The sequence below is a fragment of the Anastrepha ludens genome, chromosome 4 (assembly GCF_028408465.1).
Source record: "Anastrepha ludens isolate Willacy chromosome 4, idAnaLude1.1, whole genome shotgun sequence".
Taxonomy (NCBI): Eukaryota; Metazoa; Arthropoda; class Insecta; order Diptera; family Tephritidae; genus Anastrepha; species Anastrepha ludens.
In genome coordinates, this window is record NC_071500.1 from 51,806,739 (window position 1) to 51,878,827 (window position 72,089).

The 72,089-nt window shown below is 37.1% G+C and overlaps 2 protein-coding genes across 2 annotated transcripts; one reads left to right on the forward strand and one right to left on the reverse strand.

The window, feature by feature from the left end:
* Positions 1 to 378: 378 nt before the first annotated feature.
* Positions 379 to 14,598, forward strand: LOC128862302 (tryptophan 5-hydroxylase 1). Its single transcript, XM_054100857.1, has 9 exons — positions 379 to 619; positions 697 to 906; positions 8,366 to 8,510; positions 8,591 to 8,756; positions 8,860 to 8,910; positions 9,101 to 9,382; positions 9,456 to 9,582; positions 13,663 to 13,895; positions 14,026 to 14,598. Exons 1-9 carry the CDS (start codon positions 503 to 505, stop codon positions 14,321 to 14,323), a joined length of 1,629 nt encoding a protein of 542 aa, XP_053956832.1. The 5' UTR covers positions 379 to 502; the 3' UTR covers positions 14,324 to 14,598.
* On the reverse strand, positions 14,598 to 21,425 carry LOC128862303 (uncharacterized). The gene is made up of 2 exons (XM_054100859.1): positions 20,898 to 21,425; positions 14,598 to 15,217 (listed from the first exon to the last, which is right to left on the reverse strand). The coding sequence occupies exons 1-2, from the start codon at positions 20,981 to 20,983 to the stop codon at positions 14,890 to 14,892; spliced, it is 414 nt and encodes a 137-aa protein (XP_053956834.1). The 5' UTR covers positions 20,984 to 21,425; the 3' UTR covers positions 14,598 to 14,889.
* Positions 21,426 to 72,089: the final 50,664 nt, after the last annotated feature.

The window sequence follows — 72,089 nt, forward strand, 5'->3', positions numbered from 1 at the left end:
TGCCTTTGTAGACATTCACTTGTTGCTACAGTTCACTTCCAAAGAGGTAGAGATATGCTAAGAACCCGCGCTGTACAAATATCAGTTGCAGCTTTCATATCCTTGTAAATTTATATTCGTTGATACATACGTACAAACATATATACATACATACTACTACTGCTACCACTACTTATGCATGAGTATGATGATGGTGAGAGGCAAACGGAATAATTTGATGATAATGCTGGTAGTTGAATGGCAGCAAATGTTTGCAATCAATGTAGAATGAGAAAGGTTAGGGGAGATATTTTATCATTATTTGCTGCCTAAATGTAGGCTATAAAAGCGTGTTGCACATCATTTGGATCTTGCAGTATCCTTTCGGAAATCGGCCCGTCGAGTTGACCTGAAAGCGCGTGTTCGCATTCAATAAGAGTTGCAGCAGAAATTGAAGTTGCTGTGTTGAAGTTCTATTGAAAATTTTAAATTCTGTGAACTATAACTATAAAATCGACATAAAATGAGCGCTTCTGGCAAAAGTTTACTAGGTCTTTGGCTCTACCGTAGCGGTGAGCAGGAATGGGCTGTAAAGCAAGGCAGTCCACTGCATACGCTACGTAAGGTGCATCACAGTCTTGTAAGCGTTTTTAAAAATTTATCGCGAAAAAGTCCGTTTAGTGATACTCGTTTTTTTTGTTTTTGAATATAATGTAGGATACATCGAATTCTGATAGTGGTCCTGAAAAGGGTAGTCTTGAACTGGCCGATTTAAATCGCCAAAGCTCGCCTGCTGATCGCGTGTCTATAATTTTCACCTTGAAAAATCAAGTTGGAAATTTGGCTAGAGCACTGCAAGTTTTCCAGGAATTAGGCATCAATGTTCTACATTTGGAATTATCACCTTTGGAGAAAATCACTAATCAGGTGAGTGTGAAACAGTGCAATTGGAAAGAAGCCTTAAGAAGGATGTGTAAGGTTTGAAAATAATTTTAAACAAGTAAACTTTTGGACTCAAACAAACTCATAGGCAATGAGATTTATAGCACAACATTACATGGATGGATTTAACTGAAATACCGGTGTGCGTAAGAACTTAACATATAAGGAGTGTTCATGACTTTTATTTGATCCCAAAAATATTCACACGCTAATGGGTTGGGTGAGTTTTATTAAGTTGTTCTCGAGATATACGCATTTACTCGAAAGAGAGCATGATACCGCTCATTTTAACAGTTTAATTTGCGTCGCGTTTATTTTTCGGGTTTCATCATTTCATCAAATGGAAGTAATTGTATATGTAAGTGGCGCGTACACCCGTTTTGGGTGTTTGGCCGAGCTCCTTCTCCTATTTGTGGTGTGCGTCTCGATGTTGTTCCACAAATGGAGGGACGTGAAGTTTCAAGCCGACTCTGAACGCTAGATATTTTTATGAGGAGCTTTTTCATGGCAGAAATACACTCGGAGGCTTGCCATTGCCTGCCGAGGAACGACCGCTATTAGAAACAACTTTTTCTTAATTTTGGTGTTTCACCGAGATTTGAACCTACGTTCTCTCTAGATTCCGAATGGTAGTCACGCACCAGCCCATTCGGTTATGGCGGCCGTCGGATGGAAGTACTTTTGCTTTAACAGAGATAAAAGAGACACTTATATGGGAAGTGAGCATAGGTATAGACCGGTTTCTCCCATTTTCAATACGAACTTATCCCGGACAAAAAGTAATATTTATCCCAAATTTTATTGAAATATATTAATTTTTGCTCGAGTTATCTAGCGCATGGGCAGACATGGACAAATTGACTCTCGCCTCATTCTGAGCATTTCGATATACAGAGAAGCACAAATGGGGCATTTATTTGTTCTGACTTCAATCCTCTATAATTTGAAGTATTCAATTCAATCCTCTATTATAAAAACCGAAAATAATAAAATATTTAAAATTTTTGGAAGTTTTCCAGTAAACAAAACAATATCTTAATTTTATTGCATGGAGTCTACTAGAGGTTTAGTAACATCTCTTAGAATATTTTGTCGTATCTCTTCAATTGTAGGAATTTAAATTTTGTGCCATTTTCACCACTACTCTGTGGTTTGCACAATATTCTTTCAATGTTGGGCCCATAACTGCTGAATGTGAGTGAGACCTGAGTTTTGAGTGAGAGTTTTGAGGGAAAGTAACCATTCCCTTACAATTAGTGCAATTGCTGGTAACTATAATTTTTCGACAGTTTTGGGAATATGCTCCTTCAATATTTCTACAAAACTTATTTTAGTCATAGTGTCTTCAATAAAACAAAATGAGGGCACTCCATTTGCCGTCAGTGCTCCCCAAATCATTACATGTCCACCACCATGTTTCGCAGTACCAACCACATTAGATGTATTGAGCGCTGTTGCTTTCCTTATCCAGACAAAACTGCGGCTATCCGACCCTAATAAATTGAATTTCGATTCGGCGGTGAAAATAACTTTGCTCCTAAATTTATTCGGCTTTCAAACTTATTCTTTAGCCTAGTTTAACCCTTCACTTGCAGAAGGTAATTTTTTCTAGGAGTTCACGCTCTGTATTCGTTACTGTGCGCATAATTTCTGATAATTTACGTCCACAATTGCCGAGTTTTAGAGTGATTTAGTAATGTTAAAATGTTGTGCAGAAATTTTCGTGTTCTCTTTTATTAAACGTCACATTTCAGTTAATTTTAGAAACTCTTCCAGCATCAATTTTTCTAAGAAAAGAATGGTTTTGATTATATTATATTTTTTTATATTAATATATATAAAACTATCGAATTAGGTTCTTTCAAAATTTCCGCGTTTGATGCACCCTTTGGAATTGTATTTCGCAATAAGTTCTTTTTAAATCCCTCGATGATTGCTTATTATCTTCAATTCCAGTGCTGGAATACAAATAGTTTACTTAGATTTGCTAAAAAATTTGGGTGTCCCACTTTTGGCTTGACTTTGAAAAATTATGCTATTACGACTATTATTTACATAAACGGAGCTACCGTTAATATTAAAGGATCAATTATGCATATTGAATAATTGAAAATGAAATATACGAGTATGCAACTCAAAAGATTTCTTAAACATCTGTGAATAATTCATTTATGTAATTTGATTTTTTTGAATATTAGCGTCCTAGTTTCGTTTTGGTTCACTGTATGTCTTTATCTAACTCGATTTATGTTATATGAACAAAATTATAATAAAGTTGTGTACAAGTGCACGCTAGTATGGGCTTTGTATTTACTTACATTCGGTATTGGTAGAACATAAATGTTCGCAATATGTACTTGGTTCCCAAGTTTTGAAATATGAAAAATTTAGGCAAAAATTGTACATAGAAAATTTTTCACCATTTTTTGTTTGTGTACTGCAGTTATCTAGTTCATAAATGTCAAATATAATTGGCGTACGACGCTACTTGCAAAAATTACAGATCTTTTGATAGAGTGATTCATTTTGCGCCAACATTTTATCTGTTTTGCAATAAAAGGTCAGATTTGTGCTCAAACCTCGATCCATACAGCTAAGCTCTGCGTGATTTCTGACTGTTCAAAACATTTAAAAGACCTCTCCGGAGACCCCATTTCGAGTCTATACTCGTAGTAGAAACTCAAGGTAAATCGTCGCGTTAACTGAGGGCCGTTAAGGAAATAAAGTTTAAAAATCGTTTTGAGATTTGCCAAAAAAGTTTGGCATTCGTTTGGTTTTTTTTGCATATGACTACTTTGAAGGCGGTATTGCTTTCCGACGAATAAATTAATACTGTAAAATTCTCTTTATAAAAGCTAATGAATTTATAAAAGCTAATGAAAATAATTATAATTTTGCCTTTCGGTTGGTACACCTTTGAAGATTTCAAAGGAATTGAAAACAGAGTTAAAATAATATTACATCATTATTACAAGATGAAAATAAAAAACTTCGACTATGTAAAGTGCATTTGTCTTTTTGATACTTACTTTTCTCTCGATTGCATCCGAATACTTGGACATTAGCTCATTTGCGTTCCCGCGAAATAACGTACAAAGTCGCGGGATCCCTCTGGCCACGAGTAGATCGAAGGCGCTCGAGGGAACTTGTAAGGTTAACAAAGTCGAAGCTAACATATCTTGTGGACATGTTTTTCGGACATTGTCCAGATTTTGTCACAACAATGTCCATGTTAACGATTGACCTAAAAATTGGTACACGTTTTCTTAACGGAGTAACTCAAAATTTTTATAGTTAATTTAAAGTTTTAACTACCTTTTTTTAGCACAGTTGTTAAAGTGCTTTGTGTTTGGTAGTATCATACGCCGATGACCTGGTCCTGATGGTATCGGGACCGTTTCCTTCAGTCATGGCTGATATTTAGGAAAAGTCACTGGCTGTACTTGGTCGCTGGGCTGCCACTTGTGGCCTTCGAGTTAACTCTGATAAAACGAAGCTGGTGCTATTTACCAGTAAATATAAACCTCCACCCTTTCGACTTCCCAAATTAAACAACCATGTTCTCCCGCTCTCATCGGAAGTTAGGTATCTTGGAGTGATACTTGACTCCAAACTCCATTGGAGGCTACACGTTGAAAATCGGGTAAAGAATGCCAGTATGGCCTTCTACTCTTGCAAATCTATATCCGGTAAAAAATGGGGACTCAAGCCATACGTCGTGATGTGAATGTACAACGCAGTGGTTTTGCTAATTTTAACGTATGGATGCCTAGTTTGGTGGAAAGGGCTATAATATCACTAAACTGGGGAGGGTGCAAAGGACTGCTTGCATTGGCATCACCGGGGCATGTAAATCTTGCCCCAGTTCTGCCCTAAATGTCCTTTTGCACTTACTTCCCATCGAGTTTTCCGTCATTTCTATAGGAGCTCAAAGTGCAATCACGTTAAAGGAGATTGACCTCTGGAGAAAGCTCTCAAGGGACTTGATAGCATTTTCGGGCAATTAACACCGTATTTCTCCGAACTTCGAACAGATCTCTCTATCCGCAAACTAGAGTTTGCGAGTCGTGCTAGAGCAATCTTTCCAGGTATGCAGGATTGGAATGAGGGGAAAAATCTGCACCGAAGCTGGTACCTCTGCCTTCACTGACGCTTCCAAGATGGAATCGGGAGTCGGAGCAGGGGTTTTCTCTAAATCAGCCAATTTATCTATCTCCTTTAAATTGCCGAACACTGCAAGTGTTTTCAAGCAGAAGTCTTTTGCGATCTGGCAGGCATGCAAAATGTTTAGAGAACGTGGAAGCGAGGGAGATTTCATTTCGTCATGGTGCAGAACAAAATTAATAAGCTCCGGTAAAGAAAATACCAAATCTCTTGGGTGTGCAGCGAGCATTTCTCTCATCTGGGTTGCAGGGCATGGGAACACAGAAGGAAATGAAATTGCTGATGAGCTTGCCAGGAAGGGGACCGAGTTGGCCTCAGAGACCTCCTACCCGGTCATCCCCTTGATGTTGTTAAAGGGGGACTGCACAAATTATTTCTCAGGAATGCGCAGAAAATATGGAGCTCCATTTCTTCATATTCTATTTCGAAAACCCTTTGGCCCCAATACGATATACGAAGGACTCAGAAAGTTCTTTGGACTCCTCACCATGCAATTCCCAAACTCGTAGCTGTGTTTACCGGTCACTGGACGATCGACACACACGCGGAAAAGCTCCCATTGCAGAAGCTGTGGGGACCTTTCAGAGAATGAGACTGTAGAGCATTTGCTCTGGGTTCTCTATTATATCAACAGCTCTGGTTGGCTGTAAATATCTGCCTGTTGGAAGTCCCATAATGATATCAAAACGGTGCTTTAGTGCTGCTTGATGAGCGAATAAATGCTCCAGAGGTTGTCCATTGGATTTAGATCTATACTAACTGGGCGCCACTTCAGCACAGATATATTTTTTGGTGCGAAAAACTCCTTTGTATTCTTAGCGCTGTGGGTTGGAGCATTGCCCACCGTGGAGCATTGCTCACCGTGAAATTCTTCAATGAAATTCAATACAACATTACTCAAGACCTCTACGTAATTTTCTTGACACGGTAGTTAAAATCAGGCCATAAGAGAGCCACCGTGGAAGTTTCGCGAGTGAGCTTCTGTATAGCCAGTCTATTTTGATATTTTAAATTCGAATATATATAATTGGTGCGTGCACTCGTTTTGGGTGTTTGGCCGAAGCTCCTCCTCCTATTTGTGGTGTGCGTATTGATGTTTTTCTACAAATGGAGGGGCCTACAGTTTAAGCCGACTCCGAACGGCAGATATTTTATGAGGAGCTTTTTCATGGCAGAAATATACTTGGAGGTTTGCCATTGCCTGCCGAGGGGTGACCGCTATTAGAGAAAACTTTTTCCATAATTTTTTTTTACAGAGATTCGAATCTACATTCCCTCTGAACTCCAAATGGTAGTCACACACCAACCCATTCGGCTACGGCGGCCGCCGTAAAATCGAATATTCACTCAAAATTTGCTGTATTCTTCTTTTCATGACATTAAGAGAAAGATCACATCTAATTTGGTTGGGGCTGATGTTTTTATTGACAGCCAGCTATCTTATCTCTTACATCTGTTCTTTAACAAGTTTTGCGGTTCGATAAGAGAGGGCGTTGCTACTAGCCAATTCAATCATATAAACGTATGTGAAGTATCATTTCAATTTGCCAATTCATTCTTTGTTTAACAGCCATTTAGTATCGACATGTCACAGTATTTTCTACAATGGAAAGATCAAGTTTCCTGTAGTGGTTGAATTATTATTTTTGGAAAGCAAGCTAAAAAGCAAATGAAATTTATGAACGAATGTTGAAAGTGTTAAGTGTATAAGAACTTTTGTTTGTGGATTACTTGCAAACTGGTAAAACAATTAATCCTGAATATTATTGTAACCACTTAGACAACCTGAAGAAAAAAAATCATAAAAAAATTCCAAGTTCGCAAAATAACATAATACTTTTTCATCAGGGCAATGCATCGTGTCACAAGAGCATTTCGACAAAGGCTAAAATCCGTGAATTAAAGTTCGATTTTTTTAAGTATTCACCGAATTCACCAGATTTGGCCCCTAGTGATTTCCATTTGCTTGACGAAAATAAAAATGCATGTGTGTAAAGTGTTTTTCACCAAATGATGAACCGTATTTGGCAGCCCTCCCAGATTCTCACTTCAGGAACTCATAAATTATTGGGTATGGGAATAAAATTCCGTTCTTGTGAAAGTGGTGTCGCTGCTGATACTATTTTTATGTTCGCTCTAGTAATATACTGGTGATTTGAAGGTGTATATGTGAGGTCTCGATCGACTAGTTGACATTCGTTTGCAGCGTAAATATCCCTTTTTATCTGACGTCAAAAATGTCTATGTTCGTCCCGAAAAACAGCATTTGCGGGAAGACATGCTTCATTATTACCTTTTAAAGAAAAGTGCAGCTGAAACGTGTCATAGTATATTAGTATTTACGGTAATCACTCCCCATCAAAAATAACTTCTCAAGAGTGGTTTCGACGCTTCCAAAGTGGCAATTTCGAAGTGAGTGATAAAGATCGCGAAGAGGCACCGAAAAAATTCAAAGATACTCAACTACAATAATTATTGGTTGAAGACGCATGTCTAACCCCTTTTGTACGCGATGGGAATGGTCCAGAAAGCAGGTAACTGGGTGCCACATCAATTGAAGGAGAGGGAAAGGAAGAGGTTTTCTGCATGGCGATGAAAAATGGATCTATTATGACAGCCCTAAGCGCCGAAAATGTTGGAGCCTGCCAGGTGAATCAGGTACATCGACAGCGAAAGAAAATATTCATGCTTCGAAGGTTATATTGTGTATCTGGTGGTGAAAGGACGGAAACTTATTTCCATACCCAATAGAATCTCGTTGGAACAAGATTAAGTGAGACTATACTGAATAATAAAGTGTATTTCAAACTAAAAAATTGTATTTTTCTTGTCGAATCGCAAAACTTATCAAACAACCTAGTATTTCCTTCAAGAACCTCAAATTTCTAGCAACGCTCAAACGTAAGAGGACTTGAAGCAAAAGGCAAATTAACTTAAAAGTACACAGATTTGGTTCGTGCACACATTTAAATACATTATAAGGCAACTCAAGCAAATATTATATTATATAATATTATGCAGCTTTTTTGAAGAAAAATTATGAATTTTGTTAAACTCACGAAGCTATTTTGCATAGTGCACAAGCAAAAAAAGTGTTTAAATAATCTTTAAAAACGAGTATTTTGTAAATGGTATAACCAAATTATTCAAATAGGACCTAAAAATAATATCCTTAAGTGTTTATGAGCATTTTTCTGTTAACCCTGCTTGTCTTTTTTGAATTTACACCTTTATTTACTTACAAAACTTATTAACTTTGTGTTTTTTTTTTTTACTGAAGGCTGATGTACTGGTCGATGTAGAATGTGATGCCCGCCGGTTAGATAAAGTACTGCAGGTGCTTAATCGTGAGGTGCAGTCTGTAAATTACACTGCTGTACATCCAATGTCTCGAGCGCCGTCCTTATCAGCCTGCTCTAGTTTTGGTAACTCTTTAAATGCGTGTTTATTTACACAAAAAAAAGCAATCCCTTTACTAATCTAAACTTAAAATGTTTCTTGACAGACTTTGGTGAGATGGTTTGGTTTCCACGCAAAATGTCTGATTTAGATAAGGCACAAAATGTACTCATGTACGGCTCAGAGCTAGATGCTGATCATCCAGGCTTTAAAGATCCTGTCTATCGTAAGCGGCGTGAGACATTTACATCTATTGCCAACAACTACAAACAGTAAGTGTATATGTAATATAATATGTATGCAATAGTAAAAAGTTTACTTTTGTAATCCATTCTTCATAAAACTTTCTCACCCAATTTCTTACAAAATCAATAGCGGGCATGCAATACCACGTGTAACCTACACACCGGATGAGATAAAAACTTGGTAAGTGTCTTTGCAGCAGTGTTTTTTATTAACCACAACAGATAAAAGTTAAAGCTAAACCAATTCACGGCACACACACACCGTACTGACATACATACATATATACAAATAAATATGCGTATCTGAATAGTTATTGTTGCTTCAGAAGTTTATTGTTGAATTTTATTGGTGCTAAATTGCTACTTTTCAGGGGCATCGTTTTTCGTGAACTGCATCGTCTCTACGTCAAGCATGCAGTGCGTGAGTATATGGAAAATTGGCCGGAATTGGTTAAGTATTGTGGTTACCGTGAGGACAATGTGCCGCAGCTGGAGGATGTTAGTAACTACTTGAAACGTAAGACCGGGTTTCAGCTACGTCCCGTAGCTGGCTATTTATCACCACGTGACTTTTTGTCCGGATTGGCTTTTCGTGTTTTCCATTGTACACAGTATATTAGACATTCTTCGGATCCCTTCTATACGCCTGAGCCGTGAGTAATACAAATTTGTTGTTATCAAGAAGAAACCATGAGATGTGTTTATTACTAAATAACTTCGATTTAGGGATTGCTGTCATGAACTTTTGGGTCATATGCCATTGCTTGCTAATCCCAGTTTTGCACAATTCTCACAGGAAATTGGTCTGGCCTCACTAGGGGCTGCGGATGCAGATATTGAAAAGCTGGCAACGGTTGGTAGTTGACATTTAATTTTAATTAACAAATGCTTTCCTATACAAATTTCACTTTTATTACAAAAAGCAAGTGCTGAACATGGCACAGTGTAACAGGTGTTTATGCAAATAGAAAATTTGTAAAAATAATGGACATAAGCGTGAGTCAGAACATTCTCTAAAAAATTTTAAAATTTATGCCGATATAAATTTTTGAAAATAAACATCGCTGGCTGTGACAAATGCCTAAAAGTTTCGTTCGAAACGACGATGCAGTAAATCCGTTTTTAATGGTTGCTTTTGAAGGGCTTCGGGTTGCTCTTCAGTCTAAATAGGGAAATTTTGCTTATTGACGTAGCCAGACGTATTGAGTAGACGGTTATGTACACCATAAGTTGGCCTGAGCGCGCAATGAATTCTTTTCGCAGAGCGTCGATTTTCATTCGAAAAATTACCTCCAATCTTTCGACAGTTAGAAGTTTTAAAAATACTGTAATCTCCGACTGAATGCAGCCGAAATAGTACTGCTCAATGTTATCAATCTCAAGCATAAATTTACTAGCAAAATTAAATTTTAGTGCTGTATGCTGGAAGATGACCAATATTTCGGTGCTTGCAAACGGGAAATGCTTATAATCGAGATACTTTTATTAGCCCGTAGGCTTTTAACTGAAGACTTTTATCTAAACAAAAAAATTTATTACATCAATAAGTTGGTATTTACAATCTCTTCCCACCTCTCGACCAATTTGTTGATGCCGTTCCGCCAAAAATCGCCTGGTCTGGTGTCAAGAACTTGTTGAGCCAGTTTTCAGTTCAAGGACCTTTTTGTTACCGAAGGTGACGCCCTTTGTATGGTTTGACAGGGAGCGGAACATATGGCAATCGTCGGATTTTCGGTGCAAGCTTCGAGCTCTTGAAGTGCGGCTTTGACGATTTGTGCAACATTTGAGCATTCTTTTCGAGCATTTCCCAGTGCGCCATGCCCTCCCAGTCGCACCAAACCCATACTATGACCTTCTTTGGAGGAAAATCTGGATTACCTCTCGACTTCGGCGTATCTCTTGGAGCCACTCACTAATTTTTTTGACAATTCGGTACAAAAGGCATTATTTTTGACCGCGTGTTGTTCGAAGGCGGGAGAGATGCTGAGAAGCAATTCGAAGGCGACTTTCTTTTCGGAATGAAGGTGATTGAGAATCATTTTATGATCGCAGTTCATTTCCTCCAACTCACAACTCTTGCTTAAAAGTGATTTGAAACGTTCTTCATCGAATTCAGAAGGCCTCCCGCCATTTTTATCCTTTGCAAACCATTTCCGTGCTGTAGACTCGCCTATGACACCTTCTCCATATACGTCGCAAATGTTCCGGGCTGCTTTGGCAGCTTTTTGATTTCGATGAAAAGCTAAGAAAAGCAGTAGTGGAAAATATTGATTTTTGCCTCCTGGGTATTCCACTTCTAAGCCTCAAAACTAATAAAAAATTGAATAACTCAAAAATACAATTAACATAGTTTTGCAGAGCAGACAGAGTTCTATGGAATAAATACTTACCCTTTGCCAACTAGCAAACAAGCGTTGTAAAATAAAATAAAATATAAAATCGCCATGACCTTATTCCCCAACACAATAAATACGATACGTGTTAGCAGATAGGGCGGGTCTTTATTTTACAGTTACATATAGTATATTAGTCGGTCATTTAACTGAATATTAATTTGGTCAGTCATGAACAAAATTTGATTTATCACGCGTAAGAACGATCAACCGAATATATTTCATAATTCAATTAAACTTTTCATATGTCATTCGAAGCGGTCGTGCTAAATTTCAATTCTCTGTTACGTCTGTTATAATTAATTTAGAAAACAAACTTGCATTCATATTTATTGCTGATTAAAAGATTAAATTTATTTGCAATGTGTTTTAAGAGGAGATCGTAACTTAAATGGCATTCCATTTTCTATTTTTCAAAGTGCAGTGGTTTTTTTTCTCTTTTTATTAATAAACAATATACATATGTACGTTAAAATAGAGCGATAAGATCCCGTGAAGGTTTACGATTTCGTTGGAATTCGCTATGGGACGATGGGCTCGAGCAATCGGGTGTTTTTTTAAGAGATTGAGATCTTAAAATGATACAATTATACAAACCAGAAATATTGTCCTGATGAAATGTTTTTATTATAATCTAGTAGATAATTTCGTGGCATTTATTTTGGAATATGTTCGTCACGACTACAAGTTATAGGGACTATTCGATCGGCTCAATTTTTGCTGAAGGGATGTTTATTTCATTATAAAGAGGAAGGTATCTATGCCGTTAATAGTGGAAAATAACATCAAGCAAATGACCACCACGACCACGCTTACAGGACAATATCCTTTTCATGAAATATCCCATAACCGAATTGCAAAGTGGCTGCCCTATGCCCTCGATAGCCTCACGAATTCCATCTTTGAGGTATTGAATCGACCCTGGGCTGTTGGCGTAGACCTTCTTTTTTACGTGACCCCAAAGAAAAAAGTCACAAGGTGTTAAATCACAAGATCTCGGTGGACAATTGTGATCACCTCTTCGAGAGATAACACGATCCGGAAACTTTTCCCGTAAAAGATCAATGGTTTCGTCACCGTTTTGTGCAAATAAATGTTGTCCGGTTCAATACCATCCAATACCGGCCAAAAATCGTTAATTTTCTCTCCTGTTTAACACCTAATACTTGTTATTGGAAGACCCATTATATGGCAAGTTTAGCTGTCTTGTTGAAACCAAATGTCGTCGATGTTTAGCTGATGCATTTTTGGAAATACAAATTTAGTCGGTACAGCTCGATAGCGCTCGCCATTCACCGTAGCGACAGCTCCTTCTTCATTTCGAAAAAAATAAGAATTTATTATGTTTTTTTTTTTTTCAAACAAAATTTGCACAATTTGAAAGCTTTGTTCTGGCGTTAAACGATTTATGACGATCTGCCAAACTTTACTGAATCGAAATGCCAACGCAGTTTGTCATTCTCAGCTGTCAAACCATAGTTGTCGATATCGATAGTTTTCATGCATTTATAAACATTTTACTACAGCGCGATTTGGTTGAATAAAAAAAAAATAAATAATGCCCGAAAATACAAAATTTTATGAAAAATTGGTAGAATAATTGCGCCGAGTTAAATGTATTTAATAAGAAGCTTACTTAAGAAACATTAAAAAGCACTTCTTTGGGCCAAATCTACCAACCATATTTTCCACAAATATTTTGAGTTTTTGGAGTAAATTTAATACCAATGTGATAATTCATACGCCATACAAATTAAATAATTGCTTTATGACTGAGTACGAAATTGATATCCTATCCTGAAGTGTTAAAAAATATATATTTAATGCGATGGTTGCTATTTATATTTTTGCCTTCTGGTGTTTTTAAGCGCCATATGAGATTTTTATCGGAAAATTTGACATCATTTACCATAAACGCACTCAAAACTTTCTGTTGTGTAGTCCCTTATTAGAGTTGTCTACAGTGGTTTTAAAAATTCATCGTGCAAAAAATGAAAAAAAATGAACCGTGACCATTTTTGCCCGATTATTTTTTACAATTTTCGACATGACTTAACAAAACAAGAATTAGTCGATGCACTAAAATCATTATACGGCGAGCAAACGCCATCTCTCAGCAACCTAAAAAACTGATACATTGTAATTTTTCATGGTCGCTGTTTGCTCACCGACAAATTCCGGGAACCTTGTCTAAAATCTGACTTGTCCATGAAAATAACGATGATGTGCCTACTTAGCCTGCTCGTACATCTGCCTTTGATTGAAGTAAATACTAGAGGCTTTGGTGGTGTTAGTAAGTTAATTCCACAAAAAAAAAATCTTTATAATAACTACTTACATATATATACATTTTTTTAGTTTTTTTTAAATTATAAATTTACTTAATTCATTGAATGAGCTGGGCCTTTAATGCTTGTAATTATTAGGCTTACTATAATCAATATTACCCTTTAGCGATCGTCCACCTTCTTTTATTTTTGCGCTTTAAAGTGTGCACTTTCATTAAGATGTTTAATTCCCTTTTATGTGCTCTCGTCCAGTTATATTTCTTCACGGTTGAATTTGGACTGTGTAAGCAACAGGATAATACTTTCAAGGTATATGGCGCTGGTCTATTGAGCTCTGTGGCTGAACTACAACATGCTATAACTGCTAAAGAGAAAATAAAAAAATTCGATCCGGATACTACTTGTCAAGAGGAGTGCATTATAACATCCTATCAAAATGCTTACTACTACACAGATTCATTCGAGGAGGCCAAAGAGCAGATGAGGTATGGTGATACAAAATGTTAGAATTTCGTGTGTGTTTTTTTGTGTTGTTGTCAAACAGATGACGCAATGAAAACTCATCACTACACAGTTCAGATTTTTATTTCACTACACGAATTTTTTGTATTGCAGAAACTTTGCCGACAGCATCCAGCGTCCTTTCGGCGTGCGCTATAATCCATATACTCAAGAAGTGGAGGTACTATCGAATGCGCAGAAGATTACTGCGTTTGTAAGTGAGCTCAAGGGCGATTTGAGCTTGGTTTGCCAAGCTATGCGTAAGATTTCGGCAAACGACGAACAATTGGATGTAGATAGCATTGCAAATATGCTGCAGACAACGCTAAATGTGCGTGGTGACAGAACTCCGTGCAGCTCCAATGTAAGTCCAGACAATTCAGATAACTCGCAGCACTCGGTGGGTGAATAGAGGACGCTAAATGTTATGCGAAAATGGCTGCATAGATGGATCACGATGAAAGTATGTATGTTTGAATATGGACAAATTCTTAGGGAAAGCACTAAAATTTAAAAACGAAAAGAAAAACAAAAATAAACATCATATTACTCGTAGAGAAATTTTATTTGATAATAAAAATTACTCAGTAAATGGATGTATGTATGTATAGAAGAATTAATTTAAAAATTTCCGTCTTTATGTAATAGTTTGGCAATAATAAAATTAAACTACACACACATACAAATTGGAAATGTTTTAATGTTGGAGAAAATAAATCTTAAAGTATATGAGAAAAGTTAGCATTCCAATCGTCTACGGGTTCTTAATAATTATATTTAATTTAAATTTAAGTTTAATTAACTTCCTATGCTTATCATGCATATTTGTATAGTGTTTTAAAAGTAAAATTTTCACAAGTAAGTATATGATTGGAAAAAAATATAAAAATTAGATTTGATATATCCCTTTAGTAATCAAGAGGTATACCAATTTTTTGTTCAATTAAATAATTAAATATTAATTTTTCCTTAGATAAATTATTTATTATAAATCATATCACAATCGTTGCCAATGAATTGTTTGTTGATGTAATTTGTCGAGCAGTCCACCAAGTATTTGGGTATGGTCCATATGTTGAAGATGCTTAATAATGGCGAAACTCGCCGTTTAATTCGGCTCACTATGAAACAATAGGAACTACGGAACCAATTTCTGGATACATTTTCGACTCCCTTATATACTTTCTGTGGCTTGAGAATCTTCTTCACTTCGACACGAGGCGTGATTTGCATTTGGTCGACAGATTGGCAAACTTTTTCGTTACTCATTAAAATACCCGCCACAATATACATCAGTTTGAAGTACCTGGAAAACATGTGATTGAGAGAGAAAGAGAGAGAGAGAAATGAGCGTAAATAGTCAATCGAAAAAGTGTCTGCAATTATGCTTATACAATAATAAATGCGCATACTTCTGTAGCCAAGCGCAAAATGCTTCAAACAGAACAAACAAACAAAAAATTATGAAAAAAATATAAATATATTACAGATAAGGATTTTAGGCATATACTCGTACACATGTATTGGAGCACGTTTGACTCCACTTGATATTTATAATATTTACTGCACTGCCACATGCATACAAGCATAGTTTGACAAAAGGCACTATCGCAGCGGGAACTTTGAACTCTGCATGCAGTTCAAAAATAAATGGCTTCGTTCAGTACTTAGTGTTTATGGCAACCCAAACTATGAGACAGGTATATGCGTGAATGTTAGGGATACCAATATTAACGGAAAATTTGTATTCAGGAATTTCAAGATATTTTTAACGTAATCTGGATTCCGAGATTCACCTTAGTAAAATAAAAATAAAAAAAATAAATAAAAAAATAACTGACAACATATAAATACACTATGAAATAACATCATATAAAATTTAAGATAAATTGATTTTAATAATCACATATTTACTAATACAGCCAAATCATAAAGTAATACAAATTTTAAATTGTCTTTAAACTGTCTCGTGAGTTTGAAAAATACCAGAATCCCGGGATTGGAATTCCTAATGCACGTATGTACATACATATGCACGTATGTACATACATATGCACGTATGTACATACATATGCACGTATGTACATACATATGCATGTATGTATGAATAATACTCAAAAAACCATTTTTCAGATGAGGCGCATTTTCAATTCGACTGCTATGTTAGCAATCGAAGTCGTCTTATTTGGGACTGAGAAAATTCATGCGTGGTCGTAAAGAGGTCAATGCATCTCTAGGGTGTGAGTATTTGATGCAGATTTCGTACGACGATGCTATAGACTCTATTATTAACGCATTCTGGCGTTTGTTAGATATCCAATAATCGACGGATCTCAATCGTTTTTGTGATTTCATTTATTCGGTATCGGTCCAGCTTATTCTACATTTTGGGGCATGCGTCTAGATACTTTACTACAAATGAACCGACCTACAGCCTTATGATGACTTCGAACGGCGGACAATCCTTAAGAGAGTTGTTTCCACGGCAGTATTGCACTCGGTGGTTTGTCCATTCACCGTATTTTATCATTTATTGAATAGTATTAGAAAATACTTTTTTCTCTAATTTGATGTTCCGTGTCAACAGTAGGCTGCGAAATAGATTTATTTTTTCTAATGTAGCAAACGTCATTGAAAAATATTGGAACTCTTGTACATACTTGTATTACTGCAAAAAATAAGCTATTCATTAGTTCACTCTTTCCCATTCTCACCTTTTGGTTAGGCTTTGTTCTTTACCAAGCGAAACAATTAAGTTTAATACATGTACATATGTATATGTATGTGTGCATATTTACCATATTTAGGTGGAGTTAAAAAATTCTGGAAAACATTTTGCAAGAGGTTAGATTAATACAATTTTCTGTTACCAAAAATATTTCACCCCTACAGATGCGCCCATGGTGGTTGCAAACGTTGTCCGCGCATCACTACGAAACGACAACACCAAATGACGTAAAAATTTTTATACATTCATATTTTCACCCAATGAAGGTTATAGGCATGTTTTTATGATGGAACTCCGTCCCACAGCCCCCAGGCCGCGCCACCGCTCTCATTCGTCACTAATAATCGAATATTTGCTTAAATTTTATCTAAATATCTTAGTATTTCCTATTTGCCACTATTTATAGCACACTCTAGCCTTCATAATCCGCATAAGCTGTTCAACTATGACCCAAATTCATAGTTCAAAAACGGTTTGAGATAGAAAATTAATTATTTACGAGGCTTAGCAACGGATGCCGGGTATTGTAATATTATGGTTATTAATAAAAAATTATTTTCTATGAAATTAGTGTTTGTAATTATTTTATATACATATCCTAAATCCCTCAAAACTACTCTTACGTGAGCGGGGCCGCGGGTTAAAGCTAGTTATGTATATAATAAATTTTTTTTATTAAATTATTATTATTTAAATAAAGTTTTCGCTCAACCCGAACACAAATAAATTAAAATCAGCAGGGCAACGCTCACCTTTTCTTTTTTACACCTCACTTTTTCTTTTTTATAGGGTACAAAATGTTGCAATTTTGCGCGGCTAGAGAAAAGAAGACGGAAATTTCATAGCACTAAATAATACATTTTTGAATCGTGATGTTAATTAGAAGCTGTGAAAATAACTGTGAAATATTGCGAAGTTTTCCTTTAATAGTAAAAATGTGTAAAATAAGACGCCAACCACGTCAACGACGAAAGTTTTGGGTTTGGCCAGACAGGCTTGTTCAATTCCTAATGTCAAACGCGCTGCAAATAGAACATTGAGCTATTTGAAACTTTGCCATACTTCACTTCACCATTTGGTCTCATTTCATATATTCCAATATTGTTCTATACTATTTGACAGTTATCGAAACCAAGCATGCAGGCTGACTCTAGTCTGCTTGGGCCTTCCCCTTCAGTTAGTCTGACATTTCTTCAATTCTTGTTAATCGTGATCATTATGATTACTATATAAATATAATAAATTCATCACTTTACTTAGATACATTGTTTTGAACATATTCGCTTAAGGGGTCCCGGTGCTCTAAAGCTCGAAAATTTAGGGTATTTTCAGAAATTGTTTTTACAACAAAAATATGAAAAAACGGAATTTTTATTGTTTAGGCTTTTTATTTAACTTCTTTTACATACAAAAATGGAAAAAAATAATGTTTTTTAATTTAAATAATTTAAAAAATGGCGCTGAAATGGCCGGAAGGTCAACTCGAAAAATTGGACCTGGATGGTGTTGTCCATTTTAGCTCTTCTATTCATCTGAAATACAAAATCCAAAAAAATTATTAATCTACTATCGTACCCGTACTAGAATAAAAAAATGGATAAATGGCGCGGTTTTGAATTTGATACTCTAAAAATCGGTTTTTTCAGTTAAAAAAAAAAAAATAATAATGTAAATAAATAAGACTATCGGCCAAAGGTAACTCTAAAAGATTTAAAAACGAAGAATATTTCTTTTAATAGCTTCAGAGCCTGGAAAATGTTACGTCATAAAAGTTTGATACCCCTCAGTTAAAGGATATTAGAACGTATAACAATATCTGGAGGAGAAGCTCCGCCTAAAACTTTTAAATGCAAAAGAAAGAAATTATTCCAAATATCGTCACAAAAATGTGCTTGAATACTATAAAAGTAGGTATCTGTAATAACCTCAGAATGAGTAAGCAATAAAAGAATGCATCACAGAGCTCAAAATGTGGTTAAAGAAATCGAAACAAAAATTCAAGTGGTTCACTAATAGACTTTGGAGTCTAGCTGAATGTTTAATAGAAAACACGCGATAGCAACGTCACAAATGTGGATTTGTGTGTGCAAAGGTATTTATTTACTTATATGTATGTACACATAAGTGCACCCACATTTCGTGATACACAGGTGATAAACCTGTTGAAAGTGATAATACCTATACAATTTCATAAGTGAGCGATTCCATGACAAGTGATCGAGGTACTTTTGGTATTGTCGTATTAAAAGATTTTTATTAATTAATTAAATAAATAAATTCTTCTAAATTTGGTATAGTAGACTTGAATATAATAAAAATTTAATAATTTCAAATATTATTTAATATTAGGGGATTTGGTATAGAGTTTTTAAATTTAAATATCTTCCGTTCTTTGTACAATATTTATAAAAATATTTTTTTTTAGAATAAATCATAACTATTAAAAACAGACAAATATTTGCGAAGGGTATTTTTCAAAAATAACAAACAAGAAAAAAAAGTTTCTCCTGAACTAAAAACACAATTTTTTTTCCAAAAAAAATAAAAAAAGTATATTTTACCCTAAAGAATTAAAAACAAAATTTATATTTAAAATTTTTATAGGAAGAAGTGAATATATTTCACTTAAAAAAACAATTAATAATATACATTAAACATATCTCAAAATTATTAAATTGTTTTACATTTTTTTCGGTTTACTTCTAACTTTACTCGGCCTTTTCGACGGTTGTATACCTTGCTGCGGTGAAAGGGCTTCAGTTGGGTCAATGAACCAAGGAGCTATGCCACGCCAGGTTCAACCATGTTGGGTAGGTTCTTGGAAAGATTCCGAAAACTAAAACACAACTAATTCAAAATTTAAGGTGTGCTTGAAATCATGCCGAGGACTGAATGGTACAGGGAAACATTTGCATCGCTAACAGAGCTTCCCTCTCGAGTACCTGGCCGCCTTCGAGAGTAGTTGTGACCTTACCGCTGTATGGGGCGCTGCCGCGGACGACACCATTATTTCCATTTTTTAATTGTCAGTTGAGGAGCTTGACGTGCGTCAGGAAAAACAACCGTAAGAAACAGATGATGTCAAATACTTTACTGAAGGTGGTAAAGAAACGAAAATTGACTTGACATGGAATCGCTCAAGTGTAAACCAAACTGCCTTCGAGGCGGGATTCCATCATTTTCGTGTATCATGATCTCGTTACAGAGATCTAGCCGGCAATACTGACTATTATTTGGTCGTATTCTAGCTACTGCTTGAGAGCATAGGTAAGTATTTTGTAATATGTGAGAAAACAATCCGTGGATTCCATATTACAGCAACGCTCCTTAGCATCCGATGTGACCGTTTTGGTTGGCACGAATATGTATGTATATGAGATATACCATGGTGAAAAGAAATGAGATAATTCCTAAAAAGAATTATTTTAAATATTCATATTCGTATATGTAAATATGTATGAACATATAATAAATAATTAGAAATATGAGTGGGTCTTGAAATTACGCGAGTGTGTTTTTCACCTCTTTTTTCATGCCCTGGAAACTTTTCGGATCACATACCTATCGCGAGTATCTGATAGTATTTAAAATCATTGCTTTAATTCCTAACACTTCTTCTTCTTGATTGGCGTGATAACTGCTTACGCGATTTTGGCCGAGTTCAACGAAGCGCGCCAGTCGTTTTTTCTCGAGCTAGCCGGCGCCAGTTGGACACACCAAGTGAAGCTAATCTCTAATCGATCTTTCCAACGCAAATGAAGCCTCCTCTTTCTCCGCTACCACCAGCTGGTACCGCATCGAGTACTTTGAAAGCCGCAGCGTTTGTATCCATTCGGACGATATGACGCAGCCAATGAAGCCGCTTGATTTTTATTCGCTGCGCTATGTCTATGTCGTCGTAAAGCTCATACATCTCATTGTTTCATCGCCTACAATTCTCGCCGTCGCTAACGTGCAAAACCCTCCCCAGAATATTTCGCTCAAACACTTCACGTCAACGACAAGAGGTGGTGATAGAGAAGATTAATGCAGAATATCGAAATTGTTTAAAGAAACAGGATAATAATTTTTAATTAATCAAAGTGCCTTGAAACGAAAGAATATCATTGTAAAAAAATGCTCATCATTCGCATGTTAATTGCTTGGCTACTAACTTTAAATGCGTAACTGATTACTTACACATATATACATATGTATGTAAGTACATATACATGTTCACGTGCTTGCGCATAAATTCCCGATAATTTTTCTGACTCACCTAAAAGTTCTGGACATCATTTTGCCGGATGCGCCGTCCCACACCCCTAGTTCGCTCACTACTATTTCTGAATCCTTTAAAGTCATACGATCCGGCTTCGATTGTTTTCTCCCCTTATTGATTTTAAAACTTTTTCAATTACACGTTCACGAGCTCACGAATCCGATTTTGATTAAATCACTTCGAAATATTTTTTATTTAGATTGATTTTTGTATATTTTTAGTGCAAAGGCGATTAATATTTAAATTGTTTTTCTAACTAATAATAAGAAGATGTTTTTTTGTTTTAATATGAACTTAAAATTTGTATTTTATTTACTTCTAATACATGATAAGCATTGTATGTGAGAGTTCACTTAATTTAAAATTTCTTCTAATTTCTGCCTTCTCGATTAAACGTCGCGTTGCTTGTATTGCACTGCCCTTGATTTGTCTGCCTGTTTAAAAATCAAAATTCTTTAACAAATAAATATTTCGTGTACGCTTACATCGAATCACACACTACAACTGAGCGTGTTTCTCTTGACAGGCAGCTTACAAAGCATTAGATAAGGTTTTAGACTCTCCACAACACCGATCTGATGTGCGTCTGCCTGCCTGCCTGGTAGAGTTGAGATTATAAATTTAGATAAGCGCTGGTGGCGTGAGAGTGTACCAATTCCAGAAGGGCAATAAGAAAAGTAAAACGGTCTGATTTATAGGCCTCTCACCGTGGGTCCGTTGCGACATGCAAAAAATACCGTTAGTGCCACAATGAAGAAACAAGAACACAGATGCTCTTGTCGTGAAAGCAAATAATTGTTTGGGGAAAAAGAAATCCATTTTTCCGTAGCTCTTGTAAATTATGACTTCAGCAGGTTTCGTACTAATATGTTTTGCCCTTACTGTAGGCGAATTTGGTATCATGGTGGCTATAGGTTTATGTCTTTGCTATCTTTATGGTGATTCAAATTTCTGTAGCGCTTGCTACATTTCGTAGATGCGAACAAAATAATGAAAATAACTTAGCTATTTTAGTTTATTACCAGCTACAGAGATACAAAAAAAAGTAATGCTTTAACTTTTATATCCACAGGGTGTTAAAGGCAAATCAGACATTCAAAACAGAGTGCACACGGCCTATAAAATTATTTATTATGTAATATTGGTTTGTGGGAAAGACATCCATTATTTTTGCGCAAATATTTTAGAAGAAACTGTTTTATGATCTATCTTTAGCTCCTGAGCGACGCTACGACTACTAATACGCCGGTCAACTTCGGTTATTTCTGTGATTTTATCGACATATTTTAACATTAAAAATGCCTGAACTCAGTCGACGAAACCAAAATTGTACGTAAATAGCACCAGTATCGGCACCGTAAACACCATTCACAATTTCAACGGCATTTTTGCCTTTATCAAAGAAAAACTGCAGAATGTACCGAATTTTCTTTTTGTTGACCTCCATGGCTAATACCCTGAAACTTACAACTGAATGAAACAAACAAAAATCAGCAAACTATTATTATTATTATTATTATTAAATTTATACTTTACAAATTAATTTGTAAAATATATTTTGGAGGCTCGGTTACTGGACCATTTTGCCTCGCAAGCGTGTTCAAATTTCGTGCAGCAGATTGTGTTTTTTGAAGGCGTCGTTTAGTATCTTAATTGTAACTTCCTTGCTGCAGTCTAGAGTTGTTGTTAGATTGCTGCTGTAGCTCGAGATGGGGCAGTCCTTTAGAATGTGTTCTATGCTAAGGAGTGTATTACACCGCCTGCATTCTCGTGGGGTTGCGCGGCTGTAGTAGCGTTCAGATATAAATTTCGTTACACCTACTCTTGTTCTGGCTATTGTGATGCATTTTTCGCGTGAGAGATCTTTGTGGTAATTTGGTCGTTCGCATTTGAGGTTGTGGGCCCTTAAGAAACAGGTTGACGATTCCCACAAGCTATCTCTTAGTGTTCTGAGATAGAATTTATGGAAGTTTGTCATTACTGTGGTTAAGCAAGGAGTCTCCGCTACGAGTGGGATGTTAAACGTTTGTTTCGCAGATTTGTCCGCTAGCTCGTTGCCTGTTATTCCCATATGACCTGGTATCCATATTAGTTTAATTTCGTTCTGTGTATTTGTTCTTCCCATTACATATCGGTGCGCTTCACTGTTTCTATTTGTTAGCGATTTTAGCACACTCAAGCTGTCCGAGAATATGACGGTCCGTTTGTTGTTTTTGGCAGCGTGGTGGACGGCGAAACTAATTGCTGCTAGTTCGGCATTGAAAATACCAGCATTTGGTGGAAGAAGAGCTTGATGGATTGTTTGGAAGGTTCCGTCCTTCCGTTGTTCTACAACAGCATAAGATGGTGATTCTTCGAGTAAAGAGCCATCAGTATAATAAAAAATATCAGCTTTACAGTTTGCTTTATATGTTAAGAATATCTTTTTGTAAGCTTCTTGTGAGGTGTTATTTTTGTGGAAGGTGTTTAGTGAAATATCTATTGAAATGTTTTTGTTTGTCTTAAATGTGTCTGGTGGTTTAGGTGGTATTGGCGTATGCGTATCCAGTAGGTATTTAGATATAGCCGCAATGCTGCAGGTGCTTCTATAGCTCTGACTAACCGGGTTTCGGCTGGTTATGCGTTTCCAAAAGTCGTTATGTAGGGGATGCGACACGGTTGTGATAGATTTTGCCGCCAGCTTTGCGGATCGACTTCGGAGTAGCCATTGAAAGTCGTTGTAGCGCGCTTCGACTCTTACAGCTTCTGTTGGTGTTGCCATTAGTAATCCAGCTGCTATTCTAAAACAGTGATTAAACGCTGTATTTATTTTGTTTTTATTATTTTCAGAGGTGTATCCGTAGAGGCTGATACAGTGTTGTGTTACTCCTTCAGTTAGTGACCGGCAAATGTCAAGTGCTGTTTCGATATGAGGACCCTTTTTCCTTGAACATATAACTTTGAGTAAGTTCTGTACTTTACTAAGTTTTGTTGTGATTGTTTTTATGTGCTCATTCCATAGAAGATTCCTTGTGAAGGTTATACCCAAGATTCTCATTTTGCTTTTCAATTCGACGCGTTTGTTTCTCAGTGTGATAGATGTTGCGTTACAGTTTCTCTTTCGGCAAAGGTGTAAAGCTTCAGTTTTGTCGGCTGGAATTACTGCTCCCGTTTTTTTCGACCATTCGTGTATTCTTTTGTCAATGGCGTTGAGGCTTTGTGATACGTTCTCTTGAGTACCTGAAGACAATGCGAAGATGTTATCTGCATAGATGCCAATGAAGTCAATTCCACTTATCCCTTTTAATGTTTTTGACAGTGTATTTGTGTAAGCATTAAAGAGAAATACTGAGAATGGGGAGCCTTGCGGAATTCCATTATCTAGTATGTAATTCTGAGATAGGTAACCATCTACTTTCACGGAGATTCTTCTGTGAGAGAGAAAGGATGATGCTAATTTCAAAACTACTTTGGGTATGCCCCAATCGTGTAGCTCCTTTATTACAACTGTTGATACTACCCTGTCGAATGCTTTTTCGAGGTCTTCAGACACGATTAAGCAGTGTTTTTGATGGTTTAGGTTGTTTTTTGTTTTTGTTTCTAATAGGTGACAAAGTGTGTGTGCTCCGTGGTTTGCCATGTATGCATGTTGAATTTTGAGTATTTTTTCATCACATGCTTCCCATAATCTTCTTGTCACTATTTTGTCAAAAATTTTCGACAGTACAGGGAGTAAGGAAATGGGTCGGTATCCTTCGGTTGAATTCTGGTTCTTACCCGTCTTCGGAATGGGCGCTAGTACTGCTTGCTTCCAGTCATGTGGATAAATACCTGTTTTAAGAATATTGCTGTAAAGTTGGCACAATCTTGTTTTGAGGACACTTGACGAATTTTTTATCATGGTATAAGTAATTTTGTCCTTGCCAGGCGATGTTCCTTTTGCGTTTTGGAGTGCAAAATGCAATTCTGAGAGTGTTACTGTGTCTATAATGAAGTTCAGGTTGTTTCCAGGGCATTCCAAGCTGTCAATGTTCATATTTAATTTTTCTTGTATGAGGCTTCTATCGAATTTGGCGTTTGCCCCTACTGAGCTCCATGCTCTTGCTAGGTGAGTCGCTTTTTGTTCTGGGTGTGAGATGACGGTGTTTTCTGTAAAGATTGGTGGAAAACTGGATATGGTATTGGATTTAATCTTTCTTACTTTGCTCCATAATGTTTTAGCATCTATCGTTGGGCTTAAGGAATTTACGAAGCATTTCCACGTTTCTTGTTTTGCCTTTTTACAGGCTCTTCTAACCTGCGCACACAATCTTTTGAAGTTAAGAATCCTTGTTGGAGTTTCTCTGTCCCTAACTTTTTTCCAAGCTTTCTTTTTTTCGTGTATAAGGGTGTTAATTTCTGCGTTGAACCATATTGGGGAGTTTTTCTGTTTCGGACATCGGCTGGTTGGCATGGATTCATTTGCTGATTTTCTAATTATCTTTTTAAGTAAGGCAGCTTCTTGGTTGACATTATTTGATTTAAGAAATTGATTGTCAAAAAGTTCTGTTTTATTTCGGAAAAGTTCCCAGTTTGCTTTGTTTTCCTTGAATCTCCCTATAAATTTTTTCTCGATCTTGGTGCTTCCATTCTGTATAAAAATTGGGAAGTGGTCGCCTGCGATAGGTTGGGATGGACAGCTCCAGGACAAGCAGCCTGCCAAATCACTTGAAGCCATAGATACATCTACTGAAGTAAGTGTGTTCCTTGTGTTCAGGAGTGTTGGTGCACCATTATTTAAAAATACTAGATTGCGAGCATGTGCAAAGGACTCCCACATATTTCCGCTTCTTGAGTTGTATTGAGATCCCCAAAGTGTATTTTGAGCGTTTAGGTCCCCTGCGACTATATGATGTCCTGAGTTTATTTGTGGTAAGTCTTGCAGCAGCTGTTGTGTTAAGTTTATGTCCGTTTCTTTGTAGATATTTGTAATATGTAAGTCTTTTAGTCCGTGTATGGTTATGGTTTGATGCAAAAGTTGGTTAGTGGATGTTTTATGATTTGAAGCGTTTATTGTATTTTTAACTAATATTGCTATTCCTGATTTTGCATACGTTAAATGTTTGTTGTGGTGAAATATTTGATAGTTTGGTAGGTGAAGTAATTGTTGGTTTTTGTTTATGATATGAGTTTCCTGTAATAATATGATATCTGGTTTATGTGTGGAAGTTAGGTATTCCAGTCCAAATTTATTATTAATAAATCCCTGAATATTCCATTGTATTATTGAGAGGTTTAGGCCGAAATCCATTTACGGAATTAAAAGAATGAATCAGTTTTTTCTGTATATGTCGGCGGTGTCTTTTTGTGTGTATTAGGTGTGATGTCGTTTAGCTCAGGTAGTATTAGTTCCCTACTTGGGGATGTTTCCATGTTATTATCTTCTGCGCATATGTTGTTGTGTCTGGTGATTGTACTGGTTTTCTGCGTGTTTTGTTTTGCTTGTAGGTATTTTGTCTTTTTGTGTGTATTAGGTGTGATGTCGTTTAGCTCAGGTAGTAGTAGTTCCCTACTTGGGGATGTTTCCATATTATTATCTTCTGCGGATATGTTATTGTGTCTGGTGATCGTGTTGTTTTTTTGTGTATTCTGTTTGGTTGGATTTTCTGTTTGTGTGTATCTGATAGTGTCTGCATTTGTTACCTTAGTTTCTTTGTTTACATCAATATTCTTTTGTGTGCTGTTAATTGTTTGTGAATTATTGTTTGGTAGGTTGTTTTGGTTAGTTTTTGTGTTTGTTGTTTCGTTTTGTTTCTCTGGGTTTTTTGTTATATTAGGTTTGGTGTTTATAACTATTTGTGCCATTGTTGGTTTTGTTGTTCGCTTTGTGAAAGGCTCGATTTGGTAGGCGGAAGGGTTACTGTTATATATCTTCCATGCTTCTCGCACGGTGCAGCGACGTTCGATTTTTATTTTGTTGACTGCTTTGTGTTTTAGGAAGCTGAGGCAGGCCGAATCATAGGATGAGTGTGTGGTGCTGTCACAGTTTATACAATATTTTCCGGTGCATTTTTCATGTGAAGGGGGCGTTGCGCACTCTTTGCAAAGTTCCATGTTCCGGCATCTATTTTTGGTGTGTCCAAGTCTCTGGCAGTTTCTACATCTCATTGGATTTGGGATATATTCTTGTACGCGAACTCTTTCCCATCCAAGCTTGATTGTGTCCGGCCTACGAACCAGATCGAAAGTAACTACTGCTGCTCCGGTTGGTATTAGTTTATCTCCATACTTCTTCATGATTTTCTTAACCTCAATCACTTTTTGGCTAGCTAGACCTTGAACTAATTCTTCTTCTAGGAGGTTGATGATATTCCTGGAGAAGATTCTTCCTTGTGAGGTATTAAGTCCTTTATGTGAAGCAATCTTTACCGGAATTATTCCTATAAAAGTTGCTTTCTGAAACTTTTGAGCTGCCTTTAAGTTTAGGGTTTTGATGAGCAGATCTCCGGATCTTAGTGCAGACACTTCGGTGTAGTCGACGCATATGTGTTTAAGTCCTTTGTCGATCTGGAATACATTGTATGACGAAAGAGGGCGAATTTCTTCACCAACTTTTGGTCCCACAGCGGTCGCTACGAGATATCGCGGAATGTGATCATCGTTCTGTTTGTGTTGAGGGAGAGGTACGAAATCGTCAGATCTCGTGCGTTTGCCAGGTTGGTCAATGTCCGGGTCAAGTAGCCGAAACCTGTTTGAAGAGGGGGGGTCAGCCCCATTCATTTTCACACTGCACTGGTTTTCAACTGTTTGTGCTACTATAAATTTTAACCGAAAAGAAAGAATGTGGTAGATTTGTAATTGAATAGCTAACACTAAGCACTAAAGGAAATCACTAGTTTTGTTTAATCACAACGGAAGAGCGAAAATAACACGTCTTTGCGCGGCGATTGCCTGAACTAGACTGTCACGATCAGCAAACTATATTAGTTTTTTTGGTGTGAAATGTCACCTTGACGACGAGCATAAATTTTAAATTATATGATCGATACTTTACGAGATATCGATAACTACTGCCATCTACCGAGAAAATAATGGATTTCTTTTGTATTTAGCGAAATTGAACCTCTAAAATCGTTTACTTTGCTTTGTATTTTTTATATTATTTCTTATTTTTAGAATATTTGCACAAATAGTAAATTAGTATAGAAAATGTCCTTTCCCTTCCCTTTGAAAGAAAACATTATTGTCTTTGGTGGCATTTAGTTACAATTTTACTAATATATTACAACAAAGTTTTCTATAATTTTATATTATTATATTTTATTTTATATTACAGTACGAGCAAGATCACCCATAGATTTTGCGCTTTAGTATTTTTGGTTGAAGTTCCACTTCCGTCAGTCTCATTTCATAGTTTTTGTGCTCTAATAGTCGCAAGATATTCTACTGTTTCAGTGACAGTGTCTATGCCGAGGTCGGAGTGTCTATGCAGTAGAGTTGTCGGAATTTGTTTCTCATCTCGTTTCTCTTGTTCAGTATGTGTTTTTTCCATGTGAGTTTTGAGTTAATCGTGATGCCTAAATATTTTGCACTTGAGTGTATTTTTATGTCTTCTCCGTTAATTTGGATTGGATGCCCTGAAGATTTTCTCTTCGCGTATATTACATGTTGTGTTTTGTCTTTATTGATCTCAATGCCCCATTTGAAAACCATTGTTTTGTAACTGATAGCGTATCTTGCAGTGTTTTTGTTGCTGCTTATTCATTGTTGTCAGCGGTATTGTAATTAAAATAAAAATTTGCATTTTGTTTAGAAATTACCCACATACAAATACAGTTTGTCAAGAAAATCTTTTAACATACTAAAATGTTCAAGTCATTTGCACTTCTTTAACCATCGCTTCTTATTGAATTTGGAGAACCTCTCAAAATTACTTCATTAACTCGCATAGTTACCAGAACTTCGTAACGGTAAACTTTGCAAAGGCAAAAAATATTTTTTTATTTTTATTAACGCATCTTAAAGTATAAACAGAATAATGTTTAGAAATTACAACTAGTACAACAAATTCAAGATACTAAGGAGCAATTTTTATTGAACATATAGTCTACATAAGTATGTAGGTATATTAAAAAAAGGAAAACTAAGATGCCTCAATATTCATAAATTCATTATGAATGTATAAATATATAAGGTACAGCTGCTACTGGGTGCCCATCTGAAATAAAACTGTTTTACGCTTGAGGCGCCGACGATGAGGATTTGGCTGGAGCAAAGCCAATGCTTCAGCGTTGACATGTGTACTTAGACGTTGTCTGTGAGCCATGGCACACTTTTTCGCTACGCTAGTGGCGAGCAGCAAACGAAGATCACGATGGAATCACTAAAATAGGCTGGAGTCAAAATCTGCATGTGGAAAACCACGTAAAACCTCTGACCGCGCCGAACATATTTTGTTGAGAAAAGTATCCGCAAACCCGCAGATTTGAACAAGAAATCTTGCTAGAGGGCTTAGAGATGAGCACTCGTCACAGCAAGCATGCAGCATGACGCTTATCGTACAGCAGAGTCGCCAAATATTCTGTACGCCTGTAGTTTGTTTTTGATTTTCAGTGTTAGTATTTTGTTTTAGTCGGCTTCAAAATTTCTACAAGCATCCTGTAAAATGTCTAAAATGTATAATCATTGTAATCATTTGTGTTAGCAAAGGTCTGAGATTTGTAATCATCCTCTTGTAACTCCCTTGTGGTAATGAATAATCTGCTGTTTAAGTTAGTCTTAATGTACGGAAGCACCCAGTGTCTCCTTTTCCTTTTATTTCTGCTCCGATGGAGGAGATAATACAATAAAATAAATTGCTCTTCATTGCTCAACATATTGACAACTAGTACGTGTACGATAGTTAGTTGCATTGTGTGCATTAAAAATAATAGTGCCGATGACGATACGACCCGTGTGCGGAGGCCTAATACATCGTGGCTCGGAAACAAGCAGACACAACTGAAAGTGAAAGCAAAATAATTTTGCAGATGAGGACAAACTATATGCAGAAATCGGTCAAACGGTTAATAGAAGTCGTTTTACTATCATATTTATAGGATAATAAAGCGTTTTAAAGGGGAAACTAATTTTAAGAGCCGACCTCATTCTGAAGACCTTGCAAATTGACCCTCAGTGATGAACGCCATATATTAAGAAAAATAAAAAGAAATCCAAAAATTATATTAACACAAGTGGTAGCAGGAGTACTTGAAGAGATTAATAAAGAAGGCCATCCGACAACAGTTCGCAGAACCTTGAAACGTATCGGGTATAGCTTGCGAATAGCTCGAAGGCAACCACTCATCAGAAAAGTGAATAAAAATAAGAGGATAGAGTTTGGAGAAAACCCAACACCGAATTGGAAAAAAGCAATTCAGTAAATACCGTGAAACATGGTGGTGCGGTTGCAATGGTGTGAGGATGTATGTCAACGCCAGGCGTGGGTAATATTGTATTTATTGATGCTTCTATGGATAAATCACTTTACCTTAATATTTTAAAATAACTTTTATTTTCAAAAAGATAATGAGCCCAAGCATTCTGCCCACGACATGCGTATGTGGATCATACATCATGAGCCTAGTATTCTTCTAACACCACTACAGTCTCCATACGTAAATCCCATCGAATATTTGTGGGATGAACTCGGTAGGTGAGTCGCTAAAATTAACATAACTAGAAAAACTCAACTAAAAGAGGTACCCCAACAGAAATGGCGAAATTTTAGACCAAATGTGACTAAAAAATTAGTTAACTCTATGCCAAATAGGCTTAATGAAGTCATATTTTTCATATTTTATTTGGGAAATTGATTTGTGTGAATAATTTTGTCCCTTAAAAATATGTGGAAGTCTGTGTGAAGTTTTAAGGAATTCAGGGAGTAAAGTTTTGTTAAGTTTATGTTAGTTTTAAATAAACAATAAATTTGTGTACTTTTCTTAGAATAACATTTTTAATTACATAAATTTTTTCTTAAAATACAGCTTATAGAAGAAAAATTAGTGGTTGTGGGATTATGTGAAATTCAGCGAGGAGACTAGAGTGTGGAGGCAGCCATTAAAACCACTGTAGAGACGGAATATTATACCGACAGTGAAATTTGGCAAACTTTCACTACTGGCGTGGGATATCCAGCAAAGGGATGAGCGATTTGGTGTTTATTGGAGATAGGATGAGTGCAGGACAATATTTGGATGCAACAAAATCTGGCTTCATTTTATTTGTACTTATGCATAAAGTGGAATTTTTCACAGATTTCAAAGAAAATCGTAAATAGTATTATGGAACTTTCAACTTCAGGTATGTTAAGTGTGGTTAGTTCACAACTGATTTGAGAAATAGGTGCGTTAATATTTCTAATCGTGTTTTGTTAAGGAGGCTAAAAATAGCGTATTTTGCATATATAAATGGACATACGAGTATATTTTTCGCGTGTGAGTGCGGATTATATGTACCTGTAATTTTACAATTAGTATAATCTCTGCACATTAGGCTAATAATCTGTAGAAATTAAAAGTACCAGTTTGTGCCTTTTTTGCAGTATTGAAGCTTTCATCATAAACTGCAGTAAAATACGCAAATGTGACAAAGTTCGTTAGTGTAATTTGTTGTTGTAAATTTTGCAAGCAATATGCCTTAAATTCCTTAGATTAGTATGTAGATGTCAAAACACCTCCTTGGCAACTGTATATACATTCTAGGGCCTTGACTCATATTCATGTTTAGAGGATTCCCAAGTTTCGTAACACGCTGTAACGCCATAAAATCATAATATTATATTTTTTAAAAAATTTGTTGCTCGCTTGCTCAGGAAAAGGCACTAAAATCTGCAACTGTGAGTGTTGTGTTGTAACGGTTTTCTGTTTACTTCAATTCAATGCCTTTCTGCTGAGTAGTGATTTCTTGTGCAGGTGTAGTTCCAGAAGTTGATTAATCACAACAAAATTAAAGCAGTTTTCACCACTTTGCTAATTTTTTAAGACTCTGCCTTATGGCTTATCATTTTATGAGACTGTGTGAATATCCAAAATGTGTTTCATGTTAACGAACAGCTCAGTTTTATGTTAAGGAACAGCTCAGTGACGTTTCATTTGTTGTCGTTAAGGTAGAAACGACCGAATGCTACTTTGTTTCAACTACTTTGACTCGAGATAACGATCGCATAATGTTTTAATGATTTAAGCGATAACAAACCTATCCTCTGGTTGCTGAATAGTTTTGTAACGCTGCTTATCAATTTCACAATGAATTGCAGAACTAACTTTAATGGGAGGTGCGCGCACAAGATTTTCAATTCTCTATTAGGCGAGGTCGTATGCAACACTTCTATACCAATGAGAGTTGACTTTGGTTATAAATTTTATTTGTTAATTTCTAAATAATAGTAGTAGACACAGTTTTATGTAAACCAGAGCCTCTTATTAAAATTCAATTTGGGAAAAAGGTAGGACTAATGGTTGTATTTTTATTAAAAACAACTCTCATTACAGAAACAAGCTTACAGTGGGTATCAGTAAGGAGCTGGAGCTATTTGGCTAAAGTCAACAAATATAGCACATACTGTCAATATATCCCCCCGTTAAAGTACAGTACATAATAGAGGAGGCTAATTGTAGGACATCCCATCGATATCGCGAAACTTTTGGCATATATATATATATATATTTATTTATTTATTGTGGTTGGAATTGTGGTTAGTTTTATAGTTTTAGCTATGACAAAAATGGTAATCAGATTGGAGGTACTCTCACCAGTAAGGGTTTTTTGACAAATTACGCGTGAATACGTCAAACTACTTACAAATACATAGTTTTTCAGTACTCATTGATATTTCATCATGAAAAGACTACGTCTCAACAACGTTTAAAAATCGTACAATTGTATTACGAAAATCGATGAAACATGTTTCTCGTGCGCTCAGGCCAACTTATGGTGCACATAGCTCTCCACCCGAACATACTATTCGGCAAACCAGCAGCAAAATTGAGAATAATTTTACATTATTGGGTCATTTTACGTAAATATTTTGGTTTGAAGGAGTAAAAATAACTGATATAGTCCAAGATTTGAAGCCAACCGATCTTCCAAAGCATTATAATTTCTGTCGTTGAGCTATAGAAAAATTCGCCGAAGATCCGCATTTTGGTATCCGAATTTTGTTCAGCGATGAGGTTCATTTTTGGCTTAAATTTTGGCAAGCAAAATTGCCATATTTGGATTGAAGAGCAACCCGAAGCAATTCAAGAACATCCATTATATTCATTGGAATCAAGCATTCCGTGCGACCTATGGGCTGAAGGAATTATCGGCCCATATTTCTTCAAAGATGAGGCTGGTGCGAATGTAACAGTGAATGGCGATCGCTATCGCGCCATGATAAACAACTTTTTGATGCGGAAAATTGAGGCCCTCGGTCTTTACAATATTAAATATAGTTCCAACAAGATAGCGCTAATTACCATACAGCCCGTGAAACAATGGATTTACTGCGTCGTCGGTGAGCATTTATCTGTCGTCTCGGATCAGGTCGTGTGATATCACACCTTTGGACTTTTATTTGTGGGGGTATGTAAAGTCCAAATGCTTTGTGGATAAACCAGTTTCGATTGAGGCATTGGAAGCCAACTTTATTAAAATTATTTACGATATGCCGACCGAAGTCTTTCAGTTAGTCATTCAAAATTGATGTTCACGGATGGCTGTATTACGGCGCAGTCACTGCCAACGTTTGAAAGGGATTATAATTAAAAAATAAATAATTTAAAAATGCCACATAATAATGGCTACACAAAAATAATAAAGAGTGCCCAATCAATTTGAATTTTCGTTTTATTTCAATTTGAAATCGGATGCCTCTAAATTGATCACCCTTTAGTATATGAATTCCCAGATATTCGTTAAGTTCTTAAACTACAATAATATAAGTTATTAAACATAGTTTTTATGATTTACAGGTGTCAGGGCAAACTTATCTTGCATACAAATGTTATTGTGCCGTGCCTGAGTTATAAAACTTTAATTAGAAACCTATATTTATTATTTTCTCTGATCAATGAGAAATTTCTTGGTCTAAAATAGATTAATGATATGACGCCATTATTATCGTATTTGCTATATCGAAGCGCATTTCTATAATACAGTGATGTTGATTAAAATGGTTCCTAAGATCATGTGAGTCTGAAAGGTGGTTGCAGCAGAATTCCGGAAAATTCCATTGCTCCATGTGACATTATTAAACAACGCGACAGGTAGAGTTACTCGATGTTTCCCTGAAATCTGCAGTATATGTATACAGAATTATCTATACAATCAATTTTTTGCTTTCATTAAGGCCGGCGGGCCAATTAAATGTCCTAAATTCAGTAGTTTTCGCGAAGCGTTATAGGATGAGAAAAAAAAACAATTAGCCAAATGAAGCTTTGGGGATAGTTTAATATATATTTGAACTAAAAAAAAAAAATTTTTACAATCTCCAACAATATATTGTAAGCCGAGTTATCAATAGATTCCCAGAGCGCCTGTATCCAACTTCTGTACAAGATACAACTTGCAATTTTCATCTGAAAACAAAAAAAAAAAGATTATTAATTTTGATGTAATTATCTTCGACGCTTCGCGAAAACTACTGAATTTAGGACATCTAATTGGCCCGCCGGCCTTAAAGTAGCTGGTGTAGACGATTCATGCATTAGTTACTATATGCCTAAAAAAAAACAAGAACCTTGGTGGTTCTTGTCATGCAAGAAATCTGTAAGCATATGGCGTGCATCGCTCTTAGATACCTCTACGCCAACTGGAACGAAGGTTGTTTTCATTCCCAACACAGAGAGAAGGGCTTGCGAGTCGACCAAGGACTTCAGTTCTAAAAGCCTTGCCTCATTTATCATAAAGGTGCTTGAGAGTTTGATCGCTTATCACATCCGAGAGCTTATTGAACCCAGCGCAGCATGCTTACCTGAAGGGAACAGAAACAGCCTTACGTGGGGTAGTAAGGATTGTGGAAAAATTTGGCGGCCTTTATAGATATAGAGGGCGTTTTTAATAACGTTAGGGCGGAGTCAATTGCAAGATTAGACTAGAGGTGCTAAGATTTTTCTGTCTCGGGTTCTCCTCCCTGCTAGCCTGTAGGGAAGTTAGTGCATGACAGGAGAGACTAAAGTCACTAAATTTATGCACAAGGGGACGCCGCCGGGTTATGTCTTTTCCTTCAGTCATGGATGGGACCTTAGAAAGGTCATTCGGTGTACTCAGTCGCTGGGCTGCAGTTACGATCTCAGAACCAACTCTGATAGAACGGAGCTGATGTTATTTACCAGAAAATATAAACCTTCACATTTTAGACTTCCTAGATTAAATAACCATATTCTCCCGGTTTCAGCAGAATTATGATATAGGAGTGATACTTGACTCCAAACTCCATTGGAAGCTACGCATTGAAAATCGTAATGTTTTCATGATACTTTCTCTAAATCTCGTGATATTCTACAACTGTCGTATCATATCTCTAATAATGGCCTCCGATCTGTGGATGAGATCAAAGACCTTGGAATAATTTTTGAGTCTAATTTTTTATTCTCATGTCATATCAAATATATGTATTATCCCGAAATCATATTCGATGTTGGGCTTTGTTAGACGTAACAGTTCAAACTTTTCAGACCCGTACACAATGAAATTATTGTTTACCGCGTTTGTTCGATATAGGCAGGAAAATGATTCGTTTAAGTGGAGATCACCAAATTGCTATTACAAGAATAGAACGGGTACAAAAGATCTCTAAAATTTTCGGTCCTATATCCCTTTTATAGCTCCCGCTTGTTATTAAGTGGATGAAAGTCGTTTTGGTGCAGAAGGTCCATTCTATCGCTTTCTTTTGTATTTAATTTAAGTCAAGGTGACAATGATTGTGCATTTCTTTTGCAACGCATTAACTTTCTTATTCCGCCGAGTACTTTACGAAGCTCTTACCCTTTTTATCTCAAGATATTCAAAATGAATTTGGATCCAATGCATTTATTGTTCGGACTCTGCGCGAATTTAATAACATCTGGAATTCCATATCGTTAGATTTTACAATAACTAAAAATTAATTATCTTCTTTGTTACATCATTTAATTCGGTAATTCGATATAATTGCATTCATTTTAATTGAGTTATATTCTAGTTTTAGACCGTTTTATTTGTTATTCAATTAATACGATATAGAGTTTATATTAGCACAAAGACAATAGTATGTAAGAATTTTTGTGTTTTTGACAAAAAATTTAAATAAATAAAAAAAAAAATCGTATCGCCTGCCGAAATTTCCACAACCATTTAACACATATTCAGACACTCGTCCAAAACGATTAATGATAACTTGCCAAACCAGATGCCATTCTCAGATGTCAAATCATACAGAGTCTGGCACTCGAAGTGTAACCAATTAAAAAGGCCATAAATTTAGTTTGGAAAATTACTTTTATTCATTTCAAAGTAAAAAATGCGTGAGAATAATACAAACATAAGAATCATGAATTTGAGAGCCATTGTGTGAACGTTATGAAGTTCCGAACGTTGTTTTTTAGCCATTCTTAGTTCACTCGAACTTTGTGAGACGGTGTCGGGTCCTGTTGGAACGTCCATGATCTGTCACCGAAATGTTTGTCTGCCCACGGCTTCAAAGCAACATGCAGAATATTTTTTCGATAAAATTTCGCATTTACCTTGACGCCAAGCTCGATGAAAACGATTGGACAGCTCTCTTCTGCACTTACAGCGGCCCAAACCACTAACTGTGGCGGGTGCCGCCTTCTGATGGCCAATCGATGACTCAAATTCTCGTACGAACGGTCGGTCAAATAAATCCTATCGTTTTGGGAGTTTACGAATTGCTTTTTTGAAAAATCGTCAGCGAACAAAATGTTCGGAAATTGAAGCATAACTTGTTCCTGCTTTGGTGTGAGATCAAGTGCGTTTTGGGTATTGTAAGGCTTCACTTGGAGATAATTTTTCAGTATGCGGCGGATGCTTCGGTCAGATATTTTCAGTTTTTCGCCATTTGATTGGCACTTCGCGGGGATTTCGCTCAAGTCGCTTCTTCGCTTTGTGAACTATTTCATCTGCCGTGACAGTCTTTTGATGACCACCCTCATGACGTTTCGCGATGCTACCAGTACAATTGATGCGATAAACTAAAATTTGTTTTATTTTAAGATGGCCGAACTCACGAACAATCGCTGGTTGTGATTTTCCAGCCAAATATAACGCAAACACACTATTGCGTCTGAAATCCATTACTGATTTACTTTATTTATTTTCGTGTTTACTCTCGGCAAAATGCTTCCGCGCGCTTATAAACAATACTCTGGGCTCATGTCCATGCATTAACTGCGCGAGTGATCTGAACTTCGGATGCCGGACACTGTAGTTATCGAGATCCATGAGAGATGAGAACTTCATGCAGCTAAAAAACACCCGTAACAATCACTTGGCTACTCTGGACACCAGTTTTAATCTTGTTCGAACAGTAAGTATCTTTATTTTATTGTTGATTGAAAAAAGAAAACTCATAACATTCACAAAATAAAGTTAAACTATTTCCTTTTTTTTTTATTAAATTTTCCACTCAGTGCTTATTCATCTTACTTAGTTATTTCCAAAAGCAGCCATCATTAACCCAATATTTTATTGTATACATACATACATGCGTGCAATGTTTGTGTATTGAATTAATTCACACTTCTAAATCTTCTTATTGTATCAACTTAGTCAGGTTATGTTATTTCTGAAAATACACCAGAGTCTTAATTCTTTTTTGCTACATTTTTCTTGTGTCTCCTACTACTGGAACATCATACACTCTATACATATGTATTTATGTATGTATATACGCTTGCCCATGCTTGTTGTAGGCATTATTTGATGATTTTGCAGTCACAAGTGAAATCGTTTAAATTAAATGCATTCTAAGTCATTTGTAACCTTTGCTACTCCTTACAATCCTGTTGACAGCGTACATCACACAACGTCAGATTATATACATATGCACTTACTCACAATTTAACACTCATAAAGGGCCAACAGGCAGGATTTGATCTCGGCTAGAGTGTGATAGTGTTGATGGAGGTCATTCTTGACTAAGGACAATTTCAATATTGGCCTCTTGGTCACCTAAGCTTAGTATAGCCTGTGGTTACTTGTTGCATTGCAGACCAGCTAGCCATGAATGCACTAAAGCATATGGAATGTATGCATATATAAATTTATACAAATATATATAAATATATATATATGCACGAGTATATACCCTGCAGTAAAAATTGGGGTAATGCTATCAATAGACTAGTTATATATATGTACATATGTAATTGCCCGTTGAAAGCAAGGAGTGCTGCCGGCTACAATATTCATATCCTGTATCCCAAACTGAAAGGCGAGTGCGAAAGTTATCTGAAGCTCCAGATGGTTATTGCTGCTGCTTCAGACGTATTGTCACATCTACCGGCATTTTGCGTCTTCAACCGTTTGGAGGCTTTGAAGGTCATTTGAGACTTAAGTATATTAATGTGACTCAGAGAGAAGTGAAATAAGAATCGAAAATATTACGTCTCATGATAATACGCCAGCCTAACTTAATAATTCCAATGTAATGATGAGCTCACTGGATACTCCAAAGCTTACCTGATATCATAAGTTTGTGTTCGATGGTAATAGGGATATACTTTCTTTTTGTCTTATATATGCTTCCTAGTTTCAAGCCAGATCATGGACTGTACTGTGCAGGGCAACCATTCAGTTATGACTCACGGCCCATTTGCTGATTTAAAAATTAAAAATTTCACCAATAAACGCATTTTTGTACATTTTGGAAAATATAATTATTTTTGAAGTGAGATTGTAAAACTTTTGGTGGAAACAATGAACTTGAATTTTTACAATCATTCAAAATTGAATAGTAACAGTGAGAGTTCTATATAAACTCTTGCAATTTTCTGTTATTGCAATTATGCCTTATCGATTGTCATTGCACAAGTTAGATGGATGGAAAATTAAAGTATTTGAATTCAAAGCCATATCGTAATGAATAAAGTGAATGTTGAAAGTCATTATACAATTTTAGAAATTCCTTTTGTTTTCCAACATTATTATACTAAACAACAAAATCAAACTTGTTCCCAAGTAAAAGGTTCTAGCAATGGATTGTGGTAGAGGGACTCACCAAAAAAATAAATGTATGCGTGTTTCGGCTATTTGAAAGTTTACGTCTGAGTTTTATATTTGAGTAGTGGTCAAAGTTTTCACTGTTCTGTACATTCTTATAGTACATCGACATCCAAAACTCTGAAATCTTTACATTTTAGATTTCTATGTAAAAAAGGAGGAACAAAATTCTATACAAAATTTTAAACCTTTAACTCCTCAATCAATAGGTCATTCTTGTATCGTATGTGCGCAAAGTCTAAAAATATATCTTACGGAAGAATATACCGTGTCTGCTAGTGGCTTTCTTAGTAGCTCACCAGTTCTGGATTTGCTGAAATTGGGCTACGTTTATAATATGACTCAACCATCGCAGTCTTTGGGATTTGACGTATTTCACTATGTCCTCGCCATTACATAGGTGCAGAAATCCTTCATTGTAGCATATCCGGTAAATACCATCTTGCACTTTTCGCTCGAATACTCTTAGACACGATCCATCCGAAGGAGTCATTGTCCAGCATTCACAAACGTACGTAAGAACTGGTCGACTTAAAATGCCTCCAAAAAATGTATCACTTCTTGTTAGTCACGTAAATGAGCTTGAGGGCATCAACCCTTCAATATCACTCTCATTCCATCTCATTTTAAGGAAGCAAATACAACAAAAAAAAATCTATCAATCCACTTAATACCAAAACTCGAAATTCAACTTAAACGCCAGAAATAAGTGAAAGAAAATGTGTACTGTAACTTGCATGTAATGAAGTTTTACAAAAACAATTTTTTTTAATACACGCTAACGAAATTAAACTTTCAAATCGCCGATACACGTATACTAGGTTGTACAATAAGCTTTGCAGTTCGATAAGAAAAACACAATTTTATGATTTGAAGTACACTTTATTATTCAGAATAATCTTCCTGACTATCAACACACTTATTCCAACGAGATTCCAATTTATGAACTCCCTGAAGTGAGTATTTGGAAGGGTTGCAAAATACGCTTCCACAGCTGTAATGACCTCATAATTTGATAAAAAACGCTTTCCACACATGCATTTTTTAGGCCTTGAAATAGGTGGCAGTAACTAGGGGCTAAATCTGGTAAATACAATGGATGCACCAACAACTCGATCTTTAATTCATGGATTCAAATACCACTTGCTTTGATTTACGATCTTGGTGATATACCCAAGTTCCAAAAGTCGCACTCCAATATGTTTTTGGTCCATTGTTAGCGAATACGGCACCCATTGTGCACTCAGCTTTCTGAAACCCAATACTTTAGTCAAATTACTCTGCCCAATGACATGCTTAAGGGTTTTACTAAATCGCTTTCAGTCACTCGACGATTTTCTAATACGATTTCTTGTATTTTTTCTTCGTTTTCTGGTGTTGTTGCTGCTTTTGGACGTCCTTGAAGTAGGATGTCTGCAGGACTTGTACGGCCATGTTTGAATTCAGCAACCCATCTTTCCACTGTACTAATTGATGGCGTAAAGTCCTTATACAGTTTCAACATTCGTCCATAAATTTCGTTTGCTTTTATACCTTCCAAAAATAAAAATTTAATCACTGCACTATACTTGATTTTTCCATTGTAGAAAATACTGTATCACATCGGTACTAAGTGGCTGGTAAACAAAGAATGCATTGAGAGATTCAAACGAAACTTCGCTTGCGTTCATATGAAGAGTTTGCTAACATAACAAAAAATATTTAGGCCAGTAGAAACGCGCTCTCTTATCGGAGCGAAAAGCTTATTGAACAACCTAATAATTTGTTTTGTTCTCTCTACAAGAATTCATTGTCGGAAGCTTACCATTTTTTTTAGTTACTTATAGTGCTACCGGTAATTACATAGTTAATGTACAGGGTGCACCATCTTTCATGTCGGTATGTAAACGCTGAATAACTTTGTCATTTACCAACCGATCAACGTCAACACACATGTTTTCGATATGTCAATTCAGTACAATTTCAACCATGGATCGCTTTACACCGAAACAAACGCGAAATCGAAGCTATAAAACCCGAAATGCTTGACAAGGTGATGACAAACGCAGAAAAAAGATCGAAGTTTGTGATGCTAATAATGGTGGCCACTTGATTTATATTGTGATTAAAAAATATTTTTAATAAATTGTAAATAACCAAACCAAATAAAAATACCTCACTTATACAAATCAGTTTTTTTTTCAATATTTTCATACCGACATAAAAGATGGCGCACCCTTTATGCTTAGATTATGAATCAAATGGGATCATAAATATTATACAACTTTTCTAAATATCTCTAATCAACCATCTAACGGTACTAATACTAAAATTATATTCGTAACTGCCACTACCAGCACTGAATTTACATTTTTTTAAGATTAAAAAAAAAAAACTGTTGTTTGACCTTACCAATAGCCAACTCTTGCACTAATTAAATGTTATCTCTGTTCTTTACATTCAACTGCAGTCTCCGAACTGGTATATTACCGGAATGGACCAATTACGTGGTAGTCTGGCAGCAGTTCACCCTATAGCGGTCAGTTATCAACACATACATATACGAACTTTAAAGACAGTGTCAGGCCTTGCAAGTGGGACTTTTCAGCATGACAGCACAGGCCGACCGCATCTTGCAAAGCTTTTTGTGAGTTGCACCAGCATGAATGTATGCGTGGCACGTGTGTGGGCAGTTTGTTGAAAATATTCTTGTTCGGCCTGTTGCTTAAACTACAAGTGTGGCAAAAGGCTATCAAGATGAGTAGGCATTTTCTTCTGTTGTTGCTGCTGGTGGTACTGTCATATATGTATGTCCTTGCATTCGGGCATGCAGCAATGCAATTCACTTTATTCCCATTTATGTATATTCATTTACGCACACATATACGTATCAATTTCTACATCCTTACACGTTTCAGTGATTGCTATTGTAAGTCTTACCGTGGCTGCTTGCATTTATGCCTTTCTATACTTTGCACTTGACTTATTACTTAGTTAAGTACAGTTAGAAGTTGGTGTGTTTTGGCTTTCTCACAATTTAGCTTTGATTTTGACTCTTATATGCATACGTACATATGTATGTGCACTTGTATATGCATGCCCATATTTGCATATAAACATTTCCCAATTAAATGATTGCTTGAGTAAATTAAAATACAAACATGCATACATACATACTAAATGTATTTAAGATGTGATCTTTAGAAGAGTGTCGATTTAATTTGTGGAATTGTAAGCAAACAAAAGAGACATAAAATCAAGGTAAGGATTTTTCAAGTGGTGTGTATTTTGGTACTGTTCGACCCCGATAGAACTGTGTCGTCAACGAATGTAATAGGAGTCGGTAGGTCTGCTACAAATATGTGGTATTGAGGTACTGCCGCGTATATTGGTTATATAGCAAAGCATGTAGCGTTGAACAGAATCTTCTGCCCCCTACATGGTTTTCATCATTTGCTAGTAGTCATTTGGCAACCAGGTAATTGTTACACTCTTTTTTCTGAAACGGATGGCTAATCTCATTATCATTTATATATTGATACAATTTCATATCCCTGGCGAGGAGCCTGAGCATAAAAAATAAAAATAAATAATGAGCGCGTGCACTTCTGTTGGATCTGTGGCCGATCTCCTACTCCTATTTGTGGTGCGCGTCTTGATGTTGTTCCACAAATGAAGGAACCTACAGTTTTAAGCACACTCCGAAAAACAATTTTTTATGAGTTGTTTTTGCCAGCAAAGGGTATCTCAAGGACAGCTCGTGCTCGCTTTTCCATACCTTTCAAGCCAGGTATGGCGTTTCAATAGCTCAACACAAGAGTGGAACAATATAGGGGAAAATGACCTGTCGAGCGCATGACATATTAGGCTATCCTCATTCTAGCCCTATATACCCCAAACTCTGAAGCAAATGTGTGTCCTTATTAATGTACGTGTTTTTCTATTTAGTATAGCTTTGGATATTCCAAGGTTTATTGGACAGACGCATGCAGGTAACAAATATGTAAATATGTAGTACTTATGTTTCCAACCACAAAACTGCTACTACACTTACCTATATATGTAGAAAAAGGTATTTCTGAAAGCTTACTTTATTCTTCCTTAATTTGTTCTCCCAGTCTTTTATATGCTTGTTGTTTGTGGCTTACCACAATTGTGTCAAGGACATCTCTTGTTTCCCACTTCCTGTTTTGATGTCTCCGGCAACTTCTCCAGCAATTTCTACGTTATTATGTGTTACTATTGTCCTTCATCTCCATCCTCCCATCAAGTACTTTAACTTCTGGTCAAACAGAATCCAGACGACCTTGCATTCTTGTATTTAGCTGCAGCTGTCTATTCTAACAAATCTCCATCCCTCTTTCTCAACGGACTACCACACAACTTTCTGCAAATGCTGTACATTTCCGTTTTGCTTTATTCAAAAGCTACTACCCATCTTTGCTATATCATTACTAATTTCTTGGTTCTCCTTACCTTCTCCAATTGCTCTTTGACTTAGCACTGTAGCCTGTGATAAATCTAGCAGGATATTTGGGGCGGAGTTGCAGGAAGTATTTGCAGCACTTTTTGTTTAAGTGAATTTTCTGATTGTGTGTCTTGTCTTGCCAGGCAACTCTGTGGCAATGTTGTGAGGGATTGGCTAGTGAAAAGGGGACAAGTGTCATGAAAAGGGATGTTCAAGGAAGAGTGTAGTTAGTAGCTGTCTGGTTTGGCTTAAATGTGGGTGTTGGTGTGTTAATATCTCACCTACTGATATTCTTGGGGAATACCAGTACATTATTCTTGTTGTTAGACAAGTGGTTTTTGTTGCTGTCGCACGTCTTCATGACACTTCCATTTATGTTGTTTTTGGATTAGCGACCGTTTGTGCTTCTCTCTAACTTCTCCTGCATTCATTGCTGAATACATGCATTCGCATGTATGTGCTTGTATTTCCAACCACTTGTTTGTGTGTTTCTTAACTACTTCATTTTATTGTTTGTATGCGGGATATCATTTTGAAAGCAATGAAAGAAACATTTCCTCCTTAATGTGCGAAGAATCACCTCTGGGATAAAACAATTTGCAGTGTATGGGTGGGAAAGTGCTGCAAGGTCGAGTGTTTTGCTCATAATGTTTACACAAATTTGCCACAATTGTGTGAAAATTGCACGCAGGGAATTTTTGTGGTTTTGTCTGTCGTTTTGCTATTTTGTTTTCTACATATACTACTTATACTTATACATAAATATATTGTAATTTTTGCTTTCGTGGCGTGGGATTTTTTATTTCTCCAGATTTTTTGGCTGGGATTCGCAATAATGTATATTGGCAATTTTTGGCAAACTAATATATAATGTTTTTATTAATGAAACTTGGTGGAGATGTTAGGGAGGTGTTAAGGAACAATCTTTATAACTCTTAATTATTCGGGAAATATTAATTTCGTAATTATTTGCCTTCAAAGTGCCCTCGGGAACTTCACTATAAATTGGCACATTACACTATATATTTTTGTACACTTCACTAAAATTCACTAAATATACACTCACACTTGTGTTTTTACTTATTTTTATACTTATTTTCATTAAAATTGAATGCAAATGCATTTGTCTATACAATCAGTTTTCAATTTTAAACGCGAATAAGAAGAAGATTGGAATGACAACAGTATGGTGTTGCCGGATGCCTGCAAATGAAAACAAAAATATGAACAAAAATTAAGTATTTCAGCTTAGTGTTAATGATGGGGATGGGGGTTATTGTGCCCCTTACTTCACACACGTATATGACGTTTTAGTTTTGGGTTCAATGGCTTTAACACGGAAAGGAGTTCTACGCAAAAATACTGTGGATAGCGTAGCCGGAGTTGGATTGATGAGGGTTATTTTTTTGAAGCGCGGCCGAAGGCCGCCCACGCGGAAAGAAGGTCTACGCAAAGTTGGGCTTTTAATTACTTTATTATTTTCTGTGATATGTTTAATATCATAGTTTTTAAGTTTCGATGAGTTGTATGTTTTTATTTTTTTAAATATTTCTTAATTTTAAATTAAGAACGAACTTCATTTTTATTTCAGGTGTATGGCAACACCAACTTTTCGCTAAATTATAGAACACTAAATTATAAAACTTAAAAACTATAAGGCTCCGGAGGGTGCGGTTTTCAGTTTCAAGATGGGGATACACCCCTCTACAGCTCAATCAAAATTGCGTTGGAAAAATCAGTTGGAGAAGGACTTGGCTTCATTCGGTCACGAAATAGATCAGAAAGATTGGCGCGCTTTGTTAAACTCGGTAAAATCGCGTAAGCAGTTATCGCGCTAATCAAGAAGAAGAAGTTTGTAAACGAAATCGGTTTTTTCGTGGCGGGTACCAATTTCGTAGAAACTCGGTCTAGTGAATTTGAGAACCATTGTGTGGACCTTGTGATGTTCAGAACGTTATTTTTTAGCCATTCTTGGTTCGCTCGAGCCTTGTGAGACGGTGCCGAGTCCTGTTGAAACGTCCATGCTGTGCCACCGAAATGTTTGTCTTCCCACGGTTTCAAAGTAACCTCCAGGATACTTTCCCGATAATATTTCCCATTTACCTTGACGCCAGGCTCGATGAAAACGATTGGATACTCTCATCTGCGGTTACAGAAGCCCAAGGCCCAAATCGTATGAACGGTCGGCCAAATGAACCCTATCGCTTTGGGAGTTTACGAATTGCTTAATTTGAAAAATTTTCTCGTCAGAAAACACAATGTTCGGAAATTGATTGCTTTCGGTCAAGTGAAGCAACTCCTTCGCTCTCTCAAGTCTGACTTGTTGCTGCTTTGGTGTGAGATCATTCGCCTTTTGGATCTTGTAAGGCTTTTTCAGTATGCGGTGGATGCTGCGGCCAGATATTTTCAGTTCTTTTGCCATTTGATTGGCACTTCGTGCGGGATTTCGCTCTCGCATCTTTACTTTTTGAACCATTTCACGTGACGTTGCAGTCTTTTTACGACCACCTCCATGACGGTTCGCGATGCTACCAGTATCATTGCAATGGGTAATAGTGCGATAAACAAAAACTTTATTTACTTTAAGGTGCTAGAGCTCACGAACAATCACTGGTTGTGGTTTTTCAGCCGAATATAATGCAATCAACTTATTATGTTTGAAATCCATTACTGCGTTTTCGCGTTTGCTCTCGGCTCTTATAAACAATAATCTGGACAGGTGCACGAGAGGTCTGAAGTTGGTTACACTTCGAGTGCCAGACCCTTTATACAAACTAGTAAAGTGGTTTTCATAAATTATACAATTTCTTATGCTCCTATACATACACACATACACACACTTCACATGGCATGGTTTGTTTTGTTTTGTCGAGATTTGAGAGTGGGCGAACACACACCTTCACCATTTGGGGTAGTACTACCATTTATACAATATATTACTCTCTTATCAAATATTTTCATTTTTCAAATATAGTTTGCTCATGTTCGCAAAAAAAAACACTATAAATTTATGTATTTCAGAATAAATACTAAACCACAACCCTCAAGGATGGTGCTGGAAGGATTCACTTGCTTATTTGTGGTATCATAATCTTCGACACCAATTGCACTCTTTCTCTCCGGTGGGCAGGGTTTGAAATATGACCGAATACTGCACCGAGTTCCAGCACAAAAATATCCAACAAGTTAAGTTGTTGCCTAATAGTTATAAGGTTGTCAAAAAAGTCTTGCGGTATTTCCGCAAGCTTGTCTTTGCAAGCGCGTAGTTCTAGTTGTATTCGTTGCATCGGTTCACGCTAGAGCTTTTTGGAAAGCTCTTTTCACGTGCTAACACGTGTTTGATTAATTGTTGTTTGCTTTTAGTCGTTCGTGAGTTATAGCGTCGCAAACATGGAGCAAAATAAAGAGAAAATACGGCATATTTTTCGGTACTACTACGATAAAGGCAAAAATGCATCTCATGCTGCCAATAAAATTTGTGCAGTTTATGGACCCGATACAGTTTCCATTTCCACCGCACAACGATGGTTTCAACGATTTCGTTCTGGTGCAGAAGTGATCGAAGATGCGTCACGGCCCGGAAGGCCTGTCGTCGAAAATTGCGATAAAATCGCTGAATTGATCGAAAGAGACTGGCATAGTAGCAGCCGTAGCATCGGCCAAGAGCTGGACATGAGTCATCAAACCGTTATAAACCGTTTGAAGAAGCTTGGGTTCAAAAAGAAGCTCGATGTATGGGTGCCACACGACTTGACGCAAAAAAACATTTTTGCCCGTATGGATGCATGCGAATCGCTTCTGAATCGTAAAAAAATCGACCCGTTTTTGAAGCGGATGGTGGCTGGCGATGAAAAGTGGGTCACTTACGACAAAGTGAAGCGCAAACGGTCGTTGTCGAAAAGCGGTGAAGCTGCCCAGACGGTGGCCAAGCCCGGATTGACGGCCAGGAACGTTCTACTGTGTGTTTGGTGGGATTGGCAGGGAATCATCCACTATGAGCTGCTCCCCTATGGTCAAACGCTCAATTCGGACCTGTACTGCCAACAACTGGACCGCTTGAATGCAGCACTCATGCAGAAGAGGCCATCTTTGATCAACAGAGGCCGAATTGTCTTCCATCAGGACAACGCCAGGCCACACACATCTTTGGTGACGCGCCAGAAGCTCCGGGAGCTCGGATGGGAGATTCTTTTGCATCCACCGTATTGTCCGGATCTCGCACCAAGTGATTACCACCTATTTCTGTCCATGGCGAACGAGCTTGGTAGTCGGAAGTTGTCCACAAGAGAGTCCTGTGAAAATTGGCTCTCCGAGTTTTTTGACAATAGGGAAGCGAGCTTCTATAAGAGGGGCATTATGAAGTTGGCATCTCGTTGGGAACTCGTCATCGAACAAAACGGCGCATATTTGACTTAAATCGCATTATTATAACCAATTTTATGAACAATTGAAAATTCAATAAAAATACCGCAAGACTTTTTTGTTATATTAGACCTCACAAGCTTCAATGCAGCATAAAGTTAAAGATTTTGGCTGACATGAAAATTAATAGAAGGCTCGGTAGTTTCAATAAGAATAAAGACGTAGGTGGATACTAATACCCAGAGCATGCCAAAATTATGGTAGGAGCGTTTGTAAACCCTACTAAATAGTTAGGCATCAAAGATCACTGGGAAAATAAAGCCGCTAAGCCGCATACTAGGCTATGATGGAGAACCACAACGCTGCAAAAGCTGACGGACTACCAGAAGAGCTATTCAAATACGTCCTTTTACGCGAAGGAAAGATTTGTGGACATTTATGCATTGACGAAGGCGAATATAGTAGCCGATAGAGGCCACAATGGCAATGCCATGCTCACGAGTATTCGATGCGTTATCTTCTTGTGGTTGTAGAAGAAGATAAAGACTGCTTTTGCGTTGAAATGGCCAAGTGGAGAAATACGTGGCTGCACTGGTGTTTGTAATTGGCTCGATTTTACACGAAAAAGCTAAGATCGGCTTATGCGATTGCTAAGGCGGTTATTGTGCAAATCAAGAAGAACAAAAGTTATCGCTCCAAGGCATGCAGTGGTGAGCCTTAGAGTGGCTTTATGCCATGAAAAAACTCAAGTGACATGCACCACAAATTAGAGACACTTCTGCAAGATCGCCAGATAATTATTGCTACTTGGCGTTCAAGTGAATATCCTTTTCCTAATATAAGGGGTGATGAGATTGGAGGCACTTGTTTCAATAAGGTTTGTTTTTACAGATCACGTGTGACTACGGTCAAACTAAATAAATAATTTTTTTCCTTATTCAATGACATAGACTTACGCTTCAAAAACGTTTACAAATCTTACAATTGTATTGCGAACATTGACGCTCTGTGAAAATTATTCATCCCGCGCTCAGGCAAACTTAAGGGCGATGAAGCCCATTTTTGGCTGAATGGCTACGTCAATAAGCAATATTGACATATTTGGGATCAAGAGCAACCCGACGCTATTCAAGAACAGATATTACATCCATTGAATCATAGGAGAAATCATAGATCCATATTTCTGCAAAGACGAGGCTGGCAGGAATGTAACAGTGAATGGCGATCCTATCACCACATGATAAACAACTTTTTGAAGGCGAAAATTGAAGTCTGTGATCTCCACAACATTTGGTTCCATTTGGTTCGTTTCGGGGAGCATTCTATCTCCCGCCTTGGAACAAATCGTTTGATATCACACCTTTGCACTTTTATTTGTGAGGACATGTAAAGTCCAAATGATTTGTGGATAAACCAACTTTGGTTGAAGCATTGGAAGCCAACATTTTTAAAGCTATTCTCGAGATACCGATTGAAGTCCTCGAGCGAGTCCCGAGTCATTGCATTCAATTTTACTTTGAATCAATTGAACAGTTAAGTCATATTTTTACATTACCTCATTATGAAACTTTCTAAACAAGTTATTTAAAAATGAAAAATTTACATTTCGACCCTTTTTTAATGCCGAAAAATTCGAGTTAATCGATTCTGACCTGAGCATTAACTTTAATTTGCAAATAGACGTCGGGCGCAGCAGTAGAAACTACTTCAGACATCAGACACTATGTATCAAATCAATACATATTGAAGCAGCTGCCATTCCCTACAGCGTCCTGTGTGTAGACAATAAGTTGTAGACTGACAGGATGGGAATTGGTAATGGCATTGGTTACCTTCTGCTGACGATGAGGTAGAAGCAATCACAAAAAACTAAAACAATCAACAACAAAAACTAAGAAGCGCGGAAAATATTTCAGTAGAAAGCAGGGAAAAAATTGAATCAATATAACAGGCGTAGACAACAAAAGTTCATATATCAAATGCGCCCTACTCTATGTGAAGCGCAACGTTACCATTGCACTACCCGCCTCCTAATTTCGCTAATGCCACACGCCCCATTCCCTCAAACGCTTAACTGTCTGCATTTTTCAATTTTTATTATTTTCAGTGCCGCTACCAATAGTCGATTGGAAGTAATGGAGGTTATGAGGACCTGCTTTCAATGAGTGCAGCATAAATTTCCTTCGCAGACACACATGTCGGAGTGTGTGCAAATGCCATGCTACGTAGTAGATGCTGGATGTATTTATAAAGGGTAATGTGCTGAGTGAGGTGAGATGAGATGAGGCCAAGCGCTGCGAAGAGGGCTAAATATCATTTGCATGCGCGCAGGAAGGAAATAACTGGACAACAAAATCAAATCGAAAAGTGAATAAAAATAGAAAACAAAACTTGTGAATCAAATCAAAAGCTTAATGGAAAAAAAAAATGATAATACTATAAAGTTAGCCAAAAGCGTTGGCAAAGTAAAAAGATATTAGGACAATAAAACGCGCTATGCAAAACAAGAAATACATTGAAGAAATAAAAATGCGAATAAAATTAACAAAACAAAAAAATACAATCTCGCAAAAGTTAGGAAAATCTATTTTACCGTAGAAATCTACTCCTATGTGCACATGTGCTGGATAGCGAACTCCTGTCTGCTGCGATTGCTAGTCACAGGAGAGTACACCTTCCACTGCACTTACATGTGCCTGTACGGATGCGGGTATGCAAAGTGTGCATGTTTGTGCTTTTTTCTTGTTGCTGTGCTCCACCTTTTGCATTTCTGCATTTTGTGTATATCTTGTTGTAAACTGGTCTGTCAGTGCGCTGGTACGTATTTACACTTGCTTTGGTCACATACAGCAGCTACAATAAGCGCACCCTCTAACAATCATCTATTCATAATTCGCGTTATGTTGCTGTTTTGTCCAGAGGACTAGCAGGACATCGTTTCGACACCTTCCTTCGACTTACACTGCAGCCATACGAGTACGAGTCGCTTATACGAGTACGTCGCGAAATTGTCAGTGCTTGAGTCGCGCGTCCATGAATGCCACCGCACATAGCAACACCTCAGCACGTATCTGAAGTAAAACATATACGAGTGTATGTACATATGTATGTATGTATTATATGTACCTAACTATAGCATGCACATCCGTTTGCAGGATTTTTATTTCACTTCAATCACTTGCACACATGCACATACATACATGTATACCTACGTATTTTTAGAGCTGCTTAGAGGCTCTCGTTTTGCTTTTACTGCAACTTTGTGTGCAGCAGGCATCATAGCAAGCAACTCCCATTACCCATACACGTACCTGCATACATAGCAAAAGTGGTCGGCCAGCTGATGATGATGCCTTTGCTTGGTCAGCAACTAGGCAACTCTTCTTCTCATGCAACCATTGCTATATTTGTCCTTTAGTGTAGCTTCCCTTCCAATTTCATTGCGTGCACGTAGGCATGTGAACGTGTTAGTGTGTGTTTATTTTATACTCAATCACCCTTTCAAGCCGTTTTGTTGTTATGTGGCATGGAATTTTAACGACCGCCTCAGCCTCAAAGGCTGCGCGCGGTCGTCGTAGTTCTTTTCTGCTAAGTTTTCCCTTCTTCATTACAAACACTTTTAAAATATGCAACCATCTGTATGTATGTGTCTGTATGCATATTCGGGTATGTTGTGGTCGCTGCAACCTCATTCTATCAATGGGATGTTGCATCAACGCTACCCGGCAGCTCAAAGTAAAGTCGTGGTCAATGTTATTTCCCGCGTCTGGTGTTTTATCCATATTTTTACTGACGTGTGTGGGTTGCAAAGGGTTTTCCAAGAATTTATTCACATTTAAATAAAGTTTTGGATTAGTATACTACTTAGTAGTGTTCTAGGAATGGCAACATTTGCACTCAAGAGTATTTAAGTACATGAAGCTTAAGATTACATCGGTTAAATGGCGCGACAAGACTTCGCTGGATGATGCATTACGAAGGCATTTCAATAATTATTGCAGTGTCATATTAGCGGGGACTCAACTAGCACATAAAGAGCCATTTGCTAACTCTTCTATCGCGTCATTTACCGTGCGGTTAGGTTAACGCAGTCGCCCTGCAAGCTAGAGGCTTAAGCGTCTCTATTGGATAACCCTGCATAAAAATATTTGTACTCCATATCTGTGGAGTATTTCGCTTTCTTGAATTTTCTTTTTTTTATATACATACAACCTATTTTTTCCTCTATGCATGCATACATACCCACCTTGTATCAAACATGTATTGATGTGCGCTAGGCGATGCTTGTTATATTACTTGGGAGATTTCTCCTCCGAATAACTATTACCTTTGCAGTTCTTTTATGCATATTCATTATTTTCAATTATAATCCAAGTTTTTTGGCGGATCAATTTGCTTCGATTCCAATACATATGCGTCTTTGGGTATGTATGCAAATGTGTGATATTATGTAGCACCTGAGTGAACAATGATCGATTACTTTCGAAATTTTCATTTAAAAGTTCATTTAATTTAGGTATTTTTCAGTACTCACTACCAATTCGTCTTAGACAAAGACACTCAGATTTTAAAAGCGATTGGTAAAAGATGTTGTCGCTAAATAAAATCAAAACATTGTAGTAAATACTTGACACAACGTAGCTTCAATCTGTCTCTTTGAAGCACTAACACTCATAATGATAATTCTATTTCCATTCAAGTTTCCTTTTTTGGATAAGATCCTACATAATTTGTGCTTTTTTATGTATGACAGTCCTATTTGTTGCTAAATTTCTGCTCAATGCAAAATACAGAATTGCGTGCAAAATTGCGTGATTGATTTAAACAATTTATTAATAATTTAATTTAATAAATAATAATTTCAGATTGTTTGTTTACTGCACGATCAACGTCTGAAGTGATAAAAAGAAGATGTGGACGTCCTCGGCCATAAAAGCCGTTCGAGAAATAATTCGCTAAAATGTCCTTAGAAAGCACAAAATCTTGTCCAGAGAAAGGAATGTATGAAAACTAATCAGACATGATCTCCAAATGAAAGCCTTCCAACGCTCAGTGGGCCATCTTTTGAAAACGCGCTTGAAGAAAATTAGACTCGACGGATGCAAGAAGCCATGAAAATATTCTTTTCACAAATGAGAAAATTTCCAATGTTGAAGATGTTTTTAATGAGCAAAATTATAAAATCTATGCTAAAACTTCTAGAGATGCAAAAAATGTTGCTCCAAGGGTTCAGCATGTCCACCATCCAGCCTCCGTAATGGCTTGGTAGCGAGTCTCTTGTAAAGGCGTTACACCTCTTCATTTCTGCGAAAAAAGGTTTAGATCGGGACAAAAGTCTGCCAGGAAAACAATACTCCTGGGTTCATAGTTGCAGAGTATTGGCCGTTCAAATCTGAATCCATTAGACTACTCTTCACAGAAATTTCGAGAGTCTCAAAGAATCTTTGGTTCGAGCAGTGACGTCAATATCGATGGAAACCGTGCGTGCTGCAATATCTCAATGGCCTAATCGTTTGAAGGCTTGCGCAAAAGCAAGTGGTGACCATTTCGAATAAAAGTTACAATTGTTTTTTTTTTTTTTTTTGATATTTACAGGTTAAATAAAACTGACTTCATTACAAAAGGTATTATAATTTCATTAAGTCCGTTATAGGACTTAACTTTTAACAGAACTTATGGCAGCACTAATTATATTGTTTATCCCAAAAGGATCGAAAGAGTTCAATGTAGTTTTCTCCGATTTGCTGTGCAATAAATTTAAAATTATTTTTCTCAAGGCGTGTAATGCACCCACTGATCTTTATGTATGACAATGCCTGTGGTATCAAATTGTCTAGATCTACTGGAGCAGATAAGTTTCAATATTCTCCAAAAAGGTTTTGCGTTTTCAGTTTCTGATACGTGTTGAAATTCTTAAATCCAATTATTTAAATTATGCACCTATTACTAGGTCTCTTAATGAAATTAATAACATTTTTAGTAGCTTTAATCTTAATATTTTTCTCTATATTATACGATATTATTTAAATGGCTACCATTAGCACCTGTAATTGTTCAGAACGTCGATATATCGATGTTGAAGGTTGTTCAGCAATACTTTGCGCTACAGCAGCACTATTCTCAACAGAACGTCCACTTATTGGTCTGCCAGTTCTTTTTCAGAATCAGTTTTTCCCAACCTTTGAATTGTCGACTCATTAGGATGATTATTTCCATAAAATAATTTCGAATTTGTCGATATGATGTTCTTAATATCGATCATTTTTATAATAAGTTTCAATAATTTTAACGCCTTGTTCTATCGTGTAGATATCCATTGTTAAAATTGTCCCTCTGTCTACTGGGCAAATGTCAAAGACGACATAAAAAACGTACCGCTTAGGAATTATGCACTACGGACATCTGTACGTCACTTTTGTTATCTTTATGTTCTTTTGTCTGTAAGGTTTTGTATCTATATACTTAATAAATGAAACGAAATGAGATAAACTACATCTGATCCGTTGTTTTCGTTCTTGAATAAAAGATTAAGTTTATCTAAAGGTGTTATGTGCAATGAACTGGATATTATGTAAGAAAGAAGGTGTTTCTCTTTCTTCATTTTCTTTATTAAATGTAGAACTATTGCCTTCGAAAAGCTGTTACAGTCTGATAGGTCTGGTCCTGTTAAAACTCTAACAGGCGATGTGAAGTTTTCATTGCCCTTCTGTCTTGAAGTTCATGCCACTGTTTCTGATTCTGTTTTTCTCCCACCATCTGTGAGACCGCCTATGTACCTATATACATATTCAATTAACCGTAGGACATACCAGTCCTTATATGGCAATACACCGTATGACGGCCATTAGTATTCTTGCATTGAGGGAATATATTAATTTATATTAGTTTGGGGAAGAAGAAATCCGTTATTTTCTCGGTAGACGGCTTCTCGTAAAGTATCGATCAAACAATTTAACATAAACTTTAAACTTTGTCTATTCCTGTAACTCACAAACAGAGTTTTATGGAAGTCAACAAAGAGAAAATTCAGTGCATTTTACAGTTTTACTTTGATAACAGCTAATTACGTTCAATTTTGATTTCGTCTATTCCGTTCAGACATTTTTGATGTTTAAGAAAATGTCGATAAAATCATGTAAGTAGTCGTAGCATCGCCCAGGAGCTAAAGATCGACCATAAAAGAGTTTTAAACCACTTGCCCAAAAAAGATCCGCCGGAATAAGGGATTCCTCTTCACTCCGTAATATTTAGACGGATTGAGAAAAAAAATTGGCATGCGGATGGAACAAACTAGCAAGTACAGCGCTCAGACAACATTAAGTCTATTGTACTGCGCTCGGATTTCCTTTTTAATTTTCTTTAAATCTACCTAACCTCTGAAGAAATCCGAGTAGATTTTGTGGTGACAAGGAGTCAAGGTGGTTGCTTGTTAACACATCAGTGCCAAAGACCTCATGGCTGATTCGAGCGAAAGCCCGGAAGACGCATAGAAAGTGGGCCGCCGTCCCATCCTCCTCTCCCCATGTTGGTCAGAGTGCACTCTCTGAGATGCCTACCTTTTTCATGTGCTTCGCCCTTAGAAAGTGGCCCGTCGTCACTACAACCAGTTGCCTACAGTCCTTTCTGCCTAATGGCAGCAGGATCTCTGGCAGTCAGTCGGACATGACAGGTAACATTGGTTCTGCCCATCTGCAGTCTCTTCCAGCCTGCCAAGTTCACTTGTGAGTTGAAGTAACCCGTTTGCTAACCGTGACTTTGATGACTGCAGAAGGGAGTGGCAGAACGGGCTCCGGGCCAAATAAGTTGGCCTAAAAGCCCATCCTAGCTAAATAGTTAGAGATATCGTTACATGCGATACCCACGTGCCCCGGGACTCATGCTAGCATCAAGATATGTGTTATATCTACCGACATATGTAGTTCAGCCTGGATTTACAGGGGTAGTTAGTTAGCTCAACACTGGTTGGAGGGCATGAGTGCAGCTTTGCTGTCGCTGCAGACACATACATATCTATCTGCCTTTCCACCTGTTTTTCACAACAAAGTTCATCGCTTCGCGCACCGTATCCGCTTGAAGCATAGATGCTGGATGCACGGATGGCTTATAACTTTGATTAATATTTGGAATATATATGTTGCCATCTTTTAGAAAAATGAAATTTAACTTAATTCGTCATTTAATTGAAATGTAAAGATTTTCGTTTAAATATATTTTTGGAAAAGGTTACCACCAGTTTTGAAAGGCAAATTTGAGTTAATTATACTCGAGTTATGCGAAATATTTCAATATTGGTGCTAAAAGAAAGATCTTTAAAAAACCTTCAGAAATTTCTCATCTGGATTTAAAATTAAATAAATAAGTTCAGTAATTGTTACCGAAACAAAATCCTTGTTCCTCAGAAATTGTAGCTGGTAACACATGCCTTGTTCTATGCATAAAGTTTTAGTATACTGGGGTGATGTAATTAAATTCTTTGATTTACCAACAGATAATATTTTCTGAGCTTTTTATTTATATATTTAACTATTTGTTTTAAATTGTTTTAGCAGGTTTATTATGTGAAGAATACTTACAAATTTTGCACAAAAGCTTTAGAATATACATTAATTTAGCTTTAGTACATACGATACGACTCATTTGCTATTTATTATCGTCAGATCTATTAGTTTCATCTCGCAGGAACTTAAAACGAGGAAACAAATTTTCAAGGTAAATTTTAAGCAATATAAGTACATAAGTATATTCTTGAAAATGAAAATGAAGAAACAGATAATAGAAGGAACTCTTTGCATCAATTACAAGCTCCTCTTCTGAAGATTTAAGTTCACAACCTGATGCATAATACACAATGAATACATAAGTATATCAGCAATTTATACTTAGGTGGCCATAACAACCCGTTACCGAGTGGCGGCCGACCTCACTGGCTCTCTCCAGGCGCCTTTGCTCCGCGCGCGCCTTCTCCAATTCTGTACACCAAGCGAGCATAGGGTTTCCTCCACCTGGTCTTTCCACCGGAGCAATGGTCTTCCTCTGCGTCGGCTCCCTTGGACTTCGCTCTCGAACACCTTCTTTGCTGGAGCTTCTTCAGCCATACGCACGACATGCCCTAGCCAACGCAGGCGTTGGATGGCGATGCGTTGAACTACGTAAATGTCGGCCTAGAGCTCATACAGCTCGTGGTTCATTCTTGAACGATAGTCTTCGCCAACGCGCACGGGGCCGAAGATCTTGCGAAGAACTTTTCTCGAACACCCCAAGAGCGGCTGCATCGCTTTGTGACACTACCCATGCCTCTGCGCCATAAAGCAACACGGGTATGATGAGCGACTTGTAAAGTGTCAGTTTGGTCATGCGAGAGAGGGCTCGACTACTCAATTGCTTACTTGGCCTATAGTAACACCTATTAGGAAGATTCTCCGTTTGATCTCCAGGCTGATATCGTTCATTTTATTTTTATATCTTCATTTTATTTTCCTAATTCTACGAAAATTGTGTTCCTTTCTGTAGACGGTTTTATTCATAGTTTTTAACTTTTTTTTTCAAAAGTGATAACCGGTACGGAAAAACCGAATTCATTTTTGAAATTAGTGTGATATAATCCGTCTTGAAGTGTTGGGTTTACTTTTTTGGAGTTTCCGTAAGACGGCCGAAAGTGTTGCAGATGCAAAATGCATTGCTACGGGATCGCGTGTACTCTATTATAAAAATCAATATCCGAAGCCGAATAGTCAATAGTCAATATGGTTTTCATTTTTGTCACTGAATTCCTTTTTTACTTTTCGATACTATTCGCACAGGCCATATCTAATCTTCTATACTATAAAGGTGAATGTCTGTACGTTGTCCGTGCATCACTACGAAACGACAACACCAAATGACGTAAAAATTTTTATACATTCATATTTTCACCCAATGAAGGTTATAGGCATGTTTTTATGATGGAACCCCCTTCCCACAGCCCCCAGGCCGCGCCACAACTCTCATTCGTCACTAATAATCGAATATTTGCTTAAATTTAATCTAAAAAATCTTAGTTTTTCCTATTCCCACTATTTATAGCACACTCTAGACTTCATAATCCGCATAAGCTGTTCAACTATGACCCAAAAGAAAATTAATAAAAATAATTTTGCTTGATATTTTTCTGATTGGTTGTTTTGATTTTATTCAACGAGGCATAGCAACGGATGCCGGGTATTGTAACATTATGGTTATTAATAAAAACTTATTTTCTATGAAATTCTTGTTTGTAATTCTTTTATATACATATCCTTCAGCCCTCAAAACTACTCCTACGCGAGCGGGGCCGCGGGATAAAGCTAGTTTCCAATAAATAGGAAATTTTGCTTACAGATTTTCATTTTATGTAGTTGGTTGCGGTCATCGTAGGAATGCTAGCTTTTCGCTAAAAACCTTCAATGGTGTGTAAAGCTTTTTATATATTCGACAACTTTGTCACCTTTGAAACTAGTTTCACATGCTCCCTTGTTTACCTTGTTTCCTCACAAGCTTGATGTTTCCAAAGCTATTTTTCGACCAAATAATAACTTTTTTTTATTCTATTCTATTCTAAATTATAATACACATAAAATAATACAATAATTTGAAGAAATTTAGGAAATTTAATTTAATTTAAGAAGAAAATAACGGAATCATCTGAAAGCTTTCTAAAGAATTCTTTTTTATTTTGATCCCCAACCTCACATTGTTTCGTACGAAAACCTTTGGATTTATGATTTATGATAACCTTTGAAATTTGTTGAGCCTCCTTCCAGGATTTAGTTAATGACTTTTACTCCTACTTTAGAGAGGAACCTTAGAATGGACTCCATCGTGCAGATTGGCCAGCCAAAGTTTATCACAGAGATTGAAAACCGAGTTCGAGAATAAACGTAATTAAATGCTTTCTTTGGTTTCGCTTTACTCATTACAGAGAAAACACCTAATCGAAACCATTGAGTGGGTTACGATATTATCATACTTAAAACCCAAACAAAAATAGTTGTAGTCGATTTGTTTTTGTGCGCGTGAAACGAAAAGAAAAGTTAAAAGTGTGAAGCTGTGTGAGCAAACATTGAAAGTAATCAGTAATCCATTTGCAAATATTTGGTAATGGATAACTACTTATAGTTGTGCAACTTTTCTTCTCGTGAGAACGCCGCCAAAGTGTGCATTTTTATATAACTTTAGCCACAGATGCCACACTTGCAGAAACATTAATTGGGTATTTTTTAAACAACAGCTGGAAATTTTGCAGTTTTCACTCCACCACACCATACAACATAATATACATAAAGTAAAAGAAAATACAATCAGCTTAAAATTCATAAATGCAGAAATTTACTTTAAATTAAATGCGGAAGGATCTGTCGTTACGGTGAATGACAAACGCTATCGAACCATACTGACTGAATTTTTGTTTCCGAAAATTAATCAGCTAAATATGTGCCGTTGCCATTGATGTCATACGTCCAAATTTAGTAGAAAAATTAGTCAAAAAGTGGACTGATCTAATGGATATTCCAAAATAAATGCCATCAAATTATCTACCAGATTATAGTACAAAAAAATAATTGCAAAAATATATGTGTTTTATATCTTCAATTTTAGTTCTCAAGCCTTTAAATAACACCTGATATTTAATCCCATGTTTGAGTGTACTGTTCGCCCGATTTCAATGAAATAAGAAATTGGTGAAGAAATTACAATACTTCCATGACGTATAGGCCAAAAATGTAAAAACCAATATATAGTATCTCAAAAACTAATATATCTAAGAAACTGACCTCTGGCATCAATGCATAAATTATATATGCCGTACTTGTGGTGAAAAGTGGTAGGCATGGGAAAAGGCTGCATGGCACCTCGCATATAGCCTGAGATTTCCAAAAACTTTTCTCCGGAACCACCAGTTAGGAAATTGGAATTTAATGATTTACACAAATTGTCAATACCTGTCTTGGGTGGGTTGAAGTGGGTGGGATATCCCCCATACAAATTTGAATCTCATTCGTGTGCACAAAATAAATGAGTCAACGAAAATTGGGCAATTTTTTTGTTATTTTTGTGTAGAAGTATTCATGACATTTATTTTTCAAAGATAATCCCTTTCAAATGTTGGCCACGACTGCGCTGTAATTCGGTCATTCGTAAACACCAATTTTGAATGACCCGTTGGAAGACTTCTGTCGGTTCCTCGTGAATAACTTTAATAAAGTAGGCTTCCAATGCCTCAATCGAAGCTGGTTAATTCACAAAGCATTTAGACTTTACACACCCCAACTAATAAAAGTCCAAAGGTGAGATATCACACACTGGTTCGAGGCGAGAGATAAATTGCTCACCGAAAAGGCGACGCGTAAATCCATTGTTTCACGGGCTGTATGGCAAATAGCGCGTTCTTATTGGAACCAAATGTTGTGAAGATTACGGGCTTCAATTTCCGGCATCAAAAGGTTCTTTATCATGAGACGATAGCGTTCGCCATTCACTGTTATCTCGTTTATTTCACGGTTTGTTTTCAATGAATTTAATTTGGCCAAAAATGGGCTTCATCGTTGAACAAAATTTGGGTATCAAAATGCGGATCTACAGCGAAGTTTTCAAGAGCTCAACGACTGAAATCATGATGCTTTGGAAGATCGACTGACTTCAAGTCTTAGACTAGCTGTATTTATACTCTTTCAAACCAAGATATTTGGATAAAATCGCGTAAGTAGTGTCATAAAATAGATGAAATTGTTGAGATCGGCGTAGAATCAATACTTCCGGGTCTTCAGCTGTATGGGTTGTATGTAGTCTAATCAGTCGAGTCATACAATAATATAAAATTATTCCCAATTTTGTCGATGGTTTTCCGAATAGCGCGTTTGAGTGGATGGTTATGTGCACCATAAGTTGGTCTAAGCGCACGATAAACACTTCTCACAGAGCGTCGATTTTCGTCTTACAATTGTACGATTTGTTATCGTTGTTGAGACCTAAGTCTCTCCATGATGAAATGAGTACTGAAAATAATTATGCATTTAGTTTGGCAGTAGTCACGCGTGATCTGTTCAAAAACCCCTATTGGAAAAAGTACCTCCAATCTGATCATCTTTTATTATCACATTGTACGGCGGCCGCCGTAGCCGAATGGGTTGGTACGCGACTACCATTCGGAATTCACAGAGAGAACGTCGGTTTGAATCTCGGTGAAAACACCAAAATTAAGAAAAAGATTTTTCTAATAGCGGTCGCCCCTCGGCAATCAATGGCAAGCCTCTGAGTGTATTTCTGCCATGAAAAAGCTCCTCATAAAAATATCTGCCGTTCGGAATCGGCTTGAAACTGTAGGTCCCTTAATTTGTGGAACAACATCAAGGCGCACACCACAAATACGAGGAGGAGCTCGGTCAAACACCCAAAAAGGCTGTACGTGCCAATTATATATACATATATATAGTTGAACTGGAATGGCATAAAACTTCCTATTTACAGTGTGAACCAGTATGTGCCGAATTTTCGACCACCGGCGATACTAATATAATATTTATAAATGATGCTTACACACTTATACTTAACATAATTCTAAAATAGTGATTCGAACCTCCGGTTAAAAAGACTGTGATTAGAAAATCACAGCAACAGTATTCACAGTGATTCGCAGTCACCTTTTTGCTCATCTTTATTACTAAATCTATAATTATTTATAAACAATGGTTCGCATACTGGGTATTTCGCGAAGGCCGGCGAGGAATAAGACCAATGCCTATAGTGACAGCTAAGCTAAGAGCTTTAGAAACCGTGAGATGAAACTCCGTCGTAGCACAGTGGTCGAAATAAGCGATCTAGCGAGATTTTATTGAAATTTAAAGTTGTGAAATGCTCTCAAAATTGTTTTTCTTTTCTTAACCAAAACACGCCAGGTATTAGAACTATCTACTACATTTTGTATTGCCTTGCATATTTCTTCAGCTGTGTGCTTTCAAACATAACAAGTGTTGAGTCAAGTGCAGGGCAAATTTTTCACGTCTTTTTCAACTGCATACTGAAACTCGCTACATACATTAGCAAAAAATCAAAGTTTAGTCTAACCAGAGTATTTTAGTTTAAATTTAGGGGCATGAAATAACTCAAAAAATTTGGCTTTTTTATTTTGTGTCTACTAAATTGTATCTCAAATTTAATACTTGTTCAAGGTTATTGTAAAGTTTCCTAAACTTACCCAAGCTAATCTTTATTTTGCTTATTAACGTGTTTCGTTGTGATCGCAAATGTACAAAATCAGCTCTTACCTTTTGTAATTTTTAATGATATTAAACTTTTTAGGAACAACCTGGAGACTTGTATGTAATGTGGCACGATGAAATTAAGAAATTTCAATAGCAAATTAGTAGAGAAGTGGAAAAGAAGCCATAGAATTTGGCAAACATTTTAGGGGGAAAACAAGGATCGGTTAGATAGTCCTGGTCGAAAGGAAAATATCAAATAAAATTCATTTTGTGAACATTGTACATCATTAAAAATATACCATTTCAACTACTCTTCTTAATTGGCGCGATGAAAGCTTACGCGATTTTGGCCGAGTTTAACAAAGCGCGCCAGTCATTTCTTTCTCGTGCTAATCGGCGCCAGTTGGGCACACTAATTGAAACCAAGTCCTTCTTAAACTCATCTTTCCAACGCAAATGAAGCCTTCCACTTCTTCTGCTAGCACTTGCCGCATCGAATACTTTCAGAGTCGACGTCCATTCAGACGAGATGACCTAACCAACGAAGCCGCTGGATCTTTATTCGCTGTGTTATGTCTACGTCGACGTAAAGCTCATACAGCTCATTGCGTTTGCGATATTCGCCGTAGCCAAGGACCAAAGGTCTAAAAATCTTCCGCAGAATCTTTCCCTCAAACACTCCAAGCGACACTTCATCGGATAATGCCTTCGTATTTAAATAAACAAAAATAAAGTAGCGTTTCTTTTTTTCGGGAAATTTTAAATTCTGCTAGATCGACCATTTCGTCTATTGTGCATATAGTGGAATTGTTTAACTTGAACTAGCGGGCCAAGCATAGCTGGAAATTCGGGCACATCAAGGCTTGCATTAATAAATCTCAAGAGAACCGCTGCTGCAGTACTGACACATGCAAATAAACTAAAAGTGTCCTGAAAAGGCCTAACAGGCCTTCTTGTACTGAGGGGGATCGGGCTACGAGTCCTGCCAAGCGTAATTACGGAGCGCAATCCATGGGGACAATATATGGTCGCCATAGGCATCATCGACGTTCAGTCTGCACAGTGCTTGGAAAAAAATTTCCCGCCATCCACAATCCCATTCCATTCTACTCAGAATGCCTTTAGGAATCAAGTACTAACTACTTTAAGTATCGATTCCTCCCAACACCAATATTTATTTCTCGCATACAAAGAAAATGATTTTGTATGAAATATAAAAATAAACGTAAAAGCTATTTGGATAAAAACATGGACCATAACAGCAGTGTACGGAATTTATATCTATCCAAATGTGCTTCAAGTATGAGTTAGAATTTTGGTAAATATAAGCTCTTCCGTCATGTAATCACGTTCTATTATGCTCATATGTGTAGTTATGTACTTTTGTCTTTATGTATGCTCCACATACCTTATCTTGCCAGACCTCCCCAACCTGACCATATTTTTATTTTCCTATTTTGTTATATTTTTTTGCTTAACATTAGAATGGGGTATTGCATTTCGTATGAACGATGTGTAGTGAAGCTTAAATTTTTTAACCGTCGAATACTTTTTGATGTCCTGCAATATAATAATCTTCCTGTCAACGTTGTGGCACAGCGGTGCTTTCCTCAGCGCTGGAAATAACGTTGCCTTTGCCCCGTTGAGTTTCAGTAAAATCTTCGGTGGAAAGTTGCTGAATTTTCCATTTTTTGTCGGTACTAATATGAATGTCCTGTTTGGACGTGTATGCACTTTGGCATTTTATACCTATGCATGCTTGCTTGAGTAGTGGTCTCACATTATCAGATTTATTTTTGAGCAAAACGCTTCTAAAATCAAATTTTCTATAAAAAAAAATATTAATAAAACATGGAGTGGTCTGTACAAATATGTGTGAAAATGCATGCACGATTTTTTAGTTTTCAATTTATGTGCAGACAAATTGATAGAAATGTTCTCCCTCGTCGTTTATTCGTTTAACTTTTTTATTTAGCATAGAGTAATACTTTTAGGATCTCTTATTTATCTTCCATTATTCATGCACATTTGATGCACAGTTGACGTTTGATTCCAGGTACTAATACTGCAGCTCTGGTCGTGCGGTTGTAAGTTATTTTGATAATTTTGATTGATGTATAATGTCTAAATTTGACGTGGACTCCTTTTTTTCTAGTTTTGCAAATTTAAATGCGCTTCATGTGGAACTAAAATATATATTTGTGCAGCATCTTCCCTAAGTTAATTAGTATTGCTGCTTTTGGCAGTAAACGTAGTATATGCGCATAGTATCAAGGATATACGTACGAGGTGCGGCTATTAAATTATGAGATTGAGACTGCAATTGAAACAGTATGCCAGCGATTGCCAGCTGTTAGCGTGATTCCTTATCTTCAGTTTGCAGTACTATACCTATTTCTAGTAGCCCTTTAAAATAGCGTCCGGAGTTAGACAAAGCGATACGCTTTCCTCAACTATTCTTAATCTTTTACTGTGATTTGCAATAGACAAAGTAACTGATGCAAAAATTACTGGACTTATATTATACTTAGACAAACACAAATATATTCGTACGCGGATGATATTGATCGCAGAAAAAAATCTTGTACGCCTTATCAAATACTTTCTGTGCTATAGAAAAAGCAACCGGTAAAATTGGATTCAAAATTAACGAGGAAAAAACAAAATATATGTTGATGTCCAGAGAAAATGATGTGATATCTGGTACAATCAAAATCGGGCCCTTTGAATTTGAAGCGGTGCAAACTTTCACGTATTTTGGGTTTAAACTAAGCCACGACAACGCAATGAGCATCACAATCGACGAGAGAATACAAGCAGCATATAGAGCATTCTACTTAATAATTAAACTTTTTAAATGCAATGACGTGACCTGAATGAGCTTGCAAAATGTCGCTGTATAAATATAATATATAGTCCAACCAGTTCTTTGCTACGGATCGGAGTCTTGCACATTAAGTAAAAAATACAAAAACGAACTCCAAGTATTCGATAGAAAAATGTAGAGACTAATCTACGGATCAGCGGTTCCCTACAAAGACCAGAGCCAATAATCGGAATCAGTTCGGCAGAAATCATGAATGGGATCAGCGATTATATATGTAATTTACTTAAAGAGCGATGGTCCGGTGTGGAACGCTGCAGAACTACAAAGTGTTTTGTGACAAGTCCGAGCAGAAAACTGTCAAAATTTCTACTATCACTTGGAAGGAAAGACGTTCGGTTTATGGTCGGTATTATTACAGGACACAACCCATGGGGTCAACATATGACCACCATTGGAATCATTGAGTACCCAATGTGCCTCTCTTGCTTGGAAGAGGCGGATAACACTGAGCACTTTCTCTGTGAGTGCCCTGCCTCTGCTAGAGCACGGCCACGAGTTTTGGGTTCCGATGTCGTGAGAATGAGTAATATTCGCTCTCTAAAACAGGAGGATATTTACAGATTTGCCAAAGAATCTGCAAAATTCTCACAGGCCTAACTATCTCTGTTTCTGTCTCTATTCCTTCCTATCTCTTCCTCTGATACTTTTCTCCTTCCCTCCTTGACTATCTATCCTCTTTCCAGAGCTCTAAATTCAATGGGCTTTTTAGCCTGAGTATTTTAGGAGCCATTGAATCTCCAGGTGCTCCTTGGCTCGACCTTTTCAAATTTCAATCTCAATCTTCGGCGCAGTCAAAGACCACGGCGAGCGGCGTATAAGATGGAACCATGAACTGGACTAACTTAAGGAGTCAAAGCTCGAAGACTAAGATGGTATGCCATGAGAATGGACCCCACGAGTGCTAAAATATTTGCGACGAAAGCAAGATCAAGATGGATTGAGGACCTAAAGTCGATATGAGGCAACTCAAGGCCAATAACTGGAAGGAATCAACCAATGATTGGGGCGTATGGAGGAATTTTGTGAGGGAGGCCAAAGCTCACATATAGCTGTTGCGCCAAATGATGATGATGATAGTTCTAGTTCCCGTAAGCAAATAAGTAAAGTGATAGATTTCGTAAACATTTAAAATATCTGTTTTTTTGTCTGTTCGTACAAATTTTAATGTGGGCAAAAGAAAAATAAGGAAAGATTCACTCCATTTGGGCAGACATATTAAAAGCCATTGGAAATTGCGCAGTTTACTGGAAACAAATAATAACGTGCAATTAATGGTTTACACTTCACACTAACGTCGCGCTAAATTCTTTGCAAAGCTTCGCACAATTTCGACCATTCTCGGTGATATGTCAACAAAACGGCCTTCCGATGGCGAGCTATTTATGAGAAGGCGAGGTTTGGTGGTGCTCTGTTGAAAACATTAGGAAGTGTGACTGAGAATTTGTAGCGCCTGATCAACACTATATGTGAATATAAGTATTTTTCAAACTAATGCTTCCACAATATATTGTATAGATCGGATGATACGACTGAACAACGTTTTCGAGGCCATCGAAATTTGGCGCAGTTTTGATTTCTGTTTTTGAAACTACTTATCGAAAGGAACAAAATCCCATTCAGGGTTTTCCGGTAAATTAAAATCTTAAATCGGATTATTTTACCTGAAAATTGATTTTGAGCGCCTTTTTCCAAGAAAATGTATGGCTATATCTCGTAAGCTAATTGCTTGCGCCACAATTATATAAGTTAGCGCATTGCACACTTGCAAAGCTAAAACAGAGATTTGATGATTCCCTTGAATCACTCCCACGCTACTGGCTGTTCGTAATTAGATCGCACAGCTTACTCCTACGCCTGCCCGTCTTTTGGATTTTGCAAATAAACAAATCTTACAGCGGTCAAGCTGATCATCAATTTACGTACGTGACTTTTGGCAGCTTGAGGAATGCAGCTGAGAATGCATTCGTACCAACATACAAACAAAGCTGCCGGCGCAACTACACCAACACAAACTCAATAGCTACACCGCAAGTAGGGATTTAGGGTAGATTGTAAGAATATAGTTTTTAGTTGAGATTGGAGTTTAATAAAGAACGGTCGAAAGTTGAGATTGGAGTTTAATAAAGAACGGTCGAAAGTTGAGATTGGAGTTTAATAAAGAACGGCAAAAAATAGAAAAGTGGCGCCCAACTAGCAGGACAACTGAACCCAACTAGCAGAATAACTGAACCCAACTAGCAGAACAACCGAGCCCAACCAGCAGGACAACTGAACCCAACTGGCAGAATAACCGAGCCCAACTAGCAGGACAACTGAACCCAACTGGCAGAACAACTGAATCTAACAACGAAGGATACAATCAACTATTTGTGGAAACGAAGGAAACCTGCACGGCAGAAATGATTGCAATACGTGAAATAATAATACTGTAAGTAATTGTTCGGTTTTGATCCAGTGCAATTAAAGAAAAGTTATATAAAGTTTTTGTAAAGCGAAATACCTTCGGCTCTTTCTTACCCTTTTTTTTAAAAAAAAAAAAAAAAGCAAAACAAAATTAACATGAGTGTAACTAGGGAACAGGTAATAGAAATTTTAAGACAACAAAATGAGCAAAATAAAAAAGAATTAAAAGCCCAGTTGGATGAAGTGATGCAAACTCTTCGGCGCTTAGAGCCGCCATCCGCGGAGAGTTACATTCCCGTGGAAATAAATCCAACTGTGGTCGGGGGCAACACAAATATGGATTTAATAAAATCTATACAAGAATTTAAGGGGGATACTGCTTCTTATCCGGCCTGGCGTTCCGCAGCAGAATTCGCCATTGGCTACTACAAAGAGGGTTCAGAGCAATATTATGTTGCCATGGGGATATTTAGAAACAAGATAGTAGGCCCCGCAAATGCAACGCTCGCTTCCTTCTCAACTGTTTTAAATTTTAAAGCTATAATAGCTAGATTGGACAAAGCATACGCGGACAAAAGACCGCTACATGTTTTGGAAACAGAGCTCAGCGTTCTGAGGCAGGGAAGTTTGTCAATCTGCCAATATTATGATACGGTAGACAAGCAATTAACACTCATAACAAATAAAAATATAATGACTCATTCAAACAATACGCAGCTTGCCGCCGCGCTCAATGATAGAGCTAGAGAAAACGCATTAAGAGTTTTTATTTCTGGCCTAAAGCGGCCGTTATGCGACATTCTATTTTCTGCCAATCCTAAAGATTTGCCTTCTGCACTGGCTACTGCCCAGGAGTTAGCGAACAACCGCATGCGTTATGATTTCGCCAGAACATTTGCGGTTAACAACGTAGCAACTACCACTAGCCCAAAATACCACAATAACTATCCTGGCAATCCCCAAATGCTCAAGGACACCCCTACTCCAATGGATGTAGACCGCGGATCCTCCGCATTCCGACGTACAAAACAGTCCAACCAGAGTTATAGAAAGGGAAATGCCGTGGGAGGGCACCCCAAAAGGGATGCTAATCAATACGTGAATAAACGGGAGCACAGAAGGGGAGATTCAGTAAATTCACGGAAGCCGAAAGTGCAACGGACCAACCATTTGGAGACAACCCCAGAGGTGGATCCACAAAAGAAAATTACTGTGGACCGTGACAGTGATTCGGATGTCGAGATCGCTTCCAATTTCGCGATGGAAGACGAGGTTAATTTTTTAGTATAAGGTCGCTCCTACCTTACATTACCGAGAAGGCGTCGGAGGGGCAGGAGCTTAGGTTACTGATTGATACAGGAACTTCAAAAAACTATATCAAAAATTTGAGCTTCCTAAAGGGAATTATCCCTGTGGAGAGACAGTTTACGGTCAAAACTATAAACGGATGTAATCTCATAGAAAAAAAATGTAAGGTTTTCGTTTTGGGGAAAGTCTCAACTTTCTTCATTCTTCCTAATATAAAGGGCTTCGATGGTATAGTGGGATACGATTTCCTTAAGGAGATAGAATCTAAAATTGATACGACATCCGGATACTTATATTACGAGGGTGGTAAGGAAAAATTAAATAACGTCAAATGTGAGCAAGTTAACTCCATATATTTGGACAAGGACTCGGTCCCAGCTCTTGTGAAAAACGAGTTTGACTCTATGATTAAAAAGAATTTTAAGGCCTTTGCCGAACCTAACCGCGCTTTGCCATTTAATACTAAGGTCAAAGCTAAAATTCGTACCACTTCCTCGGAACCAATTTACACCCGATCTTATCCATACCCGGTTTCGGCGGCAGGATTCATTAATAAGGAAATAGAAATACTGTTGAAAGAAGGAATTATCCGAAAATCTAATTCGGCGTATAACTCTCCGGTCCATGTAGTGAATAAAAAAGGCCTGGATGAATATGGTAAACAAAAGCTCCGCATGGTAATCGACTTTCGAAAATTAAACGAAAAAACGATTGCGGATAAATATCCTATACCAGATATTTCTACCATATTGGCAAACCTGGGCAGTTCCAGATTTTTTACTACTTTAGATCTAAAGTCTGGATTCCACCAGATAATCCTTGAGGAGAAGGACCGCGAAAAAACAGCCTTCAGCATTAACAATGGCAAATACGAATTTAATAGATTGCCATTCGGGTTAAAAAATGCGCCCAGTATCTTTCAACGGGCTATTGATGACGTCTTGAGAGACGACATTGGCCAAAGTTGCCAAGTTTATATGGATGATATAATCATCTTTTCAAGGGACGAAAAGTCTCATATTCAACATGTCGATAAGGTACTGGGGAAGTTGGAAAGGGCCGGTATGCGAGTTTCAGCAGAAAAGACTAAATTCTTTAAAGATAAGGTTGAGTTTCTTGGCTTTATTGTCTCTCGAAGGGGGATAAAAACATGTCCAAATAAGGTCAAGGACATAATCGACTATAGGAAGCCGGAAACACTTCGAGCATTACGCTCTTTCTTGGGTCTGTCAGGTTATTATAGAAGGTTTATAAGGGATTATGCGTCTATCGTCAAACCATTAACAAAGTATCTTCGGGGGGAGAATGGCCATGGGTCATCCCACAAGTCCAAACACACTAAAATAGTCCTTGATGACGAGGCCATTCAAGCATTTAAAAGGGTAAAAAGCATTTTGGCATCGGAAGATGTTTTGCTGTTTTATCCGGATTATGACAAAACATTCGAACTAACAACAGACGCTTCCTCTAGCGCTTTAGGCGCGGTCCTCTCCCAGAATGGTCGGCCCATTACAATGATTTCAAGAACATTATCAAAAACAGAGGAGAATTATGCAACCAACGAGCGTGAGCTCTTGGCTATAGTGTGGGCCCTTAAAAACCTTCGACATTACTTATACGGTATTAAAGACATCGTAATATTCACAGACCACCAGCCTTTAACTTTCGCTATTTCGAACAAAAATCCTAATACAAAAATGAAGCGATGGCGTGCGTTCATAGAAGAATTTTCGCCTAAATTTGTTTATAAACCCGGCAGAGACAACGTCGTAGCAGACGCTCTGTCCCGTCAGTTTTTGAATAATATGACTGATACAGATGCTACAGCACATAGCGAGTCATCGCTCTCAAACACAATTAAAACTATCCAGTATCCAGTAAACCAATTCAAAAGACAATTCATTTTGACGAAGGGGGATCATTATCACCAAAGTACAAAAATAATTTTTCAGAAAAAAATTCGTTATACTATAAATTACGACACAATAGTAAATTTGTTGCATAATCTTAAGAAACTCGTAAACCCTAGCGTTACAAACGCTCTTTGTTGCGATCTTCCGACACTATCAGAGATCCAGGGACCTCTTGTCGAAGCATTCCCGGGGGTTAAATTTATTCATACAGAAAAATTTGTAATCGATCTAACGAATCCGAACGATCAACAGGAAGCAATAGCAACGGAGCATGCCCGTGCCCATCGATCTCTGTCCGAGAATTTTAAGCAAATTCTATCAGAATACTACTTTCCCGACATGAGGAAAATGCTCAGGTCAGCTGTATCAAATTGCAAGATCTGTCTGGAAAATAAATACCAAAGAAAACCACCAAATCCGGAAATTGGGAAAACTCCAATCCCAGAGCACCCAGGAGAAATTCTCCACTTAGACATTTTAATTACTGGAAAGCAGCTATTCTTAACTGCTGTTGATAGGTTTTCAAAGTTTGCAATTGTTAAACCTGTTATTTCAAGATGTACCATTGATATAAAAGAAGCTTTATTAGAAGTATTAGGTATGTTCCAAAACACTAAAACAATTGTCACAGATAACGAAAGAGCGTTTACTTCAAATTTAATTAGAAACATGCTACGCGATCATTTCTCCATAGAACAGTTTTTCGTACCCACCTTACATAGCGAAAGCAACGGACAGGTCGAAAAGTTTCATTCAACCCTTTTGGAAATAGCCAGATGCGTGAAGGCACAGCAGCAGATAAGCGAGGTTAAAGATCTGATTTTGCTTGCTGCTTACAAGTACAACAGAACAATTCACTCGGTTGTAGATTCGAAACCAATCGAAATTTTGCAGAACTGCCCAGCGGAGAAATTTGGGGAAATTAGAGATAAATTAATAAGAGCCCAGAATTTAGTATTGAATAGATTGAATGAGAAAAGAATAACCAAAACATATTAGCCTGGTGAAAGGGTGTTTCTTCGACGAAATAAGCGATTGGGAAATAAATTTGAGAAGGTGTTCGTGGAAAAAATAGTAGAAAGAGATTTAGGTACAACAGTACAGATAGAAGGCAGGAAAATTCATAAAAGTAATTTACGATAAAATCAATTTCAGATTGCCGCTTGCCCTAGTCTTCGTCACTAGAGCCAATTTAATTGACTACACCTCCTCACAAGTTATCACCATCCCTCGGGGAAATGTGGCTATTTATAATGAATTCATTTACCTCGTGCACGCCACCAACCTAACAGATTATCGCCAGATAGCTTACGAAAGCCGATGGTTCACATCAAAATCAAAAAATCAGGTAGTGAACGAAAATATTTTGAAACAGCAAGGTGAGGAAATACTACACATAATTCGCACTTTGGAAATACCTAAGAGAATTGCAAGGTCAATAGATTTTCTGGG

Bases quoted from the DNA above. Each gene is read 5' to 3' on its own strand.
- LOC128862302 (XM_054100857.1), top strand. From the start codon at position 503: ATGAGCGCTTCTGGCAAAAGTTTACTAGGTCTTTGGCTCTACCGTAGC. The intron at 9,583-13,662 runs GTTGGTAGTTGA...GCTCTCGTCCAG, and splicing joins ATATTGAAAAGCTGGCAACG to TTATATTTCTTCACGGTTGA. The intron at 13,896-14,025 runs GTATGGTGATAC...TTTGTATTGCAG, and splicing joins GAGGCCAAAGAGCAGATGAG to AAACTTTGCCGACAGCATCC.
- LOC128862303 (XM_054100859.1), bottom strand. From the start codon at position 20,983: ATGACTTTAAAGGATTCAGAAATAGTAGTGAGCGAACTAGGGGTGTGG. The intron at 15,218-20,897 runs GTGAGTCAGAAA...CATGTTTTCCAG, and splicing joins ATGATGTCCAGAACTTTTAG to GTACTTCAAACTGATGTATA.